Here is a 72,089-nt window from a genome sequence, read left to right as displayed (position 1 = left end):
TCAGTGACAGAATCATCACACCGGGGAACAATCCCAGCAGGTCTTCTGTGACTGCACCCCATCACACATGGTCTCCATTTGTACGCAATGTACACATGACCAAACTTATCCCCCCAAGAGGAATGCATACCTTCCATTAGCCATATCTGACGTCTGCATGACTAAAACTGACTTTATTTTTTATTTAGTCTCACAAATTTGTTGCAGAAACACCTCAAGAGAAGATGCACATGCTCCGGTGGCAAATGGCACCCACACTGGTAGAGTGCAAGCTGTCAGAATGTAAAAATCTTAGTTGAGGTTCAGAATTCTTATTTGCATATGCTAAATAAGTATAATAATTTAATTATGCAAATTTATGGATAGTTTCCCAAGCCCCAGAATATCTGCCAGTTAAATGTGCTATTTTTTAAAATATTGCCTATAATTTGCCATATAATCATTTATGTTCTACCCTATGCTCTCTGATGAACAGTAGCAGCTAGTACTGAATGATGCTTAATAGCAAGTTTCTTTAAAGATGATCAGTATCATCCATTATGGCTGATTGTACTCCTACCATGTATGCACTACTCCTGAGACATACTAACTTCCTGTTCACTGTGTTCATGGTTATAAACCCCTGTATCTGACAGATTAATTGAGCAAGCTACAGCCCAGTTTGTCTTACCAATTCCCTCACTCTCTGATCAGGCCTGCCTCCCTATTCTTTTCCTCTGTTCAGACCATTAACTGCTCCTAAGAAAACTGTTGCAAAAACGGCTGTATTTTCTCCATTCTGTGAGAGCTGTACTGTTATTAGCTATTGCACACAGAGTTCTCAAGATGGCACTGTGCCCAGAATTCATTGGCAGGATGTATTTAACTCCTTCTAGTACAGATGCAAGCCATTGAGAAGAAATAAGGTCAATTTTTTCCCTACCCTATAAATCTTCTCCTTTTGGGGACAATCCACAGTCCAGAATGTTTACGATGTAGCTTTTTGTCATGTGCACTCCAGATGAAATCAACAGGAGATCATTTTAGTAGGACTTTGGACCTGCCTTTAAAACAAGCATGGCCACAGTCCAAAATGTTCAAAGATAATACAAAACTTGAAAGCACAGTTCACAATGAATAACTCTGGGTAGACACATATCTCACTGCTTTATGTTGGCCATGTAGCACTCATAAAACACCCATTTATCACTGCACAGCCTAGTCACTGATGTCAACAGAGTTTGCAGATGTCCTGGAGTTATAACAAAGGTGGAGACCAAAAGATGAGGAAGAGGCATAGGCAGCTAAATTCAGGTATGCACTGATCTTTGCTTTTTTCTGTCATCCATATAATGTAGGATGCTGCTACTCTCCCACTACCAAGAATACCATCACTGATCACTCCAAGGCAAATCTTCCTATATAGTTAAGTAACTTTCATGTGAGCACTGCAGACGGCCAAATGGGTTGTAATTGCTGTGGATTTCTTTTTCTTCCAACTTGCTTAGATTGTGTGGGAACACACATTGTAGGGATTTTGGAATGTCATTCCATTGCCTCATGACCTCCTTCCTCCATCTGGTCATTGGTTTCTTATTGTTTAAGGCAGCCTTATGAGGAAAAAATTAGACTTCCTATTTAATGATTGTGCTCAACTTGACACCAAAGGAATGAGGTCCTTTATACACAGAGTAGTAGGGGAAAGAGAAGAAATTATCTCAGGAATTTCTGATTAGAAGCATTAGTCTTACACAGCAAATGAGAATAGAAGAAAAGTTAGCAGCAGCTATACCCCTTTACTTCCAACAAATCAGATGCAAGTTCAAGAAAAAGCAATATTGCTCAATTTTTGCTTTAGTAGCATGCATGTAGAATTCATACCTGCCTAATTCTAGAAACACAGAGATAAATCCCACATAGATGCTCAAGTCATTGGTGTCCTTGGCCACTGAGTTTCAGAGGTGCAGAACTTGGTCAGGCATTTAGATAAAAAATAGGCAGCCAATAAAGCACTTGAACAAAGCCTATGTGCTAAAATACACCCTAATATCTATGGTTAGAAGCTACTAGAACAGGCAAAAAAGGACAACATTTCAAAAATCCCAACTTAGGCAAAAGGAAAAAGTAAATGCAGGCACATAAAGAAAGATTTATGTTGAATTCTATTTCATTCAAATTAGCGAAAGAGAATCTCCAAAGTCTAGTTGCTCGGTTCGAGCTCCTGAAAGCTGGCTGGAGGAATATGTCAATTGTGTTACAATAACGTATTGAGAGAAAGCAGAGACAAGCCATGCCTGCCAATACTAGAGGAACACAGTGAGGGCCATGGCTTCGGCATATGTTACTGAGCTTGCTCAGTACAAACCAAGCAGCAAATGGAGTGTGTGTGTGTGTGTGTGTGTGACTGTTCATGTCCCCCATGCATCGCCTCAGATAGAAAGTGGAGTCTTAATTAACTATACATTCTGTAAGAGAGTGAATATGTTTTTTTAAAATTTAACATAACTATCTGCCTGCCACAAAATTCTATGTGGGAGTCCACAAAACAAGATTTCCAATTTAAACAAAAACACATAAGGATAATAGTTTATTTTCTGATTGAGAGTCTGTTATGCAGATCAAAAGCTCACTAAATTCTCTTCTGAATGTATTTATTTTCAAAATAAAAGCGAGATGATGTATTTGGATTTAATTTTCCATTTAATTGTGGTGTAAGATTTTGGGAGGGACCCATTGTGATAACCAGGCCTATAAATTTACTCTACAGGCAGTCCCCGACTTACGCGGATCCGACTTATGTCGGATCCGCACTTATGAACGGGGCTTTCTCGCCCAGGAAGTCGGGGCGAGAAAGCCCCATTCGTAAGCTGCTCCGGTGCCCCTGGTCTGCTGGAGACCGTCTCCAGCAGACCAGGGGCACCGGGCGGGTTCCCGCGCTTCTGAGGCTTTGCCAGAGCAAAGCCTCAGAGGCGCGGGGAACCGCCGCTGCTACCGCTTCAATCTGGGTGCCTGTGGTCTGCTGGGGACCGTCCCCGGCAGACCACAGGCTCCCGGACTGAAGCCGCAGCCGCGGCGGGGTCCCTCGCCTCTGAGGCTTTGCCAGAGCAAAGCCTCAGAGGCGCGGCACCCCGCTGCCGCTGCGGCTCTGCTCCCCGTGTCCCTGGTCTGCTGGGGGGGGGGGAGCGCAGCTAGTGTGCTCCCCCGCCCCCCAGCAGACCAGGCTTTTGTTTTGGACTCTGGGGCAGAGCAGCTGGGGCGCTGCCGATTGGTCCTGCAGCGCCCGCTCTGGGCACTACTGGACCAACCCGGCAGCACCCCAGCTGCTCTGCCCCAGGTCCTGATTCAGCCGCTGCTGGTCAGTTTCAGCAGCGGCTGAATCAGGACGCCTGGGGCAGAGCAGATGGGGTGCTGCTGGGTTGGTCCAGTAGCACCAGGAGTGGCGCTACTGGAGCAACCCAGCAGCACCCCAGCTGCTCTGCCCCAGGCGTCCCCAAGTCAGCTTCTGCTGAAACTGACCAGCGCTGACTACAGGAAGCCCCAGGCAGAGTTGCTCTGCCCCGGGCTTCCTGGAATCAGCTGCTGATCAGTTTCAGCAGCAGCTGACTTGGGGACGCCTGGGGTTCTTAAGTTGATTCTGTATGTAAGTCAGAACTGGCGGTCAGTTTCAGCAGTGTCTGAATCTGGACGCCAGTTCCGACTTACATACAGATTCAACTTAAGAACAAACCTACAGTCCCTATCTTGTACGTAACCCGGGGACTGCCTGTAATTGTGACCTCCACTGTGACAAGTAAGTGAAAGTACATTAAATGCCACAATAACCTCTAATAACAAATGTTGATGGGGAAAAGTGTGAAAGTTGACAGACTGAATTAGTCTAAGAAGCCCAGCCCCAATATGACTCTAGGAGGACTATGTTGAAATTATACTTGTTTAAAACTGCAGAGGTACTGCCAGAAGCTAATGAACCAAATGTGGGTGTCAGATATTAGGCCTAATTGGTGGACAAGTTAAAGAGGGAAAGGGCTATTGTATCCATCAGCTTTCTTTTTCAGTTCCTAAAAGAAAGGGTGTGTCTAGACTACAGGTTTTTTTCAAAAAAAGTAGCCTTTTTTCGAAAAAACTTCCCCTGCATCTAGACTACTGCTGCATTCTTTTGAAAGTCAATCGAAAGAATGCAGCAGTTTTTTCAACCACGGAAAACCTCATTTTACGAGGAAGAATGCCTTTTTTCAAAAGTGCTATTTCAAAAAAAGGCGCTATGTAATGCAAACTGTGCTTTTTTTGAAAGAGAGCATCCAGGCTGCCTGGGTGCTCTCTTTTGAAAAAGCAGCTTACTTTTTCAAAAGTACTGGTTGTAGTCTAAACACTCTTTTTCGAAAGAGGCTTTTTCAAAAGTATCTTTCAAAAAAGCCTCTTTCGAAAGAGGCTTGCAGTCTAGACGTAGCCGAAGAGACTTTGGGAGAAGAAAGGCCCAGGAGAACAGACAAAAGTAAGCTTCATCATCATGGCTGCCTCACCCACCATCTCCTGGAATCCTCGGCATTCTTTGTCCAAATTCTGAGGGATTCTCTGACCAGCTTAGGCCAGTGAGAGGGATTCAGATGACCTCACCACTGCCACCAGCTCCTGATGAAGCCCAACCACTTGGGATCAGATTCTAAGAGCTGCAACGATAACAGCTCTAGCTCCTCACAATTAACTTCTTTTTCCCCCCAAGAGGACAGTAATTCCATGTAAGAGACTTTCAAACAATAGTCCATTTTCTTCCAAAAATATCTGCAGTTAATGGGAAATGGAAAAGGGAGTGTTTGTAAAATGAAAGTCTTGTTTAATACTTTAAATTTCAAATATATTAGCTGCTTTTCCTTCTTTTCTATATCTTAAATAAAAGGTTAAAAAGATTTTAAATTGTGTATTTTCCATGGTGCTAAGCAGGCTGAGGTCTCTGGATACCAAGTCCCAGATCTCATTTATCGCTGTTTAATACTGGACATTGACTGGGTCATATTAACACCTTTAGCCCATTTAGTCCATCTAAATTACTACCACACACCTCAACAGTGGCCATTTGCATCTACAATACTTCTGAAGAATTCATTTTTAGCTCAGTCTGTTTTTATGTAAGGGTATGTCTACACTTGCAGCCTATTTTGGAATAGGGCTGCAAATGTAGGCATTCAGAATTGCAAATCAAGCCTGGGATTTAAATATCCCTCGCTTGATTTGCATCTTCCCGGCCAGGAGCCATTTTTTGAAATTTACAAGCCCGGAATAACTGCCCACGTCTACACACGGCAGTGAAACAGGCATTCAAAATAAAGCCGTATTTCAAACTACCTGTTAAACCTCATTGCAGGAGGAATAACAGGTAGTTCAAAATCGGGCTTTATTTTGAATGCCCGTTTCACTGCCGCGTGTAGACGCAGGCAGTTATTCTAGGCTTGTAAATTTCAAAAATGGCGCCCAGCCAGGAAGATGCAAATCAAGCACAGGATATTTAAATCCTGGGCTTGATTTGCAATTCCAAATGCCTACATTTGCAGCCCTATTCCAAAATAGGCTGCAAGTGTAGACATACCCTAACAGACCAACAGATTTTGCAGTTTACCCTAGCATCCAAAGCAGAGGCATCTGCAATTGTCTGGGAGACTGAGAACATTGATGTATGCTTTGAAAGATTCTCAATTACCAAAAACGGCCTCTTTAAAAAAAGGTATTTTTTTCACTGAAAATTTTATTTTCTTTAGAATTTTAGATGACACTTTTGATAAAATAACAAAAAATATTTATTTTTATTCCTTTTAGTTTTCTAACCCCCAAAACAACCAAAAATGGGGGAGAAATATTTCTGATTTGTTCATTGTTGTTTTTCCTTTGTTGTAAAAAAAATATAATTTTTACAAAAACATTAGAAAAAAGCCATTTTCTGGAGGTTTTTTTGTTCATGTGCGTGCACACACACTGCTTGGGGAACTGGTTTATTCACCTGTATAGTTAAACAATTAATATGAAATCTGAAAAAATTGGGCTTCTGATTTCCCCGGCTTTACAGATTTTTTATAGAAATACAGATGTAGTCCAAATTACTGTCTCCTCTGTCATTTGATGTTCTTATTCCAGTTCCAGGTGTAAGAAGCTACCCAGCAAATCCAACTTGCATTTTATTGTTCAGTATATTTGTGATAGATGCCAGATTCCAAGTATTGCAGTGCAGCTCAGGGACCTCACAGAATGTAAAATTATTATCTGATTTTGATCTAGGAAATAAAGGACACCTTGCAGAACTGATAAGGCACATGACCATACCTATACCAGAATGTTCTCCTGCAAAAGTAAATGGTTGATGGTTTTGTCTTTATCTCACTTCTACAATTTTTCTTAACTGCCAGAATATTCTCATTGAGTGCAACACTTTGAAATTAAGATTAAAGAGTGATGAGAAGGTGTGATTTGACCTATGACAACTTAGCAGATATTTAAGTGATTCTGAGATTTGAATTAAATAAAAAGTTGTATCTGTGTAAGGGCCACACCTGCTTTTTAGCAGGCTGCTGTCAATGTCTATGCCTTCGAGGTTATTTCCTCATTAGTTTTACTGGACTCAGGTGACCACCATTTCTCAAAACTGAAGGTCTCCTACACCCTAATTAATGTGTGTATAAGGTCAACTCAGTGGTGAAATCTGATTGACCATTTGGTGAACTTTTCCTGAATTATCAAAGTGCAAATTTAGGACATTTTCTGTATTCATGGGACAGAATAAATAAATGTGCCACTATTTATGACTCCAGCTCAGCAAGGACATGGAAATTACATGTGTTAGAAGCTTCTGTCTTAAAATTCTAGTGATCTGTAAAATACAATATCTTGCCCTCCTTCTCTGAGTAGAGAGACTCTTGCTGATTTTAATGAACTTTGGAGCAGGCCTTTTATCACTAAATATGGGATGAGGTTTTCTAGGTTTGGGGATCACACAATGTAATTATTGCAACGTTTTGCCATTACTCTCTGTAAAGGTAAACAAAAAGAAATTGCTTGAACTGCAGAGAGCTTTTCAGTGGCCACTCATTAGACACTACATAAGTTTAGGCTTACCTACTGGCAGAAAGAGTCCCACAAGGTTGGCATATGTATTTTTGGCAATGGTGATCAGATAAGTATTTTACTTACAACTATACCAGGCTTATGAGCAGCAAAACAACATGTACAAATAAGATTAATTTGGGGTATTAAAACATTGCTGAGTTGATGATTCATGACACCCTTTATGGCAAAAAAATAGGTATCAGAACAATATATGCTCATGTTTTGCATGCCCTGCAGCAAGAAAGTAGAATGTCAATCTACTTTCAAACTATATGGGAACACAATGAACCAGAGCCATGCCTACAGTGGGATTCAGCCTGTGCATAATGGGCAAAAAACAACCAACAGTTTTGCACAAGCCCGTTGGATAAGAAGTCCAGAAACAGGTGCAGAAAGCATCACTGAAGAAAACTGTATTGAGTCCTGAGTTGCTGAACACAAAATCATTCTTGCTTACAACAAAAGTTGTTTATTATTTAGGATTTGTATTACAGTCACGACAACTAGACCCCAATTAGAACTGTGGCCCCGTTGTGTTAGAGGTAATATTAAAAAAATAGAAGGCAACAGGCCTTGCCCTAAAAGTGTAATTCATAAAGCTGTTTTGTAAATATCTGAAAGTTGATTTAGAAAGTCAACTTTTAAGAGGGAAATTTTATTTAAATCAATCAAACATTGAGGCTAGTAATATATCCCTACACCAATTTTTTTAAATGGACATTCAAGTAGTGAATGAAGTCTTTCCCATCCCTGTAAATGAAGCTTCATGAGCTATAATCTGCATAGTATAATGCATACATTGCAATTGGCCTATAAAAGTATAAGCAGGGTTCATTATATCAGTGCTTGTTAGAAACCATTTATATTGTACCTCACACTATCTCTAGCACTGGAGAGCCTGAACTAGTCAGCTACACATTATGGTTAAGAGATTTTAAAAGTGTCTCTTAAGTATTACGCAAAATGTCATAAAAATGGAAGGATTTCAGCACTGATGAATAGTTTATTAAGTATGCATAAGTTGCTGCTAAAAAGAGTAGTATCATGGTTTCCTTATGAATATGAACTAGCGGAATGACTAAATCTTTGGTCATGCTTACATCTGGAAAGCTTTGTTTGTTAGTCCACAAGCAACTTCCTTTCTATTTTCAAATGCAGAAGGTTTGACTGGTTAATAAAATGGTTGGCAATAAAAATTCCAAAAAGCAGTTTAGGTGGTGAAAGTTAAATTATGCTCTTGGATCTTTTGAGGCCAAGTCCTGCCGGTGGCTGCTCAGACCTAACTCAAAGGGATTGCCAATGTGCATCTCAAGGCAGGATTTGCCTGGAAGTTGTTTCGGGACACTCTGCACTGATGCCTCAAAGCAGCTGATAAAATGTTACAAAAATATACACTAAAACAGTTTTCTTTAAATGCACAGGCCGTTACAGTACAGAGGACTGAACTGCAACATGGGAGGATGGGTTAAACCCTAACTTACAACCAAATTCTGCTTTGGCTTTTAAAACACTCTCTTGGCTTGACTCAGCGAGAAGACCCCCTCCACTACTGACACTACCTATAGAGCTCAACACTGACATGAGGCATGCTGGATCTATGATGGTACACATGTACCTCTTTCCTTTGATCAGAAATGCCAGGGGCAGGCAGGCAAAGGAAGAGGAACTCAATACCCTCTCCAAGAGGCACTATAACAGGTCAACCCTTAGCCTGGGCTGGGCTGTAGTTTCTCCAAGTCTCTTACCCTGGGGCCTCTGATGGGAATCCGTACTTCTGGACAATCTCTCCCTGTGGCAGTTCAGCTCACTCCTAGGTTCCTTCCTGAGACCAGTTACTTCTATTCCCTGGAAGCACTCCCCCAGTCCTGCCATAGTTTGCTGGCTGGGACTAGCCCTCCAGGATGGCTCACCCCTATCAGCCTTGTAGTGCCAGCTATAGTTCCATCATGCTCTGGATCAAGGTTAGGTGCTTGTCCCACCATGGATGGAACTAAAACACATACCCAATGCTCTGGAGGCCATTAAGAGGCCAGTATCATCCTCTTGAAAGTGGTGAGAAATGACTCTGGATTGTTGCTGTAGCCTTTTTAGTTAGTTTTACCAGCACAGGTGGCATCGCTCCCCCTGGTGTATGAGCCCTGTGAGGTCTCCCTGTTCAGGGGGCATTGACCTTAACTGTTGCAGAAAGTCTCGCTGGAATTTTTGTTGCTGGGATACAGCCTCCTTCAGCAGCTGCTGTTGCACTCATTGGGCCTGCTGCTGGGCTGTCCGCTGCTGCACCATCTGCTGCTGCAATTGCTGTTGCTTGTTGGCCTGATGTTGCCATCAACTTACACTAGCACTCAGCCTATGCTGGTGGAAGCTTCCTCCCTCAACAGACCGGTTCTCTACCAATTGTACTGGTCCACTCTCAGCCTGGGTTCAGACAGAGTCCTGCCTTCAGATCTCCTATGAGAACTTCCTCTCCTGGCCATTGGTCTGCTCCTGTGGGGAGTTCAGCTCACTCTTGGGAGCCCTTATGACCATAGTCCAATTATTTCTCATCCCTACCAATGATTCCTCGGGCCGACTACAGATCACTGGCTGGGGAACAGATATGCAGTGTCACCTTTTTAATCTCCCCTTTTCCAGTGGAGCATGATTTGTATGTGTACCTAACTGGGACTAAGTGCAGGAATACTTGATAGCCTTTCTGCCAGGGGGAATGGAGGTGATCCATCACAGGCCAGATCATCCAGATTGTGATGTGAGGCAATCACAGCTTTATCACGCTTCGCTGACTAATTCTCCCATCATTTCAATACAGCTACATATAACATTGAACATTGCTGGCTGCTGTAAGAATGGGTGCTCTTAGTGCGAGCAGTGGGATGGGACACACTGCTGAGCAGATCAATGAAGGGTGAACTATTTAGAGATGGGGTTGCCATGGCTCAAGACTGGGGGTCCTCACTATAAGGCACAGATAATGACTCATCCCAAGAAATCATATAAGCAATTTTCTCAGATACTCCAGTTCTGCATCACCACCAGAAGTATTCCTTACAGGTATGAGAGGTTATAAAAATCAATCTCATCAAATAAAAAGTTCTTCCCATCCCAAGGGACCAGTCATATGTCTAGGTCAATTTATAACTTAGAAGCTTGCCCAAAAAATCAGACTCTGCCAATACTTTAGTAACTAAAATCTGCAGCTTGGAAAAGTCATTCAGTCCTTTGTAGAGAGTGTCAGTTTGCAGCAAAGATCCTCCAGAAGCAGGATTGAAGACAAAATGGAGGGTTGTCCAGGGTCTTTTATGTCTTCTGCCATGTGAAGGGAATCCCATTGTTCTTGCTGTGGAAAAGTACAGCAACAGTAGAAGCCATTGCTCCCATGCTAGTCTAAATACTAACTTAACTACCATACACTGTCATAGCAGTCTTATTTTTTTCATGCAACCACCCAGAGAACTGCCCAAGTAAACAGTTATCTAATCAGTCATTCTTCTACAATATATCATAGAATCATAGAATACTAGGACTGGAAGGGACCTTGAGAGGTCATCAGGTCCAGTCCCCTGCCCCCATGGCAGGACCAAATACTGTATAGACCATTTATCTAACCTACTCTTAAATATCTCCAGAGATGGGGATTCCACAACCTCCCTGGGCAATTTATCCCAGCATTTAACTACCCTGACAGTTAAGAACTTTTTCCTAATGTCCAACCTAAACCTCCCTTGCTGCAGTTTAAGCCCATTGCTTCTTGTTCTATCTTCAGAGGCCAAGATGAACAAGTTTTCTCCCTCTTCCTTATGACACCTTTTTAGATACCTGAAAACGGCTCTCATGTCCCCCCTCAGTCTTCTCTTTTCTAAACTAAACAAACCCAATTCTTTCAGCCTTCCCTCATAGGTCATGTTCTCTAGACCTTTAATCATTCTTGTTGCTCTTCTCTGGACCCTCTCCAATTTCTCCACATCTTTTTTGAAATGCGGTGACCAGAACTGGACACAATACTCCAATTGAGGCCTAACCAGCATAGAGTAGAGCAGAAGAATGACTTCTCGTGTCTTGCTCATAACACACCTGTTAATGCATCCCAGAATCATGTTTGCTTTTTTTGCAACAGCATCACACTGCTGACTCATATTCAGCTTGTGGTCCACTATAACCCCTAGATCTCTTTCTGCCGTACTCCTTCCCAGACAGTCACTTCCCATTCTGTATGTGTGAAACTGATTGATCCTTCCTAAGTGGAGCACTTTACATTTGTCTTTATTAAACTTCACCCTGTTTACCTTAGACCATTTCTCCAATTTGTCCAAATCTTTTTGAATTATGACCCTACCCTCCTAGCTTGGTATTGTCTGCAGACTTAATAAGTGTACTCTCTATGCCAATATCTAAATCATTGATGAAGATATTGAACAGAGCCGGTCCCAAAACAGAACCCTGTGGAACCGCACTTGTTATACCTTTCGAGCAGGATTGTGAACCATTAATAACTACTCTCTGAGTACGGATATCCAGCCAGTTATGCACCCACTTTCTAGTAGCCCCATCTAAGTTGTATTTGCCTAGTTTATTGATAAGAATATCATGTGAGACCGTATCAAATGCCTTACTAAAGCCTAGGTATATCACATCTATCACTTCTCCCTTATCCACAAGACTCGTTATCCTATCAAAGAAAGCTATCAGATTGGTTTGACATGATTTGTTCTTTACAAATCCATGCTGGCTGTTCCCTATCACCTTGCCACCTTCCAAGTGTTTACAGATGATTTCCTTAATTACTTGCTCCATTATCTTCCCTGGCACAGAAGTTAAACTAACTGGTCTATAGTTTCCTGGGTTGTTCTTATTTCCCTTTTTAGAAATGGGCACTATATTTATCCTTTTCCAGTCCTCTGGAATCTCTCCTGTCTCCCATGATTTTCCAAAGATGATAGCTAGAGGCTCAGATTCCTACTCTATCAGCTCCTTGAGTATTCTACGACGCATTTCATCAGGCCCTTGTGACTTGCAGGCATCTAACTTTTCTAGGTGATTTTTAACTTGTTCTTTTTTATTTTATCTTCTAAACCTACCCCCTTCCCACTAGCATTCACTATGTTAAGTCATTCCTTCAGACTTCTCGGTGAAGACCGAAACAAAGAAGTCATTAAGCATCTCTGCCATTTAAAAGTTTCCTGTTACAGTTTCTCCCTCCTCACTGATCAGTGGGCCTACCCTGTCCTTGGTCTTCCTCTTGCTTCTAATGTATTTATACAAATGGTTTTAAGCAATCATTCCCTTTAAGCATGAGCAGTGCATTGAGTAGAAGAGGAGTGAACAGGGCAACTATTAACTGTTAATAGCATATCTTTTGTGGAGATTTAGACATATAACTTCTGTCATTATTCTCATCATGACTTGGAGTCACTGTAGATCTCTTTAAAATTTCTGAATCAGTCTAAATGCAATTTCCCTGGCTAGATAATCTACCAGATGAATGTCATGCTGAGCCAAAATGCTGAATGGGTGCTGCAGATCTGATTAAAGACAATCTCTAACTCAATTTCTACCTTATCAACAGTGCCTGTTCACCAGGACATGTTTTATTTCTGTCTCCAGGGTCCATTTACTGTCTTTCATCTTCACTTGGGAGATGCATTGAAAAAACAAAACAAAACCCTTTTTTCATGTAATAAGATTCAGTAAACCATTATTGATTGACTTCATTAGCTGAGATTAATTACCTGAATAATTATCTGTTTTAAACCAAATGCATGCACTGGAAAATAATAAGTTCTACCATCACTTCCTGTACCATTCTCCCAGCTCATCACAAAGTTTAAAGAAAGCTAGAATCCTGCTTTTTATTTCCTTACTCACTCCCTCACATCTTTTTTCTCCTCACTTCTTCCCTTTACACTAAGCAGTGGACTTTTTTGTTTGTTTCTTCTTTAGCTACATCACCCTTCTCTGCAGTGAAGTTTCTGTCTTGTTCTAAAATTACATGGTTTGTGCCTGAGTGGAACACTGTTCAGTGTAACAGATCTGCTGCATGACTGTCCAGCCTGTTCATACTTTCCTGTGAGTTGTACAGTTTCTTGGTCATCACAATCCCTGCCAATGAAAACATCTAATCTTTTAAACACAACTCATAGAAGTTTACTGTGCTGGGGGTGGCAGTGGTGAAGGTTAGTACTTTTCAGTTTCACTGCTGGCCACAAATACTTTTCCTCAGTCCTTAGTAAGTGAATCATGGGGGTGTTCTACTAGTGACTCAGAAATCATCCCACCTCATTGTACCATTCACTAATGTTTGAGGTTTGAGCTGCTGGCATGGGAGCATTCCACTACAAACAAATCAGTTTCCATCACCTGCCAGAAATCCTTTGCTGCTGGCCTCAGATATTATTGTTCTTCCAAAGCTCCTGTACAATGTTTAACAGTTTGCTAAAGCTGTATTAAAATTGTCCGTGCCAGGATGTCATAAATGTAGCTTGTTGAAAAAAATACTATAAGGAGGATCAGATGCTTAAGTGGGGGGGGGGGTCCTATCATTAATGAGTAAACAAGTAGCTTCTGCTTCTAAAATTAATCCTTTTATTGGTCTGCTTGAGATGTCATTTATGCAAATAATATTGACGTGCCAGTTTGGGGGCTCTGACTGATACATTTGTCTTGGTAGGTTAAATTAAATTCTATGCAGTCACTTTGGTTCCTCAAATTTTAGGAGTCTGACATTTCTATAACATTCAAAGCTTTTATTTTTTAACAAAATACTTAAATACAGAATATTCATTAAAAGTACAAATAGTGTGTGTGTGTGTGTGTTGGTGGGCGGAGCATTGGTGTTTTGTAACTGACTGCCTTTCAGAGCTAGTGAAAAACAGACATTGTTTAGTCAGTGTGATAAAGCAGAGAAAATACTAGACAGCTCAGAAGGGGTTAAAGAGATTATTTGGGGTCAGTTATCTCCACTGTGATATACCTTGAGCCAGTGCAGGCCTGAGGGGAGGAGAAAAAGAGAAAGCCTGGTCCAGTTTGGGGCTGAGCGATGAAGAGGCAGGATCTAGCTGTCTCCCTACCTGAAGAGAATAAGATTGCCTCTCCAGCCAAAGAGACAACTGCAAAGGGGCCTCCAGCACCTGAGATAACCGAATGGGTGAACCCCAAACACATTGTGGGTCTTGCCCTTGTCTTCTTCTGGCTGTCCCACAGAAAAGAGCCTGGGATCACAGCAAGGTACTGCCTAAGAGGAGACCCTGCAGTAAGCAGGCTGTTCAGCAAATTGAACAAGAGGGGCTGTGCTCCAAAGTGAACAAACTAGTAGCAAGTAGCCCAGAACTGCAGATTTGGATTCCCTGCTGGGAGGCGGCTGATGTACACAGTGGCCTGAGTTGGGAGTTAGTGGAGAGGGATAATCTAGGTCTCCCTACACCTTCTGCCCTTAAAGAGTGAGGCTTTTCAACCAAGCAGGGGGCTAAGCACCAGGCATTCTAATCACTAGTCTGCCTGGCCCTCCAAGCCTCATGTTATAGTCAATTTCATAAGAGTTACACAAGCTGTGTCCTTCAAACACTGAGATGCTGTTGAATTTATTTAATAAGATGATACTGTTTCAACTTACACAAATGGACCCTGGACTAAAACAACAAAAAGCCATATATCTAACTGACCTATTTGAAATTAGAACAGGATTTGCTTAAACAGTGTTATTGGCAAAAGCATGAAGGAGCAAATGAATGCTTAGCATATCTGGCACAATACTTCATAATGCCAGCTACAAAAGTGACATGTTCCTACTTTCAGGTGGCATTGTAAACAAGAAGCAAGCAGCATTATCTCCTGTATATATAAACAAACTTGTTTGTCTTACTAATTGGCTGAACAAGAAATAGGACTCAGTGGACTTACAGGCTCTAAACTTCTGACATTGTTTTGTATGCAGGATGGAAAAATACAATTTATTTTGTTTATCATTCTTATAGTGCAAATATTTGTAATAAAAAAATATAAAGTGAGCACTGTACACTTTGTATTCTGTATTGTGATTTAATAAATATATTTGAAAACATAGAAAAAACATTCAAAAATATTTAATAAATTTATATTGGTACTCTTTTATTTAACAGATTGATTAAATTTGATTAATTATGAGTTAATTGCATTAGTTAACTGTGAGTAATCAACAGCCCTAGTGAATATCATCATCTACAAGTCATATAGCCATTATAGATCACTCCCAAATTTCAGGAGGTTGTGACCATCCTATTTTTTCCATATTGCTAAATGGGTTGGGGGTTCTGGCCAAGTGGAATGGGGATATGGAAAGACTGAGAATCATTGATCTAGTACTATTCAGGTTTTCAATTTAATACATTAGATTACTTCTATGGTGTTACACTAAGGAGAATTTACTAACCAGCAACTGACAAGAACGTGTCTCTTCCAAAATCCACATCAGCTGAAGGTACCCAGATTTCTGGAAGCTATATTCTCCTTCCTATAAAATGAATATAAAAATATGAATCTAACAGCCTAAAAAATATCAGCAAGGAAGTATCCTTTTCCAATGTACCAAATCATGAAACAGCTGCTTTTATCACAATGCTGCCTATCTTTGGAGCACAGAGTAGGGGCCATCTGTTAGCATGCTGTAGCATACAATTGATTGTGATTCCAAGAAAAGGAGAGAGGAGTGGTCATTCTGGACGCTAGTGTTTCCTGTTTACTACTTCTTTGTCTTCAGCTTTTTAAGATACTCATAACAAACTAAATACAAACCGTTAGAAACTATAAATATTTCACTGGGTTTTTTTTTATCCTACCCCTGAATGACCTACTTAGGCTATATGCTTTCAGTCCAGTCTAGACTGGCTAGACTATTATTTGCTTCATTGTTTTTCCTTTCCTATTGAAATACAGGAACTTCTATGACTTCAGAATTCCCTGCAGTTTTCAATCTCTACTGCCATTGGTTTGAATCAGGGTCCCTCCATTCAGACCTGCCCCAGAAGTGGACATAGGCAAAAATAGAGGTTTAAGTTCCAGTTTATGGCACTGCTTCACAGCAGCATACTACCATAGAGAGCCTTCTCTTACAGCATACCAGACTCAACCCTGGTGCTAAACCCTTGTCCGGAACTGTAAAGAGACCTTCCTAAGCAGTGTTCCCTCTAATCTTTTCCATCCACATGCAGAATAACGTGTATGTGCACCATGATGTACAAATGTACACCACCAATAGAAACAAAGATACCAAGCTGTGGGTGCTCTGTTAATCTGCTCAGCGGCATTTCAATCTCTCTTATGATAAGTGGAGCATCCACACTACCCTAAAATGTTTGGGGAATAGGAGTGCAGACAAGCAAGATTCTTAGGACAAAAACTTGACATCCTTGTGTCAAATGCACTATATGTATCTACCTGGCAACTATAATTATGGGGTCATTGGTAGTAAGTTAAGAGCAGTGTTTCTTAAACTTTTTAAGACTTTTTCTATGAGGAACACCAAGAATATTTTGTTGAGGAAAAAAAGTTGGGGGAAAAAAGGGTCAGGGAAAGTTATTGAGCAAACAAAAAAAAGGTTGCCTGCCTCTTAAAGGGCAGCCATTTTGAATTCTCTTGTTCTCCGCAGCACATTGCTGTGCCACGGAACACTGTTTAAGAAACACTGCTTAAGAGAATGCAGAGCGGTTTTATCTGTTATTATATCTTATTTCTTGGACATTGGAGATAGATAGATCTCCAATGTGTAAAGTGTAAAGTAATGCACATCGGGAAAAATAACCCCAACTATACGTACAGTATGATGGGGGCTAGTTTGGCTACGACAAATCAGGAAAGAGATCTTGGAGTTATCGTGGACAGTTCTCTGAAAACTTCCACACAGCATGCAGCAGCAGTCCAAAAGGCAAATAGGATGCTAGGAATTATTAAGAAAGGGATAGAAAATAAGACCCAGAATATCTTACTGCACCTGTATAAAACTATGGTACGCTCACATCTTGAATACTGTGTACAGATGTGGTCTCCTCACCTCAAAAAAGATATTTTGGCCTTGGAAAGGGTTCAGAAAAGGGCAACTAAAATGATTAGGAGTTTGGAACAGGTCCCATATGAGGAGAGGTTAAAGCGACTGGGACTTTTCAGTTTAGAAAAGAGGAGACTGAGGGGGGATATGATAGAAGTATATAAAATCATAAGTGGTGTGGAGAGGGCGGATAAAGAAAAGTTATGTATTAGTTCCCTAAATAGAAGAACTAGAGGACACCAAATTAAATTAATGGGGAGCAGGTTTAAAAGTAATAAAAGAAAGTTCTTCTTCACACAGCATGTAGTCAACCTGTGGAACTCCTTGCCAGAGGAGGCTGTGAAGGCTAGGACTATAATAGAGTTTAAAGAGAAGCTAGATAATTTCTTGGAGGTTAGGTTAATAAAAGGCTATTAGCCAGGGGATAAAATGGTGTCCTTGGCCTCTGTTTGTCAGAGGCTGGAGAGGGATGGCAGGAGACAAATCGCTTGATCATGATCTTCGGTCCACCCTCTCTGGGGCACCTGGTGCTGGCCACTGTCGGCTGACAGGATACTGGGATAGATGGACCTTTGGTCTGACCCAGTACAGCCGTTCTTATGTTCTTCTGTTATGTTCTTAGATATAACAGTTCTGCATTCAGAGCTAAAAGCATTAAGGGTAGAATGTTAAGAGATCTCAGAAGGAGGGATGAGAGCTGAGGCTAATGAGCAACATTTCGCCCAACTCCCCCTTGAAGAAAGACCTTTGCCCTGCTGTTGCTGCTGCTGTACCACCTCCTGAGTGAGAGACCTGCCCCTTTAGGATTAAGAATGTTTAGCTGTAGGTGTTACCTACAGCCATTACCAGAGTGGGCTTCAATCCAGGAGACTGACACCGGTGGTGGGTCACCACCAGTGGGTCACGCCAAAGGGGGCTGCCCTTTGGGGGAGCCCTTTGAGGCAGATCAAGGGTGCAGGTGTGTGTTGTATTGTGTTGGTGGTTGTGTGTGGGGATATATAGTTTGATTTTTTGTGTGTGCTGGTGAGAGCAGCACATTTGCTATTTGTATGGTGGCCTATTCAGTGCCTGGTGAGAGCAGGAAAGGGAGGGGAAGGTTCTTGGTGAGAGAAGGTTCTCCCTACGTGCCCACACTGAAGGTCAAGGAAGGGGTTTATGTGTTGTGTTACGGGTTCCCCCCACCTGGCCTTTATCAGTAAGACCTGGCTGGGGGTGGAGGGCGGCCTTGGCTTCTCCCAATTGTGCCTGCTGGTCCAGCACCAGCCGCAACTTGATGGTTGTCTATTGGGATACTATCTCACTGGCCAGAGCCCCACTCCAACAAAGTACTAGATTTAAGTGTTTGTGTCTGGTGTTGGGTGGCCAGGATAGACTGGGTGTTCTGTTTGTGGACCACCCACCTCGCTGCACAGCAGATCTCTGCTCAAGCTAGCTGAGATGGACTTGGACGTGGAGTTTGGTCTTTGGGGACTTTAATGTTCATGCTGAGGCTGTTCTGTCTTGTCCAGCTTGAGACTTTAAGGCCACCATGATGACCTTAGGACTAGCCCATGAAATAACTGCCCCCACACATAGGGCAGGTCACACGCTTAATCTAGCTCAGTGGTTCCCAAACTTTTCGGCATTACGCCCCCTTTTTGATTTTTGGAAAACCCTCACACCCTCCTCCCCCCAGCAAAACTTGTTGAGCAAAAAAAAAACTGACCAGGGCAGCAAAACTTGGTGGGGGGGGGGGGGAGAAGGGGTTGGGTTGCCTTGTGCCCCCCCTGGAATTTCTTCACGCTCCCCCCCCAGTCTGGGAACCCATGATCTAGCCTTTTGGATTAAGGGTGATAGACATTTCAGGATAAGGGATGTGGTTACACTTCCTTTGTCATGGACCGATCACTGCCTGGTCAAGTTTGGACCATTTGCTGACCTTCCCCTCTGCAGAGGTGAGGGATCCATTAAGATGGTCCGCCCTTGGAGGTTGATGGATCCGGAGGCTTTCCTGAGGTCCCTGAGGGATTGTTCGGCCATTATGGCTAGTGGTCCTGTCAATGTCCTGATCGATATTTGGACATGATTGCTCCTAAGTGCTCTTGTTGGGTTAATCAGACCAAGTTTGCTTCCCTGGTTTTCTGGGGAGTTGTAGGTGGTGGAGGAGAACTCGAGCTGAATCCAATCAATTGCGGCTTAGAGCCATATTATGAGCCTATTCTGTGGTGGTGCTGACAGCAAAGAAAAATTACTTCTCCGCCTGCATCACATCTGCACAGAGCTATCTGGAGGAATTGTTTTGAGTGGTGTGGGGCCTCTTACAGCCTGCCCCTGAGCTATCCACTGTGACCTGTTTGTGAAACCCTTGCATCCCATATCAAACTTTGCATCCAGTTTGATGTGGACTCTGGCTGTTATGTAGACAGGGAGAGTGTGTCCCTGTTGATTCTCTTGGACTTCTCAGTGGCTTTTCATACTATCACCCATGGTATCCTTCTGGAACACCTGGTAGAATTGGGTATCGGAGACAGAGTTTTGTGGTGGTTCTAGTCTTACCTGTTGGGACGCTTTCAGAAAATGGAGCTAGGGGGCTGCTGCTCGACCCCATGGCAACTGTGCTATGGGGTCCCACAAGATTCCATCTTGTTCCCTATGCTGCTATGTTAAGCTGCAAAAATGTCTTGTTTGCTTACATGTTGGACAGGCAGCCAATATCACAGCACAGAAAAGTCAACAAGATTGTACACAAGACAGTACATAACCACGGCAAGAAAAATGAATTTGATTATGTAACATACAGGAAAAGTCACCTTAGATAATTAGCTCAGGTATAAGTTGGAGACAGGAGACTGCATACATTGTTGCAAAAGTGTTTGATCATTAATATTTTTAGAGGTACTCACTATTACCCAACCACAATTTAGCAAGATGGAGTGGGCTGAGATGGTCTCACTGGACATGAGTCGCTTATTAGGTGCACTGAAAGGTATTGGATAGGGCTGGTGTTCTAGGTGTCTTGTGACTACTTCTTTCAGGTTTGGTGTGACTCTAATGTAACTCCTGAGCTTACAGCAGTATAAATTAGAAAAGAATCCAACCTGTTGCATACCTCCCCGCATTTCAAGTTGCTAACACAGGACGCAGGACTGTTCGGGTTTGGCTCATGTGCTGCTCTAAAGATGGAGACAGAGGACCAGACATGTCAAATGAGATTGGTCTTTCGACCAAGCACATGGCATCACAATGCCACTCAGATTTGACCCAGCTGTCCCTCCATAGATGGATTTGGACGAGGGTGGGCCTCACCTGACTGGCACTTAATTCTGTACAGTGGGTTGCAATGCCAATCGATATGGGTCCCTCTGACATGGGAGTCTTGAGGCAAACTATCTAACAACAGAAAATAGGGGATGCTGGACCCAAAGTAAGACAATCCTGTAAAATCCAGAACTTTTACAAAGTATGCCTTCTATGTACTGAGAACTGTGTTGGCAATCTATACCTTTAAGGCAAGGGGTGGGGACTGGTCAAGCTCACAACCTATAGGGAGCTCAGTAGGAAAATATGTGATTTGGGTGTCCCAGCAGTCAATATGGAAACTGCAGACTTAAATTTAGGTGTAATGAGCGGTGTATCTCTGCCTTAGGGAGCACCTTGATTTTTCTCTCACTGTGGATTTTTGTGCGTAATTGTTCTGAATTTTAAGAAATAAAGAGTTACGTTGCATTCTTCTAATGAGAGTACATATCGTTTTATCTAATTTCTGCTGAGTGAGTTTTGAGCTCCAGTTAAACTCCAGCCTTGCTAATTGTGTTGCTCTTTGGATTTTATTTTGATAATTTTCCACAGCTCTATGTGGTGGGCCAAAGTCATCCTTGCTATAATGCTGAAGAAGTTAAAGGAGTCCCACCAGAGAAAAAGTGAGTCTGTTAATCTTCTTCTGAGTGCTAAGGGAAATTCCAATTGCTGTATGAAAGTTTGGTGCCTTTCTCTCCAAAAGACTTGAAATATGTATGTAGAAAGAATAACTGAAACATCACCCAGTTAGTGTGACAGTGAAAGTGTATTCACAAGTGTATTTTTACGCATATATATGACTGAAAGGATTTTTTGGCACTGTCACCTGGTATCTGGATTGTAACAAGCACTTATTTTATTATTAACAAATAACATGCGTTGGGATTATTTATTGTGCTTTTTATGGAGCATGTTTTTTTTTAGTGTTAAGATTTTCATCTGAGTGTTTTTCTAGGCAAGTATAAACTTTACCTGTGTAATTATGTAGCTAATTTCTAACATGGTAACCAATCAGCAAGGAGAGAGAGAGAGAGAGGTGACACTTTTGCAAAGTGAGACACTAGGCAGCTGTTGGCATAGATTACACTGCTCTGTTAATGATTCAGGCCTGTATTTCTAAAAAATCACTAATTCTATTTGCTTCCATTTCTGGGTGTAAAAACTAAATCTATTCCCTTCACAATTCCTGTTTACCTCAATGGTGTGTCAAGCAGTATGAGCAAAAAAAGGGGGAGGGCTCTAAAAATGAAGAGCTTTTTGGAAAACCTGAGGATTTTTACATTTGTTATATTAAAGGATCACAAAGTTCTGGAAATTTTAAAAATGGTGCTGTCAAGAATGTGAAACTCAATTTATAATTCACCCCAAAAAAATTATTTCATCACTTTTTTTTTCTCTGAATTTTCCACTAGAGCTGGTCAACTCTCAGAATTTCTATGGGAAATTTGGCCATTTCAACATTTGTTTTGGTTCCAAACTGGAATGAAAATAGCACAATTCAAAAGGAATATTTCAATCATGTCAAATTACTTTTTTCCTAAATGTAATTTCATTGAAAGCAACACATTTTCAGAAAAAGTACTGAAAAAATGCTTTTTCCAAAGGCAAAATGGTGTCAGAAAATTTCCAGACAGCTTTAATGTCTACCAGCCTCTGCAAAATGAAAACTGCTGTAGTATTTATTTAGCATGAGCATAGTGGTCTAGTCAAGTGATGGCATCTTCAGTGATGTGATGCAGTTCTTCTGGACCACTGGTGAACATAGTCAGTGTGCATTGATCAACAGTGTGCGTCATCATCTCTGTTCTGCCGCAGCTGCACAAAAGGCTGTAGAGATGTTGGTTGGCTGCACAGACCTTGCCCAGTCCGGAACCTGTTCTGCAGGAACCACTGACAATGGGGCAGGTGAAATCCAGATGGGCAGATTGTGGGGTTGGTGACAAGGGACTGACTAGGGATTATAACAGATTTCCATTGCTCTCGCCAAAGTGTTTCTGCCCTAACATCCTGGGCTGTGTCCAGACTCAGGGGTTTTTTCGGGAAAAGTAGCCTTTTCCCGAAAAAACTTCCCCTGCGTCCAGACTCAAGCCGCGTTCTTTCAAAATAATTTCGAAAGAACGCGGCTTTTCTTTCGATGGCGGTAAACCTCGTTTCACGAGGAAAAACGCCTTCTTTCGAAAGTTCCTCTTTCGAAAGAAGGCGTTCTTCAATGTAAATAGGGCTTCCTCGAAAGAGAGCATCCAGACTCGCTGGGTGCTCTCTTTCGAAAAAGTGGATTGCTCTTTCGAAAGATCCGCCTGCAGTCTAGACGCAATCTTTCAAAAGAGGCTCTTTCGAAAGAAGCCTGCAGTCTAGACATAGCCCTGGTGTGGCAGTTGAGACCATAATAGGCGATGTGATGGCAAGAGTGTATCTGGCACTTTAAAAACGTCTTTGTGTAGAGACAGGCATGGGTTGGGGCATACTTTCTCCAGTAACTTGCCAGTGGCAACTTCTAAACCCATGAGGAGGAGCAATATTGCTCAGAACTGGGAGCTATGGGAGTGGAGTCAGACGCAGGGTGCCAGATATGATGCACATGGTAACATATCCACCAATATACTGGTGCACAGTACTCTGCTACCAAATATGAGATGGCATCTGCAGGGTTGTGACATAAGCACTCCATGATGCATCTGTCAATTTCCTAAGGTGACCATCTTAACTTTAGCTGCTGTAGTTGCAAGAAGTAATTGTCCACTGATAAAACTATTATCAACAAACATTGTGTGCCAGAGCTATTTGGGATTCTGACAGTATTTAAAACTGTCCCTGCTCACAATGGTGGACAGAATTTTAATCTTTTAAGCTTTAAAAGCCAATTTTTCAAAAATTGCCTCAATTTTTGCACAAATAATTTTGCAATTCTGCAACACTTAACATTTGTGTATACAAATTACAGAAGATGCATATAACGCACAATAACTTACACTCACATCACATGTTATTGGGCACAACTTACTGCAGCTACAAAATTGTACAAAGAAAATAAGAGGTCTATTTTTAGCCCTGATAATGTTCCTTTACGTGGAAGTTCTTAGGTCTGAAAGAGATATGTATTGAAATATTATGATAAGTGTGGCATAAAAACATAATACAGTTAAATTCTAAATTATATGCTACACTGTGTTTTCAATTTATGATAAAGATCAGGAACATTCAAAGCAGGTTGCACGATTAGAGACACAAAATGGAAATTTGTATTTGACTGACACTATAGACATAAAGGATCCTGTTATCAAAGAAAGCCCCAACTCAGCTTCTGTTTTTGCACATGCAAATTCTAGTGTGCTTAAAATGACTGTATATACAATATGAAGCATACAGCATTTGGCAAATGTGGTCCATATGGAAAGCAGGCCTAGATTTAAAAATTTGGGAGCTCAATGTATTATGGAAATTGTGGGCACACCCTCATTCCTTAAAGATCCCCTACCTCATGGACCCCACAATGTCCTTCCCAAACACCCTACACAGACCCTTGACTGCCCCTCCCATCACACATATACCAATAATCCTCTGATAGACATCCCACCCATCCTAGCTGTCTTGACATATATCCTACACACCATAGCTCCCCAGAAACTCAGCCCCTTTGGCCACTGCTCCCCAACACTTCCTGCTCACCCCATAGACCATAGCTCCTCAGAACCTCAGCCCCTTTGGCCACTGTCCCCCAACACTTCCTGCTCACTCCATTACTCTCAGCCTCACTCCCACCATCCCTAGACTCTTTTTGGCCACTTGACAGCTCCCTCCATGCCCATCACTCCATTCCCATCCTGGGCTAGGATGGCTTCTCCTGTTCTTGGCTGCCCAGATCTGCTTTCACCTATCTTCCCCACACTACTCAGACTTGGCCCAAATGGTCTTCTGTCGTAATAGAGGGAAAGCCAGGCCAAATTTGAGCGAGTGGCATTGCAACCTGGCACATGGAGTTGCGGCACTACTACTTCCTTTCACATCCTACTGACTTAAAACAAACAAACAATGGGTACTGAAGAACAACTTGTACCTTCTCTATCAGCTTCATGTAACACGAACACTCTAATTGACTTTTTCCCCCTTTTTCCCTTCCTCCTCCTCCCCATTCCCTATTTATTTTGGAACTGGACCTTTAATACTCCATTCATCTGAAGTGGTCTGTGCCCACTAAAGCTCATGATACCATCTATATGTTTTGTTAATTTTTAAGGTGCTGCTAGACTGTTCGTTGTTTTTTAAGTTTTTCTAGTTACAGACTAACTCAGCTACCCCTCTGGAGCTTTTTGGGGTTTTTTTTGGTTATTTTTCCAGTGATCAAGAACCCCCACCAAAATGGTCCTATGCAGGTGCACTTTGATTAATACTAACTTGGTGGGAAGCAATATAGAAGGCTAAATTCTTGTACAGGTTTATATAAAAAAGCCAAAAACCTTAGTAGAACCATTATCATATTAGCGCTAGTACCTAAGAACAGGACAAATTAAATAAGTAAACTAAAAGAGGTAAAGCCCTGTTTTACAGTAGTTTTCCTTTTAATTGGAGAACCTATTTTGGACCTTACTAAATGAAATGCTATGTCATGAGCCTCATCTTCCAAAGTATTTTAGGAATAAGTCCACATAGCCAATTCTTTACCAGAAAATATGAGTTGTGGGGGCAAGGGACTCTTTTGCAATGTGAGAAAGCCTTTGCATTTTCCTATGCAAATAATAAGCTCAAGACAGTTGTTTTTCAGACTGGAATAAGGGGATGTTGTCCTGGCAGCTCCTATTTACTGTAAACCAGCTTGTTGTATTTTAAGAGGGTGGTTCTGCAAGCCACTGTCACTGTCTTCCCTAAGCTGAATTTGCGCATGGAAAATACTAAGTTTTGCAGTTGGGCAACTAGCTGGCTCAGAAGAAGAGCAAACACTCTCAGATTTATCCCTGTTTTCAGAGTTTATTGTGAAACACTAAGGAATTTTGCCCACTAATGACAGTTTAGCACAACCTGTTTGGTTGTGAACAAAATGAAGGCTGTATTTATCTTACAATCTAAAAAGGTGGGCAGGGGGAGGGGGGCTCATTACCTGTAGGGGGAGGGGTGTGCCTAGATGTGCCATTTCTGATGCGGGGGACTCGTTGGAGTTGGATGGGTCTGGGGACCACAGGAGAGTGGACAGGAGGGGGGCTGGAGCAGGGTCAGGGATGGCAGGGGGCATGGGCATCACTTGGGAAGGGAGCAGAAGTATCACATGGGGGGTAGACGGAGGGGGAATGGGCGTAGCAGGGCGGGCAGGAGGATAGAAGCCAGAAGCAGTGACAGCAGGCAGGTGTGCCCCTCATGGGCAGCAGAGGAACCGGAAGCAGCCTGGCCCTCCCTGGCATCCACACACACTCCTGCAGCTTGTAGCGCTGTGTGCAGGAGTGGGTGGTGCCTCACAAGTGCAGGCATGCCCGTGTGACGTGTGCAGCACTCCTCAGTGTGTCTGGGGTTGTGCCTGTGCCCTAGAGGCTAACCTGCTTCCAGCCATAGCAGATGCTGGGAAAGCCCCTTCCCCCCTCGTGGCAGGATGTGTGTGGCCTGACCTGAGCCTGGCAGCAGGATCCCACCTATGCTCAGGGGCTGCCTGCTGCGTCCGTATGCCACACATTAACACTGCATGTGGTTCCATGTGCGTGGATCGCAGCATGATCTCCAGACTGAGCAGCCCGTGTGACACTCACAACCCATCCTCCTGTGCACCAGCCTCCCCTGCCCTATGTGTGTGGCAAATTAAGACCACTCACCTGAAGATCCCTCCCCGGCATCTGACAAGGCATGGGAAACATCCCGGCTGGGGTCACAGGCTCCATCTCCTTCTCCTCCTCCAGCTGACCTTGGTCCTCGTGCTCCTCCTCCACCGTGACCTCCAGCCAGGCGACAACAGGGGTCTCGAGGTTGGAATCCACCATGTTTCCCCACCCCCAAGGATCTGGTGCAGCTCATTGAAGTAGGGCCAGGTATGGGGTCCTGTCCCTGAGCACGAGCTGCGCCCTCTGATCCAGACATATCCCTGGCGGAGCTCTTTCGCATTACTCCGGACCTGTTCCAAGGTCCAGGGTAGGTGTCTGTGCTCTGCCAGGGACTCGGCTATGCGCTCGAACATCTCAGAGTTGTGGTGCTTGGCAAGGAGATCCTGCAATGTCTCCTCCTCACCCCACAGCTCGAGGAGGGACAAGATCTCCACTCCGGACCAGGAGGGTGCTCACCTCTTGGCCCCCCTGGGTGGGTCCTGGGACCCCTGGGGCTGCTCCCTGCAAGGGCCAGGGGAATTGCGGGGGGCTTGAGGCTGGGCCATGAGTGGCAAGGCCTGTAGGAGGGAGAGCCACATGGTGAGGAGCTGCTGTCAGGCCAGCTTCCTGCCACAAGGCTTGTCCCGGGTGCTTGCAGCTTTAAGAGGGGCCAGGAGACGGAAACTATAGAGTCCTAATTAATTTGGATGGAGTGGCCACCAAGGGACCAGTGTTATTTCCTGGAGGCCCCTTCTTTTGGAAAAAAAACCTTCCTCCTCGTCCACACATGCCTTTTTCCAAAAGAACTCTTTCAGAAAAAGGCTTCTTTCTCACAGAAAGGGTATTACCAATGCCAGAAAAACCGCTCTGTTCTTTCAGTTTACTTTTGGAAGAACGTGATTGCAGTGTGAACGTAAGTCAGGTTTTGTCGGAAAAATAGCTGTTTTTCTGACAAAACTCTGTAGTGTAGACATACCCCCAGTCTCTTATGAAGAGAGCTGTTCCTCCTCCCACTATGCTATTCAGAATGGAGATCTTTTGATACAGAGTCAGAACGTAGGTCCTGATCTCATTCCAAGACAAGCCACAGATACAACGAGACCACTGAGGATCAAACTTTGTTGTGCCATACATACCATGTGCACTAATCAAAGGAGCTGTCACAATTGCTACTAATGTTCTATGGAGAGTGAGCCAACATCTTATCCAGAGGTGGGGTCCCTTTTGCTCAGGACTGAAGTACTTTGGTCAAAGGAAATTTGTATTATCACTATTTGTGCTATATAGTAATTGTGCTCTTGCTGTTGTCAGGGCAATGGTTTCAATGTATTACCTTTCATAAGCACTGATTTTTAAAGTATTACAACAGAGAATACCCGCTAAGATGTGCCAAAAACTCGGAAAAAGCTAGACAGACTCAAATATCACAGACAGGAGAATTTTTCCCTCAGTGTTTATCATTGTATCAGTTTTAAGACATTTTTTTCTAGTTTTCTCATGTTGGGTGTCTCTGGTTTTAGGTGCTCAATAACCACAATGAACTGGTTTGTACAGGTGCGACTAAAGGCAGTTATTAGCCTATCCATTCTAAGCTCTGTGTTTTGACGATCCCTAGGGAATCTATTGCTGCTAACAGGAATTCAGGGTGGGCCAACAGACTTGCCAGGCCCCTTGGAGCCAGCTCCATGCTCCCAGGATATGTCTACACTACACTGTTCTTCCAGAAAAACCTATGCGAATTGCAAACTGCAAATTGCATAGCTTTTTCCACTTCTTTTTTCGGAAGAGGCTTGTCAGACATTTGGCCCATCTGCACTGGGCTAAATGTTGGAAAAAAACCCTTTTTTTGGAACATCCCTTCTTTCTCGTAAAACAAGGTTTACAGGGATGCCAAAAAAGCATGTCTGATCTTCCAAAAAAAAATTTCGGAAGAGCAGACGCGTTCCCTGGACGTGGCAGAAATTTCCAGGATACCTCCGGAATCCCGGAAAAAACTCTTTTGTGTAGACATAGCCTCAGAAGAGGAGGGCCCTCGGATGTAAAGGGCAGGGCTGGGGCAGTCCTCAGTGCTACCTGGGGTGTACCATGCTGTTCTCAAAACAGCTCTCAGAGTTGCTTGGAGTGCACTGCACAGCGCACCTGCAGTGGTTTAAAGGGGTCATTGATCTGCCTCTCCCTGTGGTAGAGGTGGCTGGTCCCCAGGGCCTTTTTGAATCGCTGGGTCCTAGGGCAACTGTTCTTTTTTCTCCCCTTGCAGGTATTTGTAGCACTCAATAGTTTCTTGTACAAACTGAATACAATATCTTACTGTGTAAATCTCCTAGGATTAGAACTGTGATTAAATCTGAGATTGGACATGCTTGCTCAGGAGGAATGGAGGAAGAGTTTGCTTTGTGTCTGCCTACACCTTATAATGCCTGAAGAATGAAAACAGGCACTAACTATTATATGTTTCTCAGCAATATGAGGTTTGTGTTTCTTTAACTGAAACCAAAGTATAAGGTTTGAAAAACAAAACAGACCACTAAATCCTGTGGTTCTACCTATTCAGGCAAAACTCTCAACAAAGCCAGTGGGAGTTTCCCACACTGTAAAAAGACAAGTGGTAGAGGATCGGGGCCAAAACTGTTCTGGCTATTATTTCAGTCATCTTTAGAGGAGAGCAGTATACGATGACAGTTAAACACCAGTTTCTGATATACTAATTAGACATTCAGGAGCTGTCATGCCAGCATTTAACATTTCCTTTCCAACATGGCCTCATTTGATGAGCTCATTCACATTCAGCAACATGCCTATGAATATATGCCAATGAGATGGATGGAAACCCCTCTAGTAGGGATGGCCAAATCACACTTAAAGTGCAGCTCATGAACCCCTCCACCCATTCTCCATCTACCAGATGGTTTGTGGGAGCTAGGGGATTCTGCCCTGTGGCAGGGTGATAAGGCTAGGGATTTTGCCCAGCAGCAAGGGGATCCGCCCTCCAGAAGGCACCTGCTGGGGCTCAGATCTTCAGCCCCACACTTCCTGAAGCTACAAGGCAGAAGCCCCTATCCCCGCCATCCTTCCATAGAGCAGGCATGCACTAGATCTCAACGATGTTCTGAAGACTGTTGTATGTGGTTCAAAGGGTCAATAGGATCTGCCACTCCTGCCCTATAGGAAGGAACATTTTTCATTAGTTTCTGAGAACCTCCATGGACAAGCTTCAGCAGGAAAAGCAGCAAAGGCTGGAGTTTCAAAGATTCTCTCTCAGCACTGACTTAACTGCTCCCTTTATAGTTAGTGGGAATTTCACAATGTTAAGAGCTTTGGAAATCCCAACTTCAGCCTTTTAAAAAATTCAGACGCTCCCTATCCCCAGCCGGCCTCCATGTTTAGAAACATCGTAGAGGAAGCTGGCATCTGTTCAACATTTATGCCAAGATTTTCAGAAAAGGTTTCCTAAAATTGGGCAATGGGGAACTACTACATGCTCATCACTTTTTGAGCATTAGCGCTCTTATTTAGGCTCCTTAATATAGATTAGAAACCTAATGTTAGGAACCTACTATTTTTGAAAAGTCTTGACTTACCAATTTTTTTTCTGTTAATAAGAATAATCTCTGGGGTAAGAGGAAGCTTCATACTGAAAGAAATTATGCTAAGGTACGCATGACTTAACAAATTAGAATAAGAAGCAAAACACCACCTTACCATAAACATTAGCTATGAACAAATTCTCGATCATCACTTCATATAGACATCCCACTGTTTTCTTTCTTTCTCCTTTTTTTCAGTCTTCAAGTTCTCAAAAGTGAAATATGAGCAGAACTCCCATATTTCCTGTAATCAACTATAGTGAATCCAGCTCATAGTTTATACTGCCATTGCCAGTTAATTTAGTACTGTTTATTTTTCATAAATGAAATATTACTCATCATTATGACTAGTCAAATGAACAAGTGAAGCATCATCCAATGAACAAACTCCTTGACTAAGACAGCTGTCAGGGCTAGCAACAGCTGCTGATTCAAGAAAGGAATGAAACTTTGTTTTCTAAATCAGAGCATATCCAGAAAAACTTGTTATAAAAAGAAAATAACTTTGACTACAGTCATGTATCAGATAAACCAGGTGGGAGGAATTTTTGTATTTAAAAAAAATCTGACTTTATTGTGTTATAATAAAGAAATTGGAACATTAATTCTCAGCTATCTTTCTCTCTTTATGGGCCTGATCAAAAAAGCTCACTGAAATCAGAAGTCTTTATATATACAGAAAATCTCTCTGACAAATTCCAAGCACCTCTTTATGAAGTCTTTTCTATCTGTCCATCTTCCAGTCACCTCTCTAGAAATGCTGCTACCCCTTCATTATTTTGATAGAGTGATAAAAACAAGCAAAAAAAGAAACAATATAGACATTTCTACTTACAAATTTCTTTTTTGCAAACTAAAGTAAAATGATCAGAGGGTATGTCTAGACAGGGGTGCTATTTCAGGATGCTTCCGGTATCTCGAAATAGCTATTCTGCATCTTTTAAACAAGCCCATTATTTTGAAATTCCGATGCCCCTGTAAACCTTGTTCCATGAAGATTAAGGGGCATTTCAGAATAGCGGTTTATTTCAAAACTTGGTGCTGTGTAGACAGTGCCAAATTACAAAATAAGCTATTTTAAAATTAACTCAAAATAAGCTATGCAATTTGCAGAGCTCAAATTGCGTAGCTTACTTCGAGCTAAGGGTGCTGTTACACAGCAGGGCTAAAGTCAAAATAAGCAGAATAAGAGCCCTCAGGAGCTTCCCCAAGTTCAACCCCCTTCTCAAAGCAGGACCAATCCCAACTAAACTATCCCCGGCAGGGCTTTATGAAGTCGGGACTGAAAAACCTCTAGGGATGGTGGGTCCTCCCTAAGGAACCCATTCCATTGCTTCATCACCCTCCTAGTAACATACTAAAAGAGTCGTCCTGACATTTGATCTCCCGACACCAAACTCATTCCTGATGCAGCAGTAGCTGTCAGGTATGGAGAGCTTCCAAAGGCAATGGCGACGTGCTTCTGGAGGGGGATGAAGACTATGCAGGCGTGAGCCACTTGCGAAGTTCCAGGAAGATGGCCTTCTGCATGTGGAAGTTTTAGAGCCACTGCTGATCATCCCACCGCTCCATGACGATCTGGTCCCACCAGTCAGAACTGGTCTCCCAGTGCCAGAAGCCATGTTGCACTGTGTGCAGGGGAAGATAGAAGGGAACGTGGTGCAGGAGGAGTGCCTGGGCCTGGGTGAGGAGGTCTCCCCAGTCCAGGCTCGTTGTCGTCCTCCTGTAGCATTATGTAGGCAGTTTGCCTGAACTGCGCCATGAGGCGCAGTAGGAGGTCAAAGAGCCTGGCACAGCTTTGCAGCTCCAGCTCCTGTTGGAAGTGCTGTGGTGTCCACAAGAGCAACCAGAGCACGCAGTGTGAGTTTGCTGTCCCTCAAGGAGGTAGGCAATGAAGAAGACGTGTGTGAAACATGGCTGTAGAGAGGAGCATGAGCTTCAGCTAGCCTCAGCAAGGAGCTACAGGAAGTGACTGCTCTCCTGATGCCCTCTCCGCAGTGCTTCCAGGGGGCTTTAAATGTGATACAGGCTCCAAGTGGTTCGATAGAATTCTGCGCTATTTCAATGGGAACTGGTAGTGTGGACGTGCTATTTCAAAATAGATATTTCGGCAGTTATTTTAAAATAACTTATTTTGAAATAACCTGGTAGCATAAGCATAGCCTGAGATACTTGTGTGTCCTGCCTCTAATCTAACACATACTCTATCTGGATACTGTTGTCTTTTATATTCTTGGGCCTACTTTGGGAGGGATGGGGGCAACAGATTTGCCAGGCCCTTGAGCAATGAGTGGGGGTTAGCACTGCTCACCCAGAAGGGGAAAGGGTGGGGCTGGGGACAGCCAGCCCGCAGCACTGCCCAGATCATGCCACGCTAGCTCCCTCCAGCCCTCAGTGATGCCTTGCCTCTTTCCTTTGTTGGGGGGCCTGGCCTACTCTCATTTTACAAGCCACGCCAGTAGCAAGTTAGTTTATCTGCCATGCAGAAGATGAATGCCTTGCCAAGTTTTTTTAAACAAAGGCGGAAGTGAATATGAATTTACATTCTGAAAAGTAAGACTATGTGGCTATCGTAAGTGTAGCAACTGTCAAAGTAACTGGTGTTGAAACCATTTTGTGTGAATGAATCTGATACCGTGGCCTAGAGAGGATTAATGTATTACTAAATTTATTCCATTTTGTCCACAATATAAAGCTACAACTTATCAGATACAAGATTATGGTAATTTAATTCTTAGCTATACTAAATCCATTATAAATCATCCTCATTATAACATAACCTTGTCATAAGGCACTAACGGTCTATTCAGGATGTTATTTTATTAAGGGTAGAATGTCATTTCAGTGTTCTTTACAGAGATGGGCATTTAATAGAAGATGAAACTGGTTTCCAGATGTTCTTTCATGCAATGGGGAAGGGACACCTAATATCTTTTAATAAAACGGAACACGAGTATTTTGTGGAATGTGTTCACTGACACCAGATTCTGAAGACCCCAAAAAAATAATTGTTTCACATGCTGCAGATCAGATTTTTCATAAGGGTTGGAAGGAGTAAATACACTGAGAACCTGATCCTGTTCCCTGAGGTCAATGGCAAGCTTCCCACTGATTTTTATGGGAGCAAAATTAGGACTGCAATAAAAAGAAGAGATGGAATATTAGATAATCCAAGTTCTATCATTTTCCCCATCGTGCACAAGTAAGAGTCACACAATTTAATATCTAGTAAAACATTTACAGCATCTGTTCCTACAGAATGTGTGTAGAGAGGCAATTGCAATATATGTTGTCATAGGGAAGAAACTTCAGTCTCAGTAGTATTAGTAATAGTAATGTGCCAGCAGCATGCTTTGTGCTTACCAGACAGGAATAAAGACAAGGACTCTCTCCCAAAGAGCTTGAGAGTCTAACTTGACGACTTACTGACCTGGGAGTTTGGATGAGGAAAGGAAAAAGCAGAGGGAGGGACGTGTGTAGGTCAAAAGTTCCAGCTTGTGCCTGGCTCTATGCAGGTGCGGTGTAAAGAGAAGAAACCAAGAAACCTCCCTGTCCCTTTACACCTAATGGAAAGGATTTTGTATAGTTCCACTGGGAAACTGGGATACATACGTCATTTTCTGCAACAGTTACTGCTTGTGCTAGCTGCCTAAATGGGATCCCGGGCAAGATCTACCTCTTCCACACTCAGACTGGCCAGCACAGCTGGCTGAGTGCAAAAGAGAACAATGCAGCATCTGCTTCCCAGTAGAAAGTCTGACTAAACCAGCCAGAATTCCCGTAGGGCTCTCTTGCTGAAACATTGCCTTTCCACTCCTATCAAAATTAGGCCAAAGTGTTTACTCTGATTTATTCCAAGGTGGCAGCACAGAAAAGAAGAGTTCTACCTGTCAGATGCTAGCTCACACTTTCTTAGTTTTCACTTTTCTACTGAGATGGACAGAATTAAAATTCCCATACATTTAACTGTAATCTGTTGACTTAGAGCTGAACTTTTGTGATGGGATAAAGGCCATAATGTAGCTTTACATATACAGGCAGTCCCCGGGTTACGTACAAGATAGGGACTGTAGGTTTGTTCTTAAGTTGAATCTGTATGTAAGTCGGAACTGGCGTCCAGATTCAGCCGCTGCTGAAACTGATCAGTTTCAACAGTGCCTGAATCTGGATGCCAGTTCTGACTTACATACAGATTCAACTTAAGAACCCCAGATGTCCCCAAGTCAGCTGCTGCTGAAACTGATCAGCGCTGATTCCAGGAAGCCGGGGGCAGAGCAACTCTGCCTCGGGCTTACTGTAGTCAGCGCTGGTCAGTTTCAGCAGCGACTGACTTGGGGACGCCTGGGGCAGAGCAGCTGGGGTGCTGCTGGGTTGCTCCAGTAGCACCGCTCCTCGGCACTACTGGAGCAACCCAGCAGCACCCCATCTGCTCTGCCCCAGGCGTCCTGATTCAGCCGCTGCTGAAACTGACCAGCAGCGGCTGAATCAGGACGCCTGGGACAGAGCAGCTGGGCTGCTGCCGGGTTGGTCCAGTAGCGCCGAGGAACGGCGCTGCGGGACAAACCCAGCAGCCCCCCAGCTGCTCTACCCCAGGCGTCGTGGGCAGAAACGCCTGGTCTGCTGGTGGGGAGGGGGCACTAGCTGCGCCCCCCCCCCCTCCCAGCAGACCAGGGAGACGCAGAGCAAAGCCGCAGAGGATTTGTATGCAGTGTAGCTATCTTAGCCTGTGGATATTAGACAGACGAGGTGGGGAATGTAATATCTTTTATTAGACCAACTTCTGTCAGCGAGAAAAAACAACAAAAATCGATCCATTACCTCGCTCACCTCGTCCATCAAAAGGGTTTGTGAGATAGCTAGATTGAAATACTAGTGAATGGACAGACAGACATAATTGTCTTGTTTATTGATTGATTCAAAGAGGAGATCTATATATGGCTCATTAAATGAAGGTCTTGAAATTTTGATCTAGCAAGTTCAATACAAACTTTTGTAAAAATTGGTTGGAACTTTAATTCAGAATCCCATTATAGATGTAGAACATTTCTATTCAAGTTTTCAATACATTGACTACATAACCCTTGATTTGTCTGTAATTATACATGTGCAGCTTGTCCCATCTCATATTTAATCACTAACGCTAAGTAATATTTGATCTCTGGAGAGGACACTTGCTTTAATTACATTTCTGGATTTTATTAAAAAAAAAGAGCAAGGCGACAGCTAGGTTTTAAAGAAACTGGTGTGGGAGACCGTATGGCACTTAGGATTAGGGTGTGTCTATACTGGAAAGTTTTGTCAACGAAAGTACTGCCAACATTCATAACTCATCAAAAAGAAAGTTGCTAAATTATATTTACACTACCACACACTGTTGATGTATCATGGCCACATGATTAGCTCCCCCGTCGACAGAAAGAGCAAAGCAATGTGAGTATGTAGCCCACGGTACCTGGATCACCTGTAGTCACCAGGCACTATGGGAATGTGCAACGTAGCATAAGGCATTTCGATAATGTGAAAAATGTCCTATCTGCCATCTCTTTAGTTGTCAGCCCTCTGAGGGCTTCTGGCTTATTTCTGTGCCATTTCAAATTGTGACAGTCCTTGCTGTGCACTCTTATCATCTGCTGTGAGAAATCATAGATCCTAGACTTCTCTCTTATGCTGTGTTCAATGTGCTTAGGACATCATACATTGCAGCAGAGCTACTTATGCACTTAGTATCAGAGGAAGAAGCTTTGGGTGCGGACAACAATGTGAGTGCCATGGACAGTAGCATTGGGCTGTCACAGAGCAGCGTTGCAGAGCAGAGCAGAGCATTGCTTTTGGGCTAGGGAACAGGAGCCTGGGGAGTGGGGAGAGGGAACAGGAGGCAGGGGAGAGGGAACAGGGTCCCCTGCACCCACCTCCTCCCAGGATTCCCTCCCCCCCCCACCGCCTAGAGGGAAGCCGGCATGTGCCTCCTCTGGGGCAAACCCCCACTCCCACGGCACAGCCAAACCCTTGAACATGCCTGCCCCAGGGCCCGAGCCCCTGCGCGCACCTGCTCCGGGGCCAAACCCCCCTCCTGCGGCGCAGCCAAACCCCCGTGCACGCCTGCCTTCGGGCCAAATCCCAGGGCCGACCCCTGCTCCCACGGCGCAGGGAAACCCCTGTGCTCAACTCACCCCTCCTGCAGTGCAGGGAAGCCACCATGCTCCTCCTCCAGGGCCGACGCCCCCTCCCGCAGCGTGCCCCGCACGCCACAGAGCTGTGGGAGGAGAGCAGCCAGCACACTTCTGGAACCCCCGGAAGTGGCGCGAAGCTGCAGGCAGGACTTCCATCCACCCTGCAGGAAGCCGGCACTACTCTGGAGGTAGGCAATGGGGCTTCTCGGGAAAATAGGGGGGTGGGGGGTCCCGAACACCTCGCGATCGACTGGTCGAGGCCGTGTGATCGACCAGTTGATCGCAATCGACTGATTGTTGACCACAGGGCTAAGCTGATACCACCTGGTTATTGAACGCGTCTTTAGCAGACTGAAAGGGAGATGGAGGTGTCTCTATGGCAAGCTGGAACTTATGGAGGATCATATCCCCATGGTGGTGGCCATATGCTGTTGCTTACATAATTTGTACAAAAGTAAGGGTGAAGTGTTTGCCCATGGGTGGAGCACTGACACACACCACCTGAGCGCACACTCATGACAGACACTCATACTGTCAGAGGAGCCCACAGGGCAGTCATCAATATCAGGGAGGCTCTAAGGAACTGCTATGACAATTAGGAGCACCGGCACGTCTCAGTTTTGGGGTTGCTTCCCCACCTCATCCCATTGCTTATCCTGAGCAACGCATTCCCATAAAACCAAGGGATGTTACAGGCTTCCACTGGGGCCAGAGTGATTGCTATTAGTTGTGTCACACAAAATAAGCTCAAAGAAACCTCCTTCAGTTTTGTCTTTATTGATCTCTTTCAGGCATGGTCACACACATAGGCTGTGTCTATACTGGCATCCCTTCCGGAAAAGGGATGCTAATGTAGCACTTTGGAATAGGCAAATCCGCGGGGGATTTAAACATCCCCCGCGGTATTTGCATTAACATGGCTGCCGCTTTTTTCCGGCTTGGAGATAAGCCGGAGAAAAGCGCCAGTCTAGACGTGATTCTCCGGAAAAATAAAGCCTTTTCTGGAGGATCTCTTATTCCTACTTTCAATAAGAGATCCTCCGGAAAAGGCTTTATTTTCCGGAGAATCACGTCTAGACTGGCGCTTTTCTCCGGCTTATCTCCAAGCTGGAAAAAAGTGGCAGCCATGTTAATGCAAATACCGCGGGGAATATTTAAATCCCCCGCGGATTTGCCTATTCCAAAGTCTACATTAGCATCCCTTTTCCGGAAAGGGGTGCCAATGCAGACACAGCCATAGGGTGAATGCTGGTAATAAGGGAGGGTAAGGGTTGTTGGAAAACCTCACAATCATGTTAAAGTCCAGCTTTCAATGTCACAGCTGCTGTGACAGGGAGTGGAGTGTGCTAGAGAAAAAAATCTATTATCAGACTGAAAATGAGTGTGTGTGTGTGTATGTAGGAGGGTTGCTGGATACAGAATTTTGCATGTGCAGCTATGGAGGCTTTTTTGGGGATGTAAAGGAAGGGATCCTGTTAAAAGAATTCTGCATGTGCTGACAGGGAGTCCTTTGGTTCTGTACACTCTGCATCTTGATTAGACACTTCAGCATCTTGGTTTAGTCTTCCATGAGCTTTAGCATGCACTCAGTGACTTCTGTTCTAGCTTGCATCTTCCTGGCTCACCTTTCCTCCCTTTTCTCAGTTTGGAGCATTGAATGTTGCAAAACATCCTTCGCTAGGTCCTCTCTGGTCTGCTGAGGTGTTTTTCTTATTGACTTCAAGGTCTGGACTGGAATACAGTAAACTTCTGATAATCTGGCACTTTTAGGACCCAGGGGGTGCCGGATGATCAGATATGCCGGACTATCGGAAGGGGGGGCTATGAAGGGTCTGGGGTGGGGGGATGCCACCCCAGACCCCTCATAGCCCCCCCTTCCACTAGTCCGGCTCTTCCCCAGGCATCCCCGATTCAGCCGCTGCTGGTCAGTTTCAGCAGCTACTGAATCAGGGACACCTGGGGCAGAGCAGCTGGGGTGCTGCTGGGTTGGTCCCATAGCGCCGCCCCTCGGCGCAGCGGGACCAACCTGGCAGCACTCTAGCTGCTCTGCCCCAGGTGTCCCCAAGAGCAGCTGGGGTGCTGCCGGGTTGGTCCCACAGCCCCGAGGGGCAACACTATCGGACCAACCCAGCAGCACCCCAGCTGCTCTGCCCCCGGCTTCCCCAAATCAGCTACTGGTCAGTTTCAGCAGCGGCTGAATCGGGGAAGCCGGGCGCAGAGCAGCTCCAATTGTCCTGTTGCCCGGAGCACTTCCGGGTTCCCGATGGTGCCGGACTATCAGGAGTGCCGGAGCATTGGATGCCAGACCAATGGGGTTTTACTATAGTAACCAATAAAAATAGAGTGACTGTTAGGCATGGGGTCCTAAGAAAGTACTGTCCATGCTTGTGCAGTAAGTGTACATGGAAACAGTTTGTAAGAATCCTACACTTGTCCACAGTCTGCCCTTACTCTGGCTGATATCTCTCTGCTAAAGGTTAATAGGAAAGCCAGGCACTGCTTTTGAATGCAAGTGTATGCAGCCCAACTGTCCCGCCTTGGTTCTGGCAGCACAAATCGTGGAATGGTTTGCGAGAGTGTTGTACCATAGCAGTGGGGTAATGGCAGCCCTCTCATAGAATCTCCATGAGAAAATAAGTACCTCAGGAAAAGCTTTGACACCATCGGCCAGCAAGATTCTATTGCAGTGGTCTCCAACCTTTTTAAGCACAAGATCACTTTTTGAATTTAAGTGCAATCCAGGATCTACCTCAGAGCCAAATACAGCCTCTTTTGTACAGCTTCTTTGAGGCCCTACCCCTCCTCCCTCCCTTTCCTCCCTCCCTTTCACCAAGCAGGGGCAGAGGGTTGGGACACAGGCTCTGGTCTTGGGCTAAGGGACTTGGAGTGTGAGAGGGGCTCGGAGCTGAGCCTGGGGCAGGGAGTTGGGGTGCAGGAGGGGGTTCAGAGTACAGGCTCTGTAATGGAAATTGGGGGCAGGGGCACGCAGTGTTGGAGGGGGTTCATGACTGGAGCAGGGGTTCGACGCTACCTCCAGCTGAACACTGCTTGCCTCAGGTGGCTTTTGGGTGGTGGTGTAGTGGGGCTAAAGCAGGCTCACCCCTGCCCTGGCCCTGCACCTCTTTCAAAAGCAGCCAGCAAACTCCCTCCATCCCATGCCCTGTGGTTTCCACCCCCCCCCCCCCATTCTGTGGAGATAAAATACAAGGTGGTAGAGGGGCACCCTGACATCAGCGCCCCCTCCTCTCCCATTCCTGCTCTGCACAGTAAACAGGAGGCTCCTGGGGGTGGGGGCAGCTCCAAGGCAAAGGGCAGGAGATGCATAGCAGTAGGGAAAGGGGCAGCTGAACTGTGCTGTGCTTGATAGCCTCTTGGCCAAACCAGTCAGGATCACCTGTCAGAGGCTCCAAGATCTACCAGTAGATCCTGATCTACTGGTTGGTGACCACTGTTCTATTGATATCTCTGTGTACCTCAAAGCCCTGTTTGGACATAACGCAGATCCAGGCAGGGCTTAGCCAGCTCACAGAAATAAAGCCTCTGGTCACCAGTGTTCCCTCTAAGCTACATGGCAGCACAGCTTCACAGGTGATTAATCAGCCCCGCCCAGTCAGCTCCCTGCACAGAGCCCTGAGCCTCTGACTGGGCAGGGCTGATTAATCATGTGCTACCTTGCAGCTTAGAGGGAACACTGCTGGTCGCCCCACATTGCTGTCTCTCCCCCCCCCCCCCCCGCAGCTGCAACAGAACAACTTACCACCTCACACTTTCACCTGCCCACCTCCCCCTGCAATAGAGCAACTTACTGCTTCTCATCAGCCATATGTGCCACCCACACCCCTCTGCATTAGAGCAACTTACCCTATGTCTCTTTCCTTGCTTCATGCTCCATGGCCAGTTGCTGAGACTCCCCATGAACTTTGGGACTTGAGAAGCATTCCTGGATGCCTGCTGCACCAGTTGACCTGCAGAGAGTCCCTCCTCCTCATTCGCTTTCACCTCTTCATCAAGAACTTCTGCCTCTGAGTTAAGTTCTGTTTTTGCTGACTCTGTGCTTTCGGATATATTCCCAGAGTCCTTGGCTGTGGATGTGGTGTCGCTACCCAGGATTACATTCAGTTCTTTATAAAAACAGCATGTCTTGGTATAACTAAGCAGTCATATAGTATTGAAAGCTATCTTTATATTTTTGTGCATTTAGTTCAATTTTATGTATTTCCTATCTTCTACAAGAGCTGTTTTCTTCATAAGAAGCCAAAATGTCTTCTTAAAGAAACATTGCTTCCTTTGGTTTATTAACCTCAGCGCAGCATTTAAAAAGAATGCTGAAACACAATAGACAAACTCACACATTTTTCATGCACAAGGTACTATTTAACCTTTAACTATCAGGAGATGACATTTTATCTGTGAGTTCATGGAATAGGAACTGTCTTATTTTAGCTGATGTTTATATTGGCCACATGTAGGAATCCCTCTACTGACAGAATGAGTTTATGCAACTTTTTTATAACAACTGAAAGCTGTTTAAAACCACGCATATGCGACTTTTATAAATGTCCATAAAATTGTTTTCATTCCCTATATGATTTGTTCAGATGTATTGCCCAGGAGTATGTTGCAATATTACTTTTCACGATGATCAAAAGAAAGACTTCTTACATTTACCATGTGAAATCCGCAACACTGGTGTAAACCGACATAGCTTCCTAACAGACTTACACCAGCTGAAGATCTGTCCCTGCGTGCCACTTTTATCTTCGGGCTTCTTTGTTTCTTCAGTTGCATTTTGTTTTCTTTACTGGAAATATTTCTTGCTGTCAGTACTGAGAGAAGCTGTGTTACTTTATTTGATGACATGAGTGGCTCCAGCGCACAGCAGTAGGTAACTAATTATTTCACTAAAGAAACATTCTTCATCATTCTCACCTTTCCTGGACACTGAGTCATTTAAATTGAAACTCTATCCAGCAGAATTGATCTCCGCTGTCAACAACAATGAAATCTAGCTTTTTCATCAGATTGTAAGAACATGCTCTTTGAGAAGACCTTTATCTGAGGATGGGGTCTCTTGCAGACTCAAACAATCCTTGCATTTCCATATAATCTCAATTGCAGTAGCTGTCCTGTTAGGGCAGTTTACAGTTCAACTGACTTGATTTCATAGAAAGGCACTTAGTCAAAGCCTCCTCTGGTGTTAGTACCAGAGTACTAGATGCTGGCAATGTGCCCATGGGTGTTGATGGCAATTACTATCACATCTCTAAGTTCCCATTCTCTGCTCCTTTCCTAGTTTCCATAAACTCAAGACTTCAATCCCGGGATCGTCATTGGTGTGTCTAACCAACATCCTTACCTTGAAATAAGCTACACAATTTTCACTATGCAAATTGCATAGCTTATTTCAGGGTAATTTTAAAATAGCTTATTTCAAAAGCTGGTGCTGTCTACACAGCGCCAAATTTCAAAATAAAGCATTATTCTGAAATGTCTCTTAACCCTCATGCAATGCAGTTTACAGGGACATCAGAATAGTGAGACAGTTATATTTCAGTATAACGGGCTTGCTCTTAAGACGTGGAATAGCTATTTTGGGATACCAGAGGTATCCTGAAATAAGCTACATCTACACAGTGGAGTTATGTGGATGACACGCCCACTGACTTCCTTTGTGATGCCTGAACTTGAAATGATCTAAAACAGACACTTAAGGAAAAATAAACTTAAAAAACAATGAATAGTCTGGTAGCACTTTAAAGACTAACAAAACATGTAGATGGTATCATGAGCTTTCATGGGTACAACCCACATGTAGGCTGTGCCCATGTAAACTCAGGATACCATCTATATGTTTTGTTAGTCTTTAAAGTGCTACCAGACTATTTGTTGTTTTTTAAGTTTATCCTATACAGAATAACTTGGCTACCCCTCTGAAGCTTTTGAAGGAAAAATGATAGTCAGAAGTTTAGCTAAGAAAGTGGGAGGGGAGAATGTTGGATTTCATATGCAATAATCTAGTTGGACTGAAGAAAGAAAATGGCCAATGTCTGCTCAAGCTCTGCTCACTGTCCTAGAGTAACTAATGGCTCTGCTTCAATGATCAGTAGTAGAATAATTAAAAGTATTGACTGCAACAGTCTCATCATTAGGTTTCACTATTCACTGAGAAGAATAACAGTACCATCATCAGGCAGGCTGTCCCTCTGCAAACTGAGGCAGACAAGCATTCTCTCAAGTCATTCTGGAAGGTTTTCATTGCTCTTCGCAATGGTCCTACCGAAAGAATCCAAATCACAGGATTATGCTACCTACTTTCTTTCACAAAAGCTGTTTTATGCTACCATTCTGGAAAAATAAATATTAAGGAAGCACATGGCTAATAGATGGTGAGATTCATAGAGTAAAGAGTGGCACAGAAACTAAACAAATGGAGATGCCTATCTCCTAGAACTGGAAGGGACCTTGAATCCACTCCCCTGTTTTCACAGCAGGACCATGTGCCATCACTGACAAATTTGGCCCCAGATCCCTAAATGGTCTCCTTGAGGATTGAACTCACAACCCTGGGTTTAGCAGGCCAATGCTCAAGCCACTGAGCTATCCTTCCCCCCCATAGAGAAGCACTACCTTTCCCCCCCCCCCCCATAGAGAAGCACTACCTCTAGGTCTGCAGGGTAGCTGGTGGGAAAATTTCCAGCTGGGATAGACATACCCATGTTATCTGTGATGGAGGTAGCACACTAAAAAAACAAACGTGCAGCCGCAGTGGAATGGGCTAGTCACCCTCTATGTACCTATGGTCTTGGATATGATAGTACTGATAACAGCTAGGCCTTCCCACCACTAGCAGACTAAAAACAGAAGCATATCAAAGCAGTGCTAGTTCAGCTGCAGCTAGCATGGATATGGGTACTGTAGACAGCACTAGCTAGGCTTATATCTGGGCAGCTGGCCCGTGCACTGCAGTTTCACTGCTAAGGTTGCTTGATCAAAGCTAGCTCATGAATGGCCACATGTGCTGCAATTTCACATCCTGATCTGCAGTGCAGACTTACCCTCATAGGATATATGCTCTCCCTTGTTTTCATAAAATGAATCCTCAAATCCTGTACCTTGAAGTGTACAGTGATTTTAAGTTGTGGCTCAGCGTCAGAAGCCCACCAACCTCTCCCTGGGCTTCAAATCCCAACCTGCAATGTCTACACCACTTTTTTAGTGTTGTAGTGTGAGCACAAGTCGGTTGACTAGGCTGCCACAAATTATGTAGACATATTCTCAGGCAAAAGCACACTCACAATACAACAGTTTGATAGTCTGGTTTAAAAACTTTGATGATGATCCTCTACGTTGATTATGATATGTTGCATTACTAGAACAAGGGCTATTCTAAAACCAGAGAGATGTATTAAAGAAGAATAAAAATCCAAACACATCTTACACAAACCCAGGGCAGGAGCATCTTCCAATAGCACCCCAAACTGTACAGCGATCACACCTTGGTTTACCAGAGCCCTATTGACTTTTTATGCAGAAATCCAATCCTTAAAGCAACAGGGCACTGGAAGATAACCCTACTAGTCCAGCCAGGTTTTAAATAAAAAATTTGTATTCCCTTTAAAATACTCTAGCATACGGACGTACTAACTTACGTGTTTTACAAAACTATATCTTTTTTCTAATCTGTACAGCCGTATTATGCAGCCGTATGATGCAAATCTTTTAAAATTTTTATTGCGGTAAAAACTAAGGTAAGAACGCTAGCAAAGATGAAGATGTTTAGCTTCTATAAAGTTTGCTACCCCTGTAAATCTCAAAACACTTTACAAAGGTTGTTAACGATTATTATCCCCAACTGACCTAAAACTTCTCCCCACAAAAACTTAACTTTGATGTCTAATCCTGAAAACCCTTCTTTGAGGCATTCCATGCCTTAGGAGGCAAAGCATGATCAAAATAAGATCTGGCTTTAAATCATTTAGTGAAATGGCAGTATCATGTCTGATCCCTCCAATCAGACTTTTTTCATATAATTATTTCCAGAGAAGATAAAAATCTGTTATTTCTTTGTATCATCACTGCCCTACCTTTTAGGCACACGTTGATTGTAACTCACTACAGTAGTTTCAACCAGAAGCAGCAGCATTTAGAGACATCCAGCATTAGTACATGGAACTAAGGAATATGGAATAATGGAAAGTAAATCCAAATAGGCTAAGAGTACCCAAATGGCATAATTTCAGGTGTACAGGCAGTCCCCGGGTTATATACAAGATAGGGACTGTAGGTTTGTTCTTAAGTTGAATCTGTATGTAAGTCGGAACTGGCGTCCAGATTCAGCCACTGCTGAAACTGACCGCCAGTTCTGACTTACATACAGAATCAACTTAAGAACCCCAAGCGTCCCCAAGTCAGCTGCTGCTGAAACTGATCAGCAGCTGACTCCAGGAAGCCCGAGGCAGAGCAACTCTGCCTCGGGCTTTCTGTAGTCAGCGCTGGTCAGTTTCAGCAGCGGCTAAATCAGGACGCCTGGGGCAGAGCAGCTGGGGTGCTGCTGGGTTGCTCCAGTAGCACCGCTCCTCAGGCGTCCAGTAGCGCTGCCACAGGCGTCCAGAGAAAAGCCTATTCTGCTGGGGGGGGGGGAGGGGCGTACTAGCTGCGCCCCCCCCACCCCAGCAGACCAGGAAGACGCAGGCGGCGGACCGAGACGCACCGCGGTCCCGCCGCCTGGGTCCTCCGCGGCTTTGCTCCCCGTCTCCCTGGTCTGCTGGAGACCAGCAGACCAGGGAGACGGGGAGCAAAGCCTCTGAGGACGCCGGCAGCGGGACAGCCGCGGGGCGTCTGGGCTGTCCCGCTGCCGGCTTTCCCCGCGGCTTTGCAAAGCCTCGGGGAAGCCGGCAGCGGAGCAGCCCAGGTGGTCTGGGCTGCTTCGCTGCCCGAGCCCCTCCGCGGCTTTGCAAAGACTCGGGGAAGCCGGCAGCGGAGCAGCCCAGGCAGCCTGGGCTGCCTCGCTGCCCGAGCCCCCCCCCCCCCCCCGCGGGCTTTGCAAAGCCTCGGGGAAGCCTTTGCAAAGCCGCGAGGGAGGGGGGGGGCTCGGGCAGCGGCTTTGCTCCACGTCTTCCTGGTCTGCAGACCAGGGAGACGCGGAGCAGCTTTTCTCGCCCGGAGTACACGGGCGGTGGGACCGCGAGGTCCTGCAGTCCGTGTACTCCGGGGCAGCCCCGTTCGTAACTGCGGATCCGACATAAGTCGGATCCGCGTAAGTCGGGGACTGCCTGTATATCAGATCCTATTACAAGTTTCAGAGAGGTAGCCATGTTAGTCTGTTTCAGCAAAACCAACAAGGAGTCCAGTGGCATCTTAAAAACTAACAAATTTATTAGGGCATAAGCTTTTGTGAGATATAACTCACTTCCTCAGATGCTTGAAGGGAAAGAAAAGATCCCACTCTGCATTCAGCCAGACTATGGCTGTTGTACAGCCTTTCACACGATTTCTATAATCGAGCATTTCTACTGTCTAGGATTTAAAATAGTGAAAATCTAATTGTTTCAATAGTAATGGTAAAGGTTCAAACCTAGACAATTCCTGCATCTGCAAAAAAAAGTATTTGTAGGTAGAAATATTCACAGCAGCCTACCATCTACTTCCCAGCATAATGATAAACTCCCTGTGAGCAAATCACAAGCTAAAATGCACTGAAATTTGCATATGAACATTTTAGTAATTGCATGTGCAAACAGATATAGAGGGGAATGCTGCATGTATGAGTGTTTAATCCACAGACAATATGAGATCTTAACTATGCAGCATGATTCTTTAGAGCAAAGTGTTGTGATTCCTGCTGTTAGCTGTCTGTCCCTGGTTCACCTCCCCCCTCCATGCTGGTCAAAATGACAGACTTCGCATGTAAATAAAGAGCCTGCTTATGAGATTGCAACAATGTCCCTACAGATTTTTGCATATGCATCTGTTGCGGCCAGCACTGCAAATATGGCCTCTGAAAAGAAATGCGACATCATCTAGCAACATCAACTCTAAATCAAGTTTTAAGTTTCAATATGGCATTTTTACATATGTTGGCCTCTTCACCCTTCAAATGATAACAAAAATGCATTCGTTGCTGGGCACCCCAGGGAGCTGTTGGCTGGAGAGATTTCAGAAACAACATTTCTGTATCCTCCCCTGCATGTCCCACCGCTGTGTGTTTGGGCCAGATTCAGCAACCTACATAAGCATGAGTATCCCATTAGAGTTAATAGGTTACTCGAGTTTTTTAGGTTAGCTATGTACTTAGGTAACTCGCTGAACTGTGATCAGTGTGTTGAAATGTACAGAAATCCTGCTCTCTGAAAAATGAATGGATAATTCCAGTATGTCAGGACCATAACAAGACTAGAATAAGAAAGAAGAAAAATGCCATGCACATGTATACTTTGTAATCTAGACCAAAACTCTGGTTATCCTTATACCAGTATAGTCTAGTTTCACGGTTTGCCTGTTGGTTTTACAAAACCCATTTAGTCCTGGTTTATCTAGCCCCTATAAATTGGCTGCTGAAAAAAAAATACTGTCTAGGGGTATGTCTACACTGCAACATTATTTCGAAATAACTAGCATTATTTTGAAATATCTTAGTCCGAGTCTACACAGCAAGCAGTTATTTCGAAATAGTGTCAAGCTGGAGGACTTCTTACTCCGACTCCTGTAACACTCAGGCTGTGTCTACACTGGACCCCTTTTCCGGAGAAGGGATGCAGATGAGACAAGTCGGAATTGCAAATGAAGCGGGGGATTTAAATATCCCCTGCTTCATTTGTATAAACATGGCTGCCGCTTTTTTCCAGCTCGGGGCTTTGCCGGAGAAAAGCGCCAGTCTAGATGGGATCTTTCAGAAAATAAAGCCTTTTCCGAAAGGTCCCTTATTCCTCTTAAAATCAGGAATAAGGAACCTTTCGGAAAAGGCTTTATTTTCCGAAAGATCCCGTCTAGACTAGTGCTTTTCTCCGGCAAAGCCCCAAGCCAGAAAAAAGCGGCAGCCATGTTTATACAAATGAAGCAGGGGATATTTAAATCCCCCGCTTCATTTGCAATTCGACTTGTCTCATCTGCATCCCTTCTCCGGAAAAGGGGTCCAATGTAGACACAGCCTCACTGTACAAGAAGGGAAGTCGGAGTCTCGTGCTGTATTTCAAAATAAGTGCTGTGTAGATGCTTTCTATTTCTAAATAAGCTATTTTGAAATAAGCCACACAACTGACGTAGCTCAATTTGCATATCTTATTTCGAGTTAAGCCCTGCTGTGTAGATGCACCCTACGTGAGCATCAAAAATGACAGCAGACTGGGGGTGCATCTACACAGCACCCTAGCCTCAAAATAAGATATGCAAATTGCATATCTTATTTTGAATCTATTTTGAAATAGGCTATTTTGAAATTTGGCGTGTCTACACAGTGCTTTATTTCAAAATTGGCACTATTTCAAGACAACCCTTATCCCTCTTGGAACGAGGGTTACCGGGATGCTGAAATAGTGCACCCATTATTTCGAAAAATACTTTGAAATAACGGGTGGTTTGTGTAGATGCAGGGTAGCTATTAATAGCTATGCAGTGTAGACGTACCCCCAGGTGAATAAACATGCATTGCAAAGCCTTCCTTTCTGTCGAGTCTGTCACCTTTTTTATCTACTCTCATTCTGACACAAGGTTTTCCAGTGAGCCCCACTCTATATGAGAGAGTCCCCAAGTCCTCCTCCAGATCTTATTCAGATGTCAACACAGCAAGAAAGCGATGAATAATTTACCATAAGAGAAGGAAGAGTAGGTAAACTCTCCTCTACTTTTCTCTCTTCCAGTCTCCTTTACAAGAAGACCTTAACTCCACCATGAAATTTCCCTGCCAGTCCACTTATTGGGATAACTGTCCCTAGTTTTTGTTTGAAAACATTGCAGTTACCCTTAACAAGATGAGGTCTTCAGCATAATCTGTCCTGTTTAGCAGAGTCCATTTTAAACAACAAGCATCTTTACACAATCATGAATCATAGTACATGGATTTAAAAAACATAAATTTTTTGTTCGAAGCTAACTTGAGAGCATCAGAGATTTATTTTTTAGCAATTTGTAGCATTGCACTCAAATGTTCCAATTTTGTTCTTGCAAAATTGAAAAACAGGAGAAGCTCCTCTGAGTCAGAGTCAAACAAATACAAAACTGGCAATGAGAGGTCCACAGTATCAATAGCAATAAAGTGGAGCCTGACAGAACTGATCTGGTGAGCAAACTCACTTAAAAAAATAAATCTTGCAAGCCTAGGGAGACCTTAATTACTCTTCAGACCCCCTCTGGTTTCTCCTAGAACAGAATTTTTATTAGTCATTGGATTTAAGGCATGTGATATGTTACGGGTGGGGATCAGAAATGTCATAAGGCTATACAGCGTGTAAGAGCAACTCATGATTGATTTAGGCCTAGTCTACCCTAGAAAATTAGATCGGCACAACTTCACCACTCGGGTGTGAAAAATCCACACACCCGCAAGCAGCATAATTAAGGCAACCCAAGTCCCCAGTTACATAGGTTGACGGAAGAAATTTTCAGTTATCTAGCAGCTGCCTCTCTGGGAAGAATCTCATCGAAGAATCCCTCTCAGAGCAGGAAGTATCTACGCTGAAATGCTACAGGAATAACTCTGTAGTGTTTTAAGTGTGGACAAGTCCTTAGAGCAGTGTTTCTCAAAGTGGTCCGGGAAACCACTTTGAGAAACTTGTTAATGGGCCATGCCAGATTGTTTACTTACCGGTATCGTGGCCATGGAGCCTTGCAGTTCCTATCGGCTCCATTTCGTCGTTTGCAGCCAAGGGGAGCTGCAGGAAGCAGCTACCCAGCCCACGCCGCTTCCCACGGCTCCCCTTGGATGCTAACGGCGAAATGGAGCCAATGGACACTGCAAGGCTCCGTGGCCATGACGCTGGTAAGTAAACAAACCACTTTGGGAAACACTGCCTTAGAGACTAGCAACTTAGAGTCTTGCTAGCTCACATTCTTTAAAATAAAGTCAGATATATTCCTCTCTCCTTGTCTCCCCCATGTGAAGAAGAAAAATGAAGGAAATATAAGAAGTAAAGAACATGTTTTCTTAATTGTGCTGTAAACTGCCTCTGTAATGGAGCCCTTGGCCCTGCACTCTTTGGCCACATCTACACTGCAGAGTTTTTGCACAAAAATGGCCATTTTTGCTCAAGAACTCACATAGCATCCACACTACAAGCGCATTTTTGCACAAGAAAAAGTAAAGCAGATCGTCAGAAGTCAGGGCTTTTTGTGCAAGAGTTATTCCTCTTTCTACATGGAATAAGCCTTTTTGTGCAAGAGCTCTTGCGCAAAAAGGCATGTGGACAGACAGCAAGGGTTTCTTGCACAAGAAGCTTGCAGTGTAGCCGTTGCCTCCGTGAAGCAGATGGAAGGTGATCTGAAGTGCAGATACATTTTCATTCAAATATGGTACACACATACACTGTGCCATATATGTATAGCTATTTAGTTCTGCATGTGCTACACTGCCAGCTGCAACCAGATTTTCGAGATAACCCGCTCACTTCAACATTACTGCTGAAAGGAACAGAATGAGAAAATCTCTGTCTACTATACTAGCAAATGTTGACCTAACAATTCACATGCTCACCCATAAGACGTTGCCAGTGATGTACAGACATTCATGCTACTGTGGTCACTACATTTGCAGGAGTAACCCTTGTGTAACCCACCAGCCTTATTGGTTCACTTGCTGCCTACGCTATCCAGCTCAATTGGTCCTCCCACTGCTATCCTGGGCTGGTAGGCCATCCTTGAGACACCCATCAAGTTCACTTGAATGGTCATAACACAGGTCCAAAAGGCAGGAACTGTCCTCTGCAGTTCTCTTTGTCCCCTTTGCACCCTGGACAACAAACAAGACACATTTAAACAGGCAAACAAATTTTTTTTACTCTAAAAGAAATGGCTTTCATTTTGTGATCGGTGATATAAACTGCCTCATCACCATTTTTAGAAAGGCCCCCTTACATTTGTCAAACATTTTATAACATGACAGATTTAAATTAATACTGCATTGCCGAACATAAAAAAAAAATCTTCCTTTTTTCCTTGTTCATATTGCCCTATTTAAAGAAAGAAAAAAGTATATGTATTTAAAACCCTCACAGCAGGCCTGCTCCTGAGAAGTGCTGCCAGTCTCAGGTATTTACTTTGCTGTGGCCTCTGGGTAGTTGGCAGAGAAGTATCTCTGGAACACCAGATACCTGAAAGAAAGGGAGGGAGGACAAGTAGTGAGATATATAAAGGGCCATTAGATTTGTATAACCTCACCTCCTAGTTAGCCTGGAGAGAAACGACTAAGAAGAAGGGTTCAGTCTAAGGATGTAAAAGACTACCCAGTTAACTGGTGAGCATTAGGTTTATTGGATAGGTAACTAGTTAACCAGGAACCCAGACAGGACAGCAGGTAGTGATCCTGGGTGCAGCCTCACCCCAGCCCCACCACACACTAGGGCTATGTCTACACTCGCAGCTTCTTGCGCAAGTACAGCTGTTCTTGCGCAAGAATCTGCAGAGCGTCCACACTGCCCGCCCGCTCTTGTGCAAGGAAATGTACAGTACAGCGTGGTAAGAGAGGGCTTCTTGCGCAAGAGTTATGCTCTTTTTTATCAGGTGTAAGCCCTCTTGCGCAGGAGCTCTTGCGCAAAAGGGCAGTGTGGTCACTCGGCAGGGAGTTTTTGTGCAACAAAGCACTATGACTAAAATGGCCATCACAGATTTCTTGCGCAAGAGAGCGTCCACACTGCCATGGGAGCCCTTGCGCAAAAGCACAGTGCGCACATGGCAGTGTGGACGTTTTCTTGCGCAAGACTTCTTGCACAAGAACCCTTGCGCAAGACGTTCTTGCGCAAGAAGCCGCCAGTGTAGACATAGCCTAGGAAGGGGCAAGAGGGACCCTGGCCACACCAGCCTGGCTGTGCAGGCCCTAGGAGGCAGGGTCCGGTGGGACCCCTGCCCAGCCCTAACCAGTGGCAGGACCCCAGGGAGCACTCCAGCATAGCCGGGCTAACCCCACCATATTACAAGCGTGGGGGATTCCGGCATGGCTGGGCTGGAGCAGCCCCCCTGCCTGGAGCACGGCAGGCACGATCACAGCAGCCCCCTGCCCATAGTGCGGCAAGCTTGGCCCAAGCGGGTGTGGTGGGCCTGGCTGGGCTGGAGAAGCCCCCTGCCGCAGGATCATGGCTTACTGGTTAAACATTTCCATTTAACCAGTTAACTGAACTAGGGATGTAAAATTGTGGTGGATCAGCTAAGCCCCAGTCCTCTGTGTGTCTGGGAGGGTCAAGCATTGCACCGTCAGGGAAACCGACTGAGCTCAAGGGCATTGCGACTGCCCCTGTAGAGCTCATTGAACAATGGGGATTTACTGCTGTTTGTTAAGCTATCTGACCAGAGGTGGGAAACAACTGCAGACAGCACAGGGGTAGAGGAACTGAAAATACAGAATAGGCAGAGCAGCGGCACAAGCTCCGAGTACAGCCAGACCTGAGGGGAGAGCAGAAGGCTTATGCCTTTTAAATACTAAACCAGATCTAAGAGGGGTGACAATTGGGTTGCAGGGAGACCAATGAGATAACTACAGATGTATTCATTGTAATACTCTCTAGCTACACATCCTGTCTTTGGAGCCTTTAACTTACCACCTGATGGCTCTTCAGCCACCATTCATCTTCTCCTGTCCCCCCAGCTGCACGGTAAAGTCCACGTGGGCACCACTGCCACAGATGGGGGAGAGGTGAGAGTGGGAACTGACTACGGGTCCAGGAATCCCCCAGAGGGACCTGTTCGGCCCGTACCCTGGCCCACAGGATGCCTGTCTTTGGATCCTAGGGAGCAAATATAAGAGAGAAAGAACTCACTAGTATAACCAGAAAATCCAGGCACATGAAACACACACTCTCTAGGGTAAAACAAAGGAAGAGCTGCATGGCAGAGCAACAGACTTACTTTCCTGAGCACAGCCACCCACACATGGCCCTGCTCATCGTGGTATACTCCTGGGCACCAGGCCCATAATCGGTCAGGAGGAAGAACAGCCTGCATGCCTTCCCTCCCCCTTGCCACACAGACTAGTGTGAGGGTGTTTCCCCCAGGTGCATGTGCTCAGAAGCTGGGGCAGAGCAAAAAGGAACCATTGGACTAAACCAATGGGAACAGCCACCAAAGGATTATAAACAAAATGAATATGATCTACTATTACATATAAACATAGCATGATGCTGTATCTATGCAACATAGAGCACTATGGGGTATCTAAGGCAATGAAGCAAGACCACACTATACAAAAATCAGACAAACTTTAATGCAGCCACTTGCACCCCCACTCCTCTCCAGCAGTGGCTACTTCCCTTGGAGCAGGTCACAGGCAACTCCGCCCCATAAAGGATTCTTCCTTTCAGATCTCTCCTCCCCCACAATCTCACTGCACATCCAGCTGTTGGGAAGGGGGAAGCCTACTAAAATATAACAGACATTGCTAGACTGTTATATGTAAGAAAAGTTAATAATTGTAATTATTAGAGTGTGACAAGGTTTTATTATATTCTGTGCCTGTGTTCTTAGTTTTTTAAGTGTGTCTTTTACATAAAGCTAGTTGAAATGCTAGAGCACTGTGTTTCTATCCTTTCTCTTTAAATTTGGAATTTTGCTCCTAGATCAGCTGCCCAGTTCTGGGGAGAAGCAAACTAGCATTGTGTTGCTTGAGGTTTGAGTTCCTTCTAATGCTTCCATAGTGGTGAGCCTATGTTTTAATCCTTACTGCTACTGAAATCCTTTGAAGTTAAAATATATAATTGTTGTAACCGTTTAAAATGATGGCATAAAGTTTAAAGAGCAATCTCAGGACTAACAGTCACAGTAGGCTTGTGTAAAACTGACTTTGTTGGTCTGAGCCAAAAAAACTCCCAATAACTTTAGCACACAGGTTAGTATGTGATTGATTGCAAAGAAGGAAACATTTGGACTAAGTTTAGTACCCTGAAAATTGATTATTGCATAAAAAGTGAAAACTAACAAAATGCAAAGACTTGCATTTTGTTTAGAAATGAATCTGAGTAAAACTTTAGAAAGCACGTTGTAATCTTTTTAGGCCCTGACCTTGCAGAGCAATTATACAGTTACATGGAGTCTCACTGACTTTATTAGGTGTTCTGTGGGCATGGGGTTTTACCCAAAAGCTTCTCCTTACTGGATACAGGTGCTAAACAATAAGGCTGTGTCTACATTGGCATGATTTTGCGCAAAAGCACCCGTTTTTGCGCAAAAACATGCTGTCTGTCTACACTGGCGGGGAGTTCTTGCACAAGAACACTGATGTTCTAATGTGTGAAATCAGTGCTGCTTGCGCAAGAACTATGATGCTCCCGCTCAGGAATAAGCCCTCTTGCGCAACTGTTCTTGCTCAAGAGGCTAGTGTAGACAGGCAACACGAATTTCTTGCACAAGGAAGCCTGATGGCTAAAATGGGCCATATTTGGGGTCGGGAAGGAATTTTCCTCCAGGGTAGATTGGCAGAGGCCCTGGAGGTTTTTCGCCTTCCTCTGTAGCATGGGGTACAGATCACAGCTAGAGGATCTCTGCATCTTGGGGCCTTCAAAGTATTTGAAGGCTTCAATATCTGAGATATAGGTGAGAGGATTATTCTAGGAGGGGTGGGTGAGATTTTGTGGCCTGCACTGTGCAGGAGGTCAGACTAGATGATCATAATGGTCCCTTCTGACCTTGGAGTCTATGAGTCTACACTGGCACGGATGCTTTTGGGCAAAAGCACATCTCTTGCGCAAAAGCATGTGCCAGTGTAGACTCTCTTGCACAAATACTTATAACGCAAAAACTCTTGCGTTCAAAATATTTGCGCAAAATCTTGCCAATGTAGACGTTGTCTAACGATATAGACATCTTTGTGAAATGTATGCTGGTTTAACTTTATTTTGTGTCACTAGTTTAATTAGACAATGGTCTTTGCTGCTAGGCGGAGCTCCCTGATGTGTGTTTTGAATTTGCTAGTGTATTAAGTGCACCTTATAAGACAATATCCTAGTGGCTGCTGTGTGTGCCACGAACTATGGGATAAGTAATCTCCAGGGAGTGCTACTAAAACACGTAATTACTGGTGATGTAGACAGAGCATTGGTGTGCTTGAAACAGGATGTGTGTTTATAGCCATTTATGGTAGCACACTCTCACTTAGTTTTTTAATATAGATGCAACCAAAGAGAGGTCATAGGTGTCAAAGAGTCATAGATGCAGCACACAGTCAATCTGTGGAACTCCTTGCCAGAGGAGGTTGCAAAGACCAGGACTTTAACAGGGTTCAAAAAAGAGCTAGATAAATTAATAGAGGTTAAGTCCATCAATGGCTATTAGCCAGGATGGATTGGAAGGGTGTCCCTCGCCTCAGTTTGTCAGAGGCTGGAAATGAATGACAGGAGAGGGGTCACGTGATGATTACCTGTTCTGTTCACTCCTTCTGGGGCAACTGGCATTGGCCACTGTTGGATACTGTGGCCAGATAGGCCTTTAGTCTGACTCAGTATGGCCATTCTTATGTTCTTATCTGGCTGATTCTTTCTTTGCCTTAGCCTCACTACTTGAACTACAGCTGCTACTCTAACTTTCTTCAGTGACACTGTAATCCCAGTTTTCAAGTGGAATACGATACTGTCCTAGGAGTGAAAACCATTACAAGTGGCTACTAAATAAGGGGGAAAATAATGGGATTTTGGGATACTTGGGAAGAGGTAATCCTTACACCTTGTAATTATCTGTATACTGTATAGGGCTTTGCAAGGAAAATTGGTATTATTATTCCTGTTTTCTTCATGGGGAAACTGAGGCACTGCAAGCAATGACTTCTCCAAGCTCACCCAACAAACTTAAGGTAAAGGTCTCTTGAGTTCTTCTACAGTGCGCCAGGCACTAGATCATGTTGCTTCCCTAGCTTATATTTGTCTAGTAATTAGCCTCTGTCTACTTTTCAACTACTCCTTCAGCCTGGGCACCAGGAGGAAGGCTTAACTGAGATTGGGCAGACAGGCAAGCAGAGAGCAGCACAGAGAGAAGTGATAGGGAGATCTGGTACACATATAGAGGTAAGGGAGATGACTTGCTAACAAGTTCATAGAGTTGTAAAACTATTCTGCCTTTGTTTTCTGTATAACTCACCTTTAGACGTGTAAGAACTCAGTCTGCTTGAGGAGTCCATAGCTGTTTTGTTATTATGATGCAGATACACATTTTGTATCCACGCAGGGCTCTACTCATAATTGCTCTGACTCAGAGGAATCAGACTCACTAGGTGCCAGGGGTCGAATTCCATGTTAAATTATGAGTCAGGATATAAATTTAGGAGGACATATGCTCCACCGCGGAAGTTCACAGGGAGATCAGCACAGTGAGGAGAACATGCTGTCCTATAAGGTCATTGCTATCTCTGCTCTTCTTTCATCCTCCTTCCTTTCTCTGATTCTCTTCCTTCCCCAACTTCTGTTTCCTATGTTCTTCTTTTCACTGCATTTCCTTTTCTGAAATAGTTTGCAATTACCACCTGTCTGTCGGCCTTGCTCTTAACCTCTTTCCCATTGCACCTGCTAAACTGATCAGTACTGATATGGTTAAAGTCAATACTGCAATGTCATGAGGGATTTTAGCCTTGATGTCCCAATGAAATTAATAGGGCACAAGGGAATTGACATTTCCATCACTGTTTTGTTCAGGCAGACATTGCTGCCTCAGTTATGGAGCTCAGTCCACATTTGGTAGCTTTACTTTGCTACTATGAAGACTAGACACTTAACATGAACTGAAAGCAGAGATTCTAAGCACTATGAATATTGGAAGCCATGTAACATACTAAGTTGGGCCAAATGTGGCCCACCAGTTTAACACCCTGGTGTAGGACAGATAGAGAGAAGGACACACTGTACTTTTTTTCTTGGGCCTTTCTTCCTTTTTGTTGGTTTCTTCACTTGAACTCTAAAAGTCATTCAAACTGAACACACCTATACAGAAAAACACAAAAGCAGAGGACTTGTCTGTCTGAGACGGAAATAAGAATTAAAGGGGTTGGGGGGAGGAAATTGCTAGGGAAGGGAGAGGAGAAAAGGGGCAGGGTATCAATCTATTAATCTAATTCATGTTCATAGCCCATTTAATATGTTCTAAGTGTTGAAAGGAAAGTTTGGCTCCAATCCTTCAATAACGATGACAGTCTGAAATTCCACATTTGGTTGCTCAAATTACAAAACATAATATACACTTATACCTTTGCTCACTGTCCCAGTCCCATGGGGGGCAGAATATGGCTGTTGTATGAAGATGACTAGATCTGAAAATTGGGCCTTAATTCCCCCATTAGATTATCTGTTTAAGAGACAGCTTTATGATACCACCTGTGTCCTCTTAATATCTTTAAAAGCAAAGTGCCTGCACGTGGAACATGTGTTGCCAAGTCTCCAGTTCCTGCTCTCTTTACAACAAAGCTTGATCTTTTAAACTGTTCACCACTGCCCCTCCACTCCACCATTTGTACTTGATGTTTGAATGAAGTCACAATAGATCACTGTGATCTGATGTGATTAGCACACTGTATAGTGCTTGAGCTGCAAAGTGGTTAATGGTCTACTTCAGGGGTGGGGAACTTAAGGCCAGGGGGCTGGATGCAGCCCCTGGCTTACCTGGATCTGGCCTCTGAGTTTCGGAGCTGCCCCCAGCATTGGGGAGCCCACACCGGTGAAGGGTGGGGATTTTTTCTCATTTGTGTGCAACCCCCATCTGATTTTTTTTTTTTTTCTGTCGGTCAGTGGTCCCAACTCAAAAAAGATTCTCCACCCCTGGTCTACTTAAGGAAGAAGAGTGTTGTGCAGGTATCCTCATAGTTGTAGTGGACAAACTGCTTCCAGAATGCACCAAAGTGTACAGTATGAGTGGTGGATTTGTGGCAATTCACTCTCATCTTATAAAGTTGGCTAAGAGTCTTTTACTCCATCTGTGTAAAAATTTCTACACATTGTACCATATTCTGCATTGGGGAGCAAGGAGGAAGTTTGAAGTGGCCAATTTAATCCCAGCTCCACTTGATTCAAAAGAAGTGGCTTTTAAATGTTTGTCTTCTGCCTAAAGTTGCATACAGAGTAACTTTCACTCAAAGCACCCAAAACTCACTTTCAGGTTTGGTTACAAACTAGAAACTTGGCTTATATTTTGTAAAAGATTCACATATCTTTGCAATGAGGGATTGTGGGTTTTTTTTAACTCTCATGTCAGAGACAACCACAATTTATAGCTCCAGATGAATATGATTCAAAACCAGGAAAGATTCTGTAAATTAGGTTCCTCATTGAATACTGAACTTGTTTGAATTCTGAAAGAGGGGACTTGAAAGGCACCTGAAGTGAAATAAGTGTAAGCTCCCTCTGTGGAAGTCACAGTTTACCTTAATGCTCTGCATCTATACTAGGGTTTGCACATTGATACAGCTACAGTAGTAGCTCAAATCCCAATGTGGACAAGTATTTATGTCAAGGTTTAAAGCTTTGGGCTGGTCTAATTTTGAGAGACTTAGCCTCACTCAGGGTACGTCTACACTACAGCGCTAGTTCGAACTAACTTAGTTCGAATTAGTTAATTCGAACTAAGCTAGTTCGAACTAACGCATCTAGAACTAAAAACTAGTTCGAACTAGCGTTTTGCTAGTTCGAACTAGTAAGTCCACATTGAGTGGACTCTGAACAGGGCTTAAGGATGGCCGGAAGCAGTGCCGGCAGGGCATAAAAGGAGGACTTAGAGCATGGAGATGCTGTCTCAGGCTAGCCGAGGGCTGCGCTTAAAGGGTCCCGACCCCCACCCCGGACACACAGTTCTAAGGGGTGCCCCGCTTGCAAAGAAGTTCTGGCTTGGAGTGCCCTGAGTGCCCACACTGGGCACATCACACCACTCGGCCATCAGCCCGGCTGCACTTGCCGCAGGCTGCCATCTGGGGAGAGGGGGCAATTGGGGGGCTGCAGGAGAGCTTCCACCCCCAGAAGCCTGCAGAGCCAGCCCAGTCCTCCCCATCGGGGGCTCGTACCCCATTCCTCCCTCACCTCCTTCCACTTACCCTTCCCTAGCCCCCCTTCTTATTGATGTACAAAATAAAGATAACGTTTCTTCCAACATTGACTCTGTCTTTATTGAACAAAACTGGGGGAGACTGGGAAAAGGAGGTGGGAGAGGGGAAGAGAAAGGCTGGGAGAGGGGAGGGCAACTAACATGATCAGGGGTTGGGAACAGGTCCCAGATGAAGAGAGGCTACAGAGACTGGGACTGTTCAGCTTAGAAAAGAGGAGACGGAGGGGGGACAGGATAGAGGTCTCTAAAAGCAGGGGTTGGGTGGAGAGGGTGCATTCAGAAAAGTTCTTCCTGAGTTCCCATAAAGAAGGACTAGAGGACACCAAAGGAAAGGAATGGGTAGCAGGCTTGAAACTAGTAAGAGAAAGTTGTTCTTCACAAAGCAAATAGTTAACCTGTGGAACTCCTTGCTGCAGGAGGCTGTGAAGGCTACAACTAGAACAGAGTTTAAAGGGAAGTGAGATCAAGTGATGGAGGTTGGGTCCATGGAGTCCTATTAGCCAGAGGGTAGGAGTGGTGTCCCTGCCCAAAGTTTGTGGAAGGCTGGAGAGGGATGGCACGAGACAAATGGCTTGGTCACTGTCTTCGGTCCATCCCCTCCAGGGTCCCTAGGGTTGGCCGCTGTTGGCAGACAGGCTACTGGGCTAGATGGACCTTTGGTCTGACCCAGGACGGCCATTGTAAGCTCAGGGCTCAGTGTCGGGGGTCTCAGTGGACCCCCTTGATTTTCATGCACACCTGGTCCTGGGTGGCCAGGCTGGCAGCTCTCCTGCCCTAGACGGCCACTTTCCTGTGCCTAGTGCGGAGATCGTGGACGAGGTCCACGATGTCCGCACTAGCCCAGGAAGGTGCCCGCCTCTTGCAGTCCAGGGCAAGCTCCCGGGAGCCGCCAGCCTGGTCCCGGGAAGAGGGGGTGGGCTGGGGGGCATCGGGTGGGTGGCTCTGTGCTGTGCCAGGTGCAGGGTCTGCTAGCTGGGTGCTGGCAGGCTTGCACCTGGCACGGGCACCGTAGCCAGCCCGTGCCCCTTTAAGGGGTCCGGGGCCGGGAGGGGGGCATAGAGTTTCCCTGGTGTTGGCCAGAGTGGCCACCAGGGAAACCTGGGGAGGGCTAGCCTCCCACTAGTTCGAACTAAAGGGCTACACAGCCCTTAGTTCGAACTAGCTAGTTCGAACTAGGCGTTAGTCCTCGTAAAATGAGGTTTTCCTAGTTCGAACTAAGCGCTCCGCTAGTTCGATTCAAATTCGAACTAGCGGAGCGCTAGTGTAGCACCTATTAAAGTTAGTTCGAACTAACGTCCGTTAGTTCGAACTAACTTTGTAGTGTAGACATACCCTCACTTACACTTGTGCTAAGTGAATGTAAATTACTACTACAGTAGACTTCCGATAATCCGGCACCTTTGGGACCTAGGTGGTGCTGGATTATCGGATATGCCAGAGTATCGGGAGGTACTCCGGCGGGGGGGCTGTGATGGGTCTGCCAGGACCTGCACTGCGTCTGGGGGGGGTGGGCAGGGAACAGCGCGGCGAGGGGCAAATCCTTCGCCGTTTTGCAGGAAGGTGGGGAAAGCCCCGTGCTGCCACCAAGAGTTTCTGGGAGGGGAGGGCAGCGGACTCCCCATCCCCCCAGGCTGCAGTAGTTATTGTTGAGCAGCGGGGTGAGGGGCAGTGCTGTGGGACCAACCTGCCAGCACCCCAGCTGCTCTGCTCTGCAGCTTCCACAAGTCCGCCATTCGTCAGTTTCAGCAGCGGCGGCCTTGGGGAAGCGGCACGGAGAAGCTCCAATTGTCCAGCTGGCCGGAGCACTTCTGGGTTCCAGTTGGTGCCGGACTATTGGAAGTGCCGGACCACTGGGTGCCGGACAATTGGAGTTTTACTGTATTTTGATTTGATAATGTCTTTCAGCTACTTGTGCAGCCTGCGCAAAGCTATGAGCAGTCTCAAAATTTCCAAGGGGGGAAAAAAACCCTTCAGAGCTCTTTGGAGGCTCATTTTATTAGAAATCAGTCCATTATTCCTTTCCTTGTCAGAAGGTATGATCTAGGGCAGGGCTACTCAACATGCAGCCCGCCGCCCATTTGTTTGCGGCCCGCAGTGCGATTTGGGTTTATGCGGGGCTCAACTCGTGGCCTGTGGGTAGGATACTTTGAACATGGCCTTAACTGGGAACATGCTCCACAACAGTGAGGCATCTCCCAGGTGGGTTGAGCATTGAAAGATGCAAGCGGATGGGCTGGCTGGAACAGATGGGTACAGGGTGTTGGCATTTCTAGCCCTCACGGAGGAGGTGCAGGGAGTGCCAGGGCATTGTGGGAAGTGCTGGCTGCTTAGCCTTGTGGGCAGAGCCTGAGAGGTGCTGACTGGCTCACTCTGGCCACGTTTGGGTCCGGCGCCACAGCTTAAGGCTTAATCTTTGTATTCATGCCCATGGGTGTGAAAGAAGCTATTTGAATATATTTGTATGTATATGGCAACCACACTTAATTTGCAGCCCTCAGCATGTACTGTGAGTATCATTATGGCCCCTAGTGCTTCCAAAGTTGAGTAGCCCTGATCTAGGGGGCGGTTTTGTTCACCTAGAATCTTTCCAAAGGTTTGGTTAATCTGTCAGAGTTTGCAAACTGTGAAGAATGAGTTAGCCTGCTGGAATGGGTTTGGTTTGGAGAAGAAAAACAAATGAGTGGATATCCTAGAAACTCAGAACATTCTTTGTCTTTTTATATGTAAATGTTTATCTGTAAATGTTCGTGTTTTGATCAAGGATAGATAAAATATAAAAAAATTACCCAGAAATTGTTGTGTGGTGCATCAGCTAATCTCCTTTCAGTCACCCCATCTTCAACTGCTATGCAAAATCTGTAGATTTTAATCATACTTCAAGCACAACAATCTTCCTTTCATTCTGGTCTCTGTGCTGATTGCTCCAACCTCTTCTCTTGCAATATCTATCTATCTATAGATTTACCCAGCATTGTTCAGGTCCTTAACTCAATTTTTGTGTTTTGGAAAATAAAATGAAAATGTACATGCTTCATTTAAATCATTGCTCTAGGGAGGGCTGGGGATGAGGGGTTCAGAAGGCAGGTTGCCCTATCTCTTTGGCCATCCCCAACCCTCTCTTTGAACCCAGGAGCGTGGGGCCAGATAAGAATTGCCTCTCCACAACCACTGCAGCTCCAGTAGACACAGACAAAGGAGGAGTGCATGTCCCCCTGATGGGGCAGGTCCAAGATAAGCTGGGTGGGGGCCATGGAAGGACCATCTGTCCCGTGGCATGTCTAAACTGAGTGCCATGGCTGGGGAAGGGGGGAGTGTCCCCTTGTCTTGTCTCAGAGTAGAGACATGGCTTGGGGGTTGGTGCGAGACACCCTCCTGTAGCCCAACATGGAGCTGCTATGGCACTGGGAGATGAGGCACCCCCCATCTATGGCTACAGAACAGAGCTGCTACAGGTGGGGTGTTACACTGAGGAGATATCACAACTAAATTTGCATCCGATCATATTAATTAAAGCCTCAGTGGAAGATGCAGTCGACACCAGACCTCAACTATCATAGGTTGTTTGATCAAAGCGTGCCGCAGTAAATAAAAATGTAACCCAATTCAAAGGGGCCAAACCATATATTATAAAAGTTCAAATTACAACAAGGAAAGCAGGTAAATATTTAATGTCCCAATCCCAAGGAAAATGAGAAGATAGGAAAGCACCCCACAAACACAAGGGTATACAAACAAAATAGTTACACAGTCCAGATGCCGACGATAGATGAGAAGCTCCTACTCTCGAACCTTTGGCTAATGAAAAGCCGCTGGTGAGACAAGGAGGCGATCTCTCGCAGTGATGGTCCTCTGCGTGGCTCCCGACCTCTAGCCGCGGGCTCCTTCTAAGCCGTTAGCGAGGAACAGAGAGGCGGTGTCTCGGTGACCCTGGGGACGGGTATGGTGCAGGCACGTAGTGATGTCCTTGTCTGGGGCCTTCTGCTCCTAGATGCAGGAACCACTGATGGAAGCTGCCTGATGCTGGTCTTCAAAGGCTTCTGCCCTTCGACAGGAACCGACGATAGACGAGCAATACCTATCCCTATACCTGGACACAAAAAAAATCCTATCTACCTAAACCCCGTCGCAAACAAAGTACCCGGCCGCTTAAGCGGAGACCCGACGCACTATGCCTGACGAACAAACTCGATGACGAATACTAACTGCCCTAACTAACTAGTGACACAGACGAACAGGGTGGCGCGAACACCAGATAACTGTTGGCCAGGCCTTATATGCACCCCTCTCATGAATATTTATGATCTTATTTTTTTAAAATGATTGGACCTTATCCAGAAAACATTGGTCCCTGATTGGGTGCTCTAGTAAACAAGTTCTAACAGCCTGGATTAGCGTTCTGTGTGCAGTAGCACAATGTAATATGTGCAGCTACTAGCGTGCCGTGTGCACCACTATTCCTAAGGTGTTAAAATGACCACGTTACGGGGGGTAGGTGCATCCCCTGCCAGCCCAAAATGGAGCTGCTGCAGCAGCTCTTTGTTGAGGCCAGCAGGCAAAGGTGGCACTCTGCATGCCTGTCCGGAACCCCTGCTCTCCCTGGGTATGTCTACACTACCACCCTAGTTCAAACTAGGGTGGTAATGTAGTCAACTGGAGTTGCAAATGAAGCCCGGGATTTGAATTTCATTTGCATGTTGCCGGGCGCCGCCATTTTTAAATGTCCGCTAGTTCGGACTCCGTGCCCCGCGGCTACATGTGGCACGAACTAGGTAGTTCGGACTAGGCTTCCTATTCCGAACTACCGTTACTCCTCGTGGAACTTCTCTAAACCCTCTTTCAACATTTGCTCAGTTATGTCACTTTTGAGGCCTGTACTTGATTCGGTGAGTCTGTCTCTCTTCTGTTTGGCTACGTCTAGACTGCATCCCTCTTTCAACAGATCAAGCACTTCGGAAGTGCAAATGAGCCCCAGATTTAAATATCCCAGGCTTCATTTGCATACTCACGTTCCGATGCTGTGCAGTACAGGATCTGCCGAAAAAGCTCCCCTCTGTCGGCAGAACCGCAGCTACACTTTACTCCCACTTTCGACACTGAGCCTGATTGGCACAGCACTTCCAAAGTGCTTGATTTGAATCCCTCTGTCAGCAGAAGGATGCAGTCTAGACATAGCCTTTGATTTTTTTGAGAAGCAACCACATTCCATGCACATCTCGCTTTCCTGGCACATCTAAACTCTTACACTGCTTTAAGCTATGATAAGAGGAAGCTGTGCACTGAATTTAGTGGTCCTAGTGCTTATCATTTAGGAGGAGTTCTTGAACAAACAAACAAACTCTCTGAAATATATAGTAGATAGCTGGGCCTTTCTCCACCCCTACCCTGTGATACCCCAAAGGGGCTATAGCTGTCCCAATCCCCATCATTGGTTTCTTGCTGCCCCCTGTGGTCATTCTGCAGTACAAAGGTATACACAGGCCAGCTGGCGGGGGGCAAACGGGGCAGTTGCCCTGGAGCTTGGCAGGTCAATAGCTAGAGTCCTGGGACATGTAAAATTGCCACCAGAGTGCTGCATGGCTTTGAGGGCTGGTCCTGGTGGCACTTAGTGCTGGCTGCCCCACAGCCCCACTGCTTTTGCTCAAGGCTCTGTGCCTTCTGGGGTGCAGACTTAGGTCCCCCACACACTTTGCCTGGGGAGCTGTCGGAGCCCCTTGTACACACTCTCTTTCTCTCAATCTATGCCCCTTTGGGAAAAAACAAACCAACATAGAACTATAATATTTGCAAAGCAGCACTCTACTCCCTGTGTCCCCTTCCCTTAAACCTTTCGGCTGTGTCTAGACTGGCCAGTTTTTCCGGAAAATCATCCGCTTTTCCGGAAAAACTTGCCAGCTATCTACACTGGCTGCTTGAATTTCCGCAAAAGCACTGACTTCTTACTGTAAGAAATCAGTGCTTCTAGCGGAAATACTATTCTGCTCCCGTTCAGGCAAAAGTCCCTTTTGCGCAAAGCTTTTGCGCAAAAGGGCCAGTGTAGACATCTCAGATTTGTTTTCCGCAAAAAAGCCCCGATCGCAAAAATGGCGATCGGGGCTTTTTTGCGGAAAAGCACGTCTAGATTGGCACGGACACTTTTCCGCAAAAAGTGCTTTTGCGGAAAAGCATCCGTGTAAATCTAGACGCTCTGTTCCGAAAATGCTTTTAACGGAAAACTTTTCCGTTAAAAGCATTTCCGGAAAATCATGCCAATCTAGACGCAGCCACTATCTTTCTTGTCTATTTCATAGAATCATAGGACTGGAAGGGACCTCGAGAGGTCATCGAGTCCAGCCCCCCGCCCTCAAGGCAGGACCAAGCTCCGTCTACACCATCCCTGACAGATGTCTATCTAACCTGTTCTTAAATATCTCCAGAGAAGGAGATTCCACCACCTCCCTTGGCAATTTATTCCAATATTTGACCACCCTGACAGTTAGGAATTTTTTCCTAATGTCCAATCTAAACCTCCCTTGCTGCACTTTAAGCCCATTACTCCTTGTCCTGTCCTCAGAAACCAAGAGGAACAAATTTTCTCCTTCCTCCTTGTGACACCCTTTTAGATATTTGAAAACCGCTATCATGTCCCCCCTTAATCTTCTTTTTTCCAAACTAAACAAGCCCAGTTCATGAAGCCTGGCTTCATAGGTCATGTTCTCTAGACCTTTAATCATTCTTGTCGCTCTTCTCTGTACCCTTTCCAATTTCTCCACATCTTTCTTGAAATGTGGCGCCCAGAACTGGACACAGTACTCCAGCTGAGGCCTAACTAGTGCAGAGTAGAGCGGCAGAATGACTTCACGAGTTTTGCTTACAACACACCTGTTGATACAACCTAGAATCATATTTGCTTTCTTTGCAACAGCATCACACTGTTGACTCATATTCAACTTGTGGTCCACTATGACCCCTAGATCCCTTTCCGCCATGCTCCTTCCTAGACAGTCGCTTCCCATCTTGTATGTATGGAACTGATTGTACCTTCCTAAGTGGAGCACTTTGCATTTCTCTTTATTAAACTTCATCCTGTTTACCTCTGACCATTTCTCTAACTTGCTAAGGTCATTTTGAATTATGTCCCTATCCTCCAAAGAAGTTGCAACCCCACCCAGCTTGGTATCATCTGCAAATTTAATAAGCATATTCTCTATCCCAATATCTACATCATTGATGAAGATATTGAACAGTACGGGTCCCAAAACAGACCCTTGCGGAACTCCACTTGTTATCTCTTTCCAGCAGGATTTAGCACGGTTAACAACAACTCTCTGACTACGGTTATCCAGCCAATTATGCACCCACCTTATCGTGGCCCTATCTAAGTTATATTTGCCTAGTTTATCAATAAGAATATCATGCGACTTGGACTGCAACTTCCTGACCTGCCAGCACGGGAAAGGGGATAAAGGGGAAAATTGCCCCAGGGCCTGATCATTTAAAGGACCCAGTGAGGGAGGCTAGTCCCACCCCCTCCTTGCCCAGGGGCCCAGCCACTCTGTCGGCCCCACTGGTAAGCCCCCCGGTGCAGCAATTGTATGGTGCTCTGAACAGCGGCTAGTGTACTAAAGTGATTGTCAAAGGATTAAGTAGGATAACTTTTCCGTTAAAAGCATTTGCGTTAAAAGCATTTGCGGATAATCATGCCAATCTAGACGTAGCCACCAGGTAAACAAAGTGGCACAGGCCTATTGGTGCCGTACCCAGAAATAAGCAGAAATAAGCATCAGAATGCTCTTGTGCAAGGGGGGAGGGCTTGTGCAGGAAGGAGCAGTGTAGACTTGCTCCTTCTTGCACAAAAGCCCCTTGTGAAAAAATGGCAGCTCATTAAGTATGCAAATGAGGCACAACGATATTCATTGTCACATCTCATTTGCATATGTTCTTGCACAAGAGAGCACAATGTAGACATAGCCCTGGGCTTTGACTGTGGGTCCCCTTCTACCTAGGGTAGTGGGGCTCAGGCTTTGGTTTTGCCCTCCCATCTCACGTAGGATGGGGGGCCTCAGGCTTTGGTCCCCAATCCTGGAGTCATGTTGTAATTTTTGTTGTTCAAAAGGGATGGTGGTACAATGACCCCCTGTTCTTGGTTGGCCTGTTGGTAGTGTTCTTACAAAGCTATTAATTGTTCATTTTATGATGCCATTCAGAAATAAAGTGGACTTTGAGCTGCACTGAAGGCTCACCTGTGGGCAGGAATTAAAGCTACTCCTCCCCTAGTGTAAACCCCATGAGAGGATGGTGGTGGTGCCTCCTGTCTTTTTGTCACAATGTGCTGGGTCAGAAGTTGACTCAGTCAAAGGTATTACCTCACCCACTTGTCTCTCTGGGGCAGAAGAGGCTCTGTATGCCCAAGCAGGCATAATTCCCTGGACCAGCTTTCATAAGGGAGTTTATTCTGAATGGGAGTCATGGGATGGAAGGACTTTGATATGGACTGGAACTAAATCAGTTTCAAGGAAATGCAGCTGGATACATATTAATTGAAAATTGTTCCAAGGAAACAATACAGACTATTCTGTTGGCCAGTCCTCCCTCCAGCTGAAGTGCACCAAGACTTTCTGCACTTATTTAACCCTCATGCTTCAGCATTGCTCCTATGACATTCATAAAACACATATGGCAAATCTTCCCTGAATACTGTTTCCAGACACCTAGTTTTAACTTGACCAGCCAACTAGAGGCTAGAGTTTTGTTTTGTTTGGCTTAACCAGATGGGTTGTTATAACTAACTGTCTGATAGCTGGGATACAAATTAAAGCTGCCTAAATATTTTTTGCTTCCTGAGTCTCATCAAGGTGATGGGAGTTCAGATTAAATTCTCGTGATGATTCTCATATTTTATATGTTCTATATAGTGATTTTGGTAGGCACATGAGTATTGAATACAAGGTTAAGGGTTATTTTCACCAACAAAAACTGAGAAACTACCAGTTTGTATTTGGATGATCTTATGCTGTGCAATGTGAAGCACTTTGTGGTTTTATACTTTCTAGGTATACTACTTCATATTGTCAGATGTTGGTTCTCAAAACAGATGACCCCACTTTTTGGAATTGGGCAGCTGAGCTCCTATCCATTTTGTAATGCAATGAACTACCGTAATTAAAAGTAGCACCAAATAGTGCTGAGGCAAGGTTAAAGTCAAAAGCTAAAACAATTATATAACCAGAGTTTAGTGATCTTGTTCTTGCTAGGCCCATGCATGAAATATGTCTATTTTTTAAAATAAACACAAGAATAAACAGGAAATTACAGCTCTGAGTGCAGAATGGACAGCACTCATCTTAAATAATGTAATGCAATATTTTTTCTGGACTTCATTAAGTTCTAAAAAATTCTATTTTAAAAATGTCATGCATATATGTTTGTTCACCAGGATTGTGTGGATGTATATCTACTTTAAAATATGTAGTACAACTCCCATGGGTAAGCAGAAACCACAGTAAACTCCTTGCTTTACATAGTTTTTATCTTTAAAGCCCGATATTATTACTGGTCGAGATTAGGATTTCTAGCTAATTGAACAAAGAGGGGGAATACATTTGATAATACAAGTGGATTTCTTGCTCTTTCAGGTTGCAAACAGATTTCACTGTTGGTGTAACTGGGTATGAAAGTTGTGAAGAGGTGTATTCTGGTGGTTTGAGCACAGAATTAGGAATTGGGAGCACCTGAGTTCTACTTCCAGCCTTGACACCAACTACTTAGCTAACCTAAGGCAAATAACAACCTATTTCAATTTTTCGTTATCTAAATCACTGCCTGTTTTGCAGGGCTGTTCTGTGAATGTGTGCTGTTTTATCCATGAAGAGTATAATAGATGCAGCATGCATGCTAACTGTTCTTAAAGTATCTAAGTATTTTACAAATAAAATTAAATGAACTGTTTAGTGGAATATGCCTTACTTTAAATCCTCTCTAAAGAGTACTGCAGCTTTAAGGGTATCATTCCAGATCTTCATCACACCCACATATTTGTCCTCTCTTTACACAGCTAGTGCCAAGCAGTGACATCTACTATAGTCTCTAGGACACGGCTGGTCTCTGCCACAGAGTATTAAAAAAAAAAAAGCAGAGGGAGGGGGAGAAAAGAGGGAAGAGAGGGAGAGAGCACAAATCTCTTGTTATGTTCCAAAAGGATGAGTCACTTCCTAGCCATAATTCTGAGAAGCTTATTTATTGCGGTTTTGCTGATAGGAAGCCTAGCTCCATTTCTCAGCAGAGTTCCAGAACCCAGCCTCCCTCCTGGTTGTCCATTAATCATGAGGGACTGTTCCGAAGTGTATACAGAGTGGGAGTTCTCTGCCTGTGAGTGGCCTTTAGCTGTCTCCAGTTCAATGAAATTGCCTTGTGTGAAGACTTGTTTTATGAGAGATTGGTTTATTTGTAACTAAACTACTTCCTCTGTTATTTGATAAGCTCAAATATTTGCTACTGATAGTCAGAGAGTGTCACATTTATTATCCCATTTCAGGCATTGCCTAACTTCTTTGGATCAGGCTTCTTTAACCCCTTTGACAGCAGCACAAATGCTAGAAGCACTTGTGTATTCCAGTTTATTCATGCTGTAATAGAACGTTATTTGTTTAAATTAGTTTAGCAAGAATATGTGACATGGAGGTGATTTTCACATTTAATTTATAATTCTGCCACCATGTGACTCATGGATATAATTCTGTCCAGGGATTCTGGAGACATTTTAAAGAGCAAAAGTGTAGCTCCCATTGTGTTTGTTACTAGAAAATTAGAATTAAATGGAAAGTCTTCCTTTTCTACTGTTAGGATATTTAATAGTGTCTGTCTGAGTGCTTCTATTTGAAACATAGAGGCAGTGTAGCCCAGTGGATTGGGCACTGATGTAGATGTCAGAAGTCCTGCGACCAGATCCTCAATGATAGTTAGGCACCTAACTCCCATTGTCTTCAGTAGGAGTCAGGCACCTAAATACCATAGGGGCTCTAGGGCTTGGGGTCAATTCCCTATTCTACCACTGATCAACTGTGTGGCCTTGAACAAATTGTTTCACCCCTTCTTCCTCAGTCTACCCATCTGCTAAATAGGAATACTGTAGTAAGATTGACCTAATTTTTTTAAAGCATGATGTGAGATTGCAATGCCCAGAGACAGCAAAGCATATGCATGCCCCCTATATGCTAGGTAGCTCAGAGAGAGTTTGAGACTTAATCCCTCCTGGATCTTCCCCAGAGACGTTTACAAACACACACGCACTTCTGCTTCTGTTATAGAATGTAAAAATCTCATTTACATTCAGTAATGCTCGTCAGTCACCAATATCACAATCAGGAACTTAGTATTCAAAATGAAGTTATGCAGGTTGGGGGAATAAGTTTCATTTTGTTGTTTTATGAATGTTCTCAGTATTTGTTGTGAGATGGTGTTTCACTGTAGTATTTAACTGACACAGGGGGCTCTGTGGAGGATTCAGTTACAAGTTACAAACATTTTAAATGAGATTTTTACATTCTATAACAGAAGCAGAAGTGATGTTTAGTTTGGTAATTTAATTAGGAAACTGAGAGGGGAAGGAAATGTGGTTTTTTTCCAGACACAAAACTAGATTGCACTACACAAATGAGCTAGAGTAAAAGAAAGATGAAGCATACCTTTCTATTCTAAGGCAGTAGTTTACTGAGTACATTTCTCTTGGCTGCCTTTAAAAGTTAAGATGAACTTTCTAGACTAGTGAAAGATAGCTGGGGAAACAATGTAGTGCTTAGAAGGGATCCTAAGTAGTATGTGATTGGTTTGCACTATGCAAACAGCTCAGTATGTTTGATTTTTCACAGATTTCAGTGGGCCAAATCCTTCTTACAGCACAGTGCAGCAAACCCAACTGGAATTGACTTGGACGATTCATGTTAATAAAGGAACAAGGAACTGGCCCATTGGGATCAGTGAGCATCTTTTTGTCAGAATTATATAGCATGTGTGAATTTGAATTTTGCTAGGAAAAAAAGTGCTGTTTTTTCATGACATGTTGTTTTGAATGTGACCGTACCCTATTCATATTTTAGGACTGGATGCTCAAATTTTCTGTACTTACGTATAAGGACAATCACCTTTTTGAAAATTCCTGTGACTTTACATTCTGAATATTGAATGATTTTGGTTTTGCTGGTGTTCATACAAATTTCAGAAAGCATCAGGTTTAAAAAAAATTGACTGTGTGTAAAATTGCAAAGGGCAAGATTTTCAGAAGTGCTCATTGGTGACTTAACTCTGCGGTTGTTTAAATTGGTGGGAGTTTTACCACTATGTTCCCTGGGACCAGAGGTAAGCCAACATTGAACATTTTTTGGAAATCCAACTCTGTATTATAAGTAGTAACCTGACAAGTGAAGGAGATAGTGAGTGTGCCCACAATACAGCTGGAAGCAAGTCTCTAAGCCTAGGTAGATAGACTCATAGTAGAATGCTAGAAATAGCTATGTGAATGTTACGGCACGAGCAGAAGTTTGGGCTAGCCACCCAAGCTTGGATCTGAGGCTGTGGCTTGAGCTCGATTGGCAAACCTCAGCATCTGCCAATGCTGCAACATCCCCACAGCTATTTCTAACATGTTAATGAAAGTCTTGCTACCACAAGCTTGTCCACTTAGGATAAGAAGTTTGTTTCCACCTGCAGTGTAGAACAGCGCTGTGGTTCCTCGACATTAGGGGGTGAAATTCTTCTTGACTGAAATTATTGAACTGGTTAGTCATAGCATCATAAGACTGGAAGGGACCTCGTGAGTCATCAAGTCCAGTTCCCTGCACTCCTGGCAGGACCAAGCACTATTTCTTTCAGTTATTTATTCATGGTAAAATTGTGGCCCAACTCATAAACAACACTGGTAGAGATATAAGGCACAGAAAACAAAACATGATTTGAAGTTTGCATGTCATCATCTTCCTACAAATTTTGTCTATCTATGTTTTCAAAATATGCACTATAAAGTGTGTAACACCATATCATATTTGCCTATTAAGAGTGGGCTGTTAGCTATTGGTTAATTGAATAGTCAAGTAATCGCATTCATCCCTATCGATTACTCAACAATACTATAGTTTCCTGGTCCCGCCGTGGGCAGAGGCCACTTTATGGCAGCCTTCCCTGCCCTTCTGCCCCTGCGCTGCTGCATCTGAGAGAGGCAGCAGCGCGGAGGGGCAGGCAGCACCACAGAACTGGTGCTGGGGGGAACCGGCTTTCAAGATTGCTTCCCCCAGCACAGGCTCCTGCTTTCCTCTCCCCTTGCTGCCTGTGATACAGAGGCAATGGGGGGCAGAGGGAGGGGAGAAATGGGAGGAGTTGAGAAGATTAACTGGTAATACTAGGCCAGTGGTCACCAGCCAGTAGATTGGGCTCTACCGGTAGATCCTGGAGCCCCTGATAGGTGATCCTGACTGGTTTGGCTGGAAGGCTATCAAGTGCCAGCTCTTCAGCAGTCCTTCCGCCCACTGCTGTTCCTGCTCAGAGCTGCCCCCTGGGAGCCTCCCGCTTGTTGTGCATGGTGAGGGAAACAGAGGCATGGAGCTCTGATGTCACTCTGTCCCACTCCTCCATAACCTGTCTTCACAGAGTAAGGAGGGTGTAGCCTCAGCAAAGGGGTGGGGCAAGGACAGGGCCCCGAATAAGGGGTAGGGCAGAGATATCTGGATTTAGAGTAGATCCTGAACTGAGTTAAATTCACTGAGACCACTGTGTCCTAGGCTTATCAGTTAATGGTATGCTCAACTACTCGTTTACATCCCTGATTAAGCGGGTTGTTTTCCTGATTGAAACATCAAGGAGTTTCAATCCCATCCCATCCATAATTACTGGATTTTTCTGCTCAGATCTTTTGACCAATCAGAATAGTTATGGAGACTAATAATAGTGAAGAATACCTAAAGAACTTGTTTTATGCTACTTTCAATCTTCCAAGAGAACATGTATCCATCATTGCTGACAACAGCAACTACAA

The 72,089-nt window shown here is 44.5% G+C and overlaps 1 protein-coding gene and 1 long non-coding RNA gene across 2 annotated transcripts; one reads left to right on the top strand and one right to left on the bottom strand.

The window, feature by feature from the left end:
* Positions 1-49,841: 49,841 nt before the first annotated feature.
* On the bottom strand, positions 49,842-52,091 carry LOC112544702 (protein p13 MTCP-1-like). Its single transcript, XM_089776313.1, has 3 exons — positions 51,932-52,091; positions 51,625-51,810; positions 49,842-50,184 (listed from the first exon to the last, which is right to left on the bottom strand). The coding sequence occupies exons 1-3, from the start codon at positions 52,025-52,027 to the stop codon at positions 50,119-50,121; spliced, it is 348 nt and encodes a 115-aa protein (XP_089632439.1). The 5' UTR covers positions 52,028-52,091; the 3' UTR covers positions 49,842-50,118.
* Positions 51,947-55,998, top strand: LOC112544703 (uncharacterized). Its single transcript, XR_016348797.1, has 3 exons — positions 51,947-52,474; positions 52,639-52,718; positions 54,763-55,998. It is a non-coding gene; the product is annotated as an uncharacterized LOC112544703 (long non-coding RNA).
* Positions 55,999-72,089: the final 16,091 nt, after the last annotated feature.

The sequence above is a fragment of the Pelodiscus sinensis genome, chromosome 1, assembly GCF_052426305.1.
Source record: "Pelodiscus sinensis isolate ZL-2025 chromosome 1, ASM5242630v1, whole genome shotgun sequence".
In the NCBI taxonomy this organism is placed as follows: Eukaryota; Metazoa; Chordata; order Testudines; family Trionychidae; genus Pelodiscus; species Pelodiscus sinensis.
The sequence above is the reverse complement of the archived record's forward strand: the minus strand, read 5'-3'. Positions and strand labels throughout refer to the sequence as shown.

Coding starts and splice junctions, on each gene's coding strand:
- LOC112544702 (XM_089776313.1), bottom strand. CDS start 52,027: ATGCAGGCTGTTCTTCCTCCTGACCGATTATGGGCCTGGTGCCCAGGA. Junction 51,811..51,931: donor GGGTGGCTGTGCTCAGGAAA/GTAAGTCTGTTG, acceptor TTTGCTCCCTAG/GATCCAAAGACAGGCATCCT. Junction 50,185..51,624: donor GGCTGAAGAGCCATCAGGTG/GTAAGTTAAAGG, acceptor CCTTTCTTTCAG/GTATCTGGTGTTCCAGAGAT.